Source organism: Cryptomeria japonica, chromosome 3, assembly GCF_030272615.1.
Source record: "Cryptomeria japonica chromosome 3, Sugi_1.0, whole genome shotgun sequence".
Lineage (NCBI taxonomy): Eukaryota > Viridiplantae > Streptophyta > Pinopsida > Cupressales > Cupressaceae > Cryptomeria > Cryptomeria japonica.
The window spans coordinates 660,663,357-660,735,445 of record NC_081407.1 but is presented as its reverse complement, the minus strand read 5'-3'; the positions used below and the strand labels follow the sequence as shown (position 1 = coordinate 660,735,445).

At 35.4% G+C, this 72,089-nt stretch overlaps 1 protein-coding gene across 1 annotated transcript; it reads right to left on the bottom strand.

Moving 5' to 3' along the window:
* Positions 1 to 18,976: 18,976 nt before the first annotated feature.
* On the bottom strand, positions 18,977 to 64,293 carry LOC131068422 (KH domain-containing protein SPIN1). The gene is made up of 7 exons (XM_058003612.2): positions 63,914 to 64,293; positions 63,679 to 63,770; positions 38,633 to 38,778; positions 33,918 to 34,034; positions 33,701 to 33,817; positions 19,809 to 19,952; positions 18,977 to 19,649 (listed from the first exon to the last, which is right to left on the bottom strand). Exons 1-7 carry the CDS (start codon positions 64,033 to 64,035, stop codon positions 19,503 to 19,505), a joined length of 885 nt encoding a protein of 294 aa, XP_057859595.1. The 5' UTR covers positions 64,036 to 64,293; the 3' UTR covers positions 18,977 to 19,502.
* Between the last annotated feature and the right edge of the window lie 7,796 nt (positions 64,294 to 72,089).

The following is a 72,089-nucleotide window of genomic DNA, read 5'->3' as shown; positions in this document are numbered from 1 at the left end:
AGATAGGTAGAGAGATGGAGATGGAGGTAAAGAAATAGAAATAAGAGAGATATAGAGATGGTAGACCTAGATCTAGGAGAAAGAGGGGTGATAAGCCTAGGGGAAGATAGAGGTGAGAGAGATAGATGGGGAGAGAGGTGTGTAATGAGACGGGGAGGAAGAGGTAGAGAGGATGAGATAGAGGGAAGGAGAGACCTAGGGATGGGAAGAAACATAGGGTTGTAAGGATAGGTAGTGATTGAGAGAATGGAGAGAGATGAGAGAGAAACAATTAGAGAGGGACTGAAGAAGAGAGAGGGAGGGAGGAAGGGATAGAGATGGGGGTAAGGAAGGAAGGTGAGGTATAAGGGAGGGAAGGTGGGAGATACCTAGACAAATAACTATAGTGAGGGAGTGAGGGGGAGGTGTGTAAAGAGAGAGGAAACATATAATAGAGACTGAAGGGTATGAAAGAGAAGTAAAGAGGCGGTGTTAGATCTTGGGGGAGAGAGGAGAGAGAGAGATAGAGAGATGTAGAAATGGGACAGATGAAGATTGATAGAGAGATCTTTAGGTTTAGAGTTTGGGGGAGATAAAGACAATTACATAGAGAGTGAGATAATGTTGATAGGAGCTTGTTGATTACTAAAATTTGATTGTCTAAAAATTTAAATGATCATCTAAAACCTATAATCTACATTATAACTTCTCAATATTTGAATCCACTCTCAAACATAAATGAAATATAACTTTAAAATATGACTTATACTTAAATGTTATATTTTGTGTACATATATTATTGTTGGAAGAGAGAGTGAAAGAGAAAGACAAGTTGCCAATTATAAACATAAAATGGAAATGGACTTTAAAAAGTGCATTTCCATTTGGCTAATGCTAAATTTGATGCTCACCAAATATTGCACTCGCCTTACTTGGAGCTCGCCAAATATTGCACTTTGCTCACCTTATTTGGTGCTCGCCAAATATTGTGTTTGCCTTATATGGCACTCACCAAATATTGCACTCGCCAAATAGGTTTGGTGTGACCAAACCTTAGGCTCGGCATGACAAACCTATTGGTGCACACCAAACAAGGTGAGCACCCTATTTGGTGTGCACCAAATCGCTTCTATTGGGGAAAAAAAATTGGCAATTTTCTGGTCCCCCATTTCGATGCACTTACCCTTATAGGTACTCTTTAAGGGTCCACTCACTTGTTCTTCTTGTCATTTCATATAAAACAATTTGATTAGACAATTTTTTGTTCTTCCATACTATTGAGTATATTTCTAGTTTCCTATGTTCGTTGTTTTCATTTCCTTATGAGTTGATATGTTTAATTTTGTAAAGAATCTCACTTTTATATCAAATTGGGATGATAATGTGCATCTTGCATGATAACATGGGTGCACTAGCATTTGAACTAAGTCTTCCCCGAATTTATCATACAAACTATTTGTAGTTCCAAATTCACTTTTTTACAGTTCACTTCTATAACTTTTCTTTCTATTTCTAGTTCTTTCAATTTATAATTTCCTAGTATCGTATTTTTGTCCAATAAACAAGCATAGTTGAATTAGGCAGAAGTAGCTTAAGTTTGACATCATAATTAACAAAATATGAACTAGGATCAAAAAACAAATCATGGGGAAGCATCGTTAAATTTCATACTATCCTAATTTGAACTAGGGCTATAGAAATAGGCAATGAAAGCATAATTCAAATTTATAAATTTGTAAAGCAAACAAGATGAATGAAATCATTGTAAATTTGTAACATTTATGTATAAGATAAATTCACTTACCAATAAGATGTCATTATCTAAGTGTTCATAATTAGGAATTAAAAGTGATTTTGCATGTAAAGAAACATTTTAAAACCATCATGAAAAAAGTTCCTCCCCACTAAGGCTCATAATGTCATCATGTATGGTATAGAATCATTAGTAGCATCCACATGAGTAGGTAAAGACATATCATCATAAGGCATAGCAGCATCATGGGATGTATGAGAAGCAAATATAATATGTAAAAGATTGGTCACTATTCATTGTTTTGGAGTAATTAGGACGTTTATCTAATTAATTATTAATTAGGTTCTCTATTACTTTTTCACCTCAGCTAAAGTTAGGTGCTTTTTGTTATCTAGAGTTTTATTTTCTAATGTTAGTTCTAGATGTAGTTGAGCTTAATTTAGCTCACATTGATTTGGTTCTCCTAATTTTAGCATTAGGGTTTTGCACCTAGGATTCATTCATCCTAATTGTATCTCCAATATTGTTTTGTGCAATAATAAAGAATTCTTTAGTTGTTATAGAGCATATTATCTTTGCTTGATCTCTTTTGAGTGATAAGGTGTTTTGCTTGCAGATGATTCTTGTCTCATAGTTGATTATCAACTCATACACATTGCATCATCATGTATAAGATGGAATATGTTAAAATATAAAGCATGACTCGATGGATGTAAAATTATCTGTGTAATGGAAAGATCTTTATCAGATAAAAAATTGTCATGTATAGGTGGAAGTAAATCTACATAATCTATGTCTATCGTACAAGGCATATCACAAGGTAAAATTGCACTAAGCATGTACTTGTCACTATCAAAATCCATGGGATTATCATTAAGATTATGGATAAATACCTATGTATCTAATGATATGGTTGAGAACTAATTAGTTGTATAAGGAAAAATAAAGATGAGACATGATAGAATAAAACATCCAAAAATGTGCATATACCCCTAGCATACATGCCATGTCAATATCAAGGATAGAAGGACAATATGTAATGAAAGATAAAAACCTTAGAAAATATGAAATGTATACATCAACATCAACCAAAAACCAAGACCTAAAAGGAGCCATATTTTAGAATATTCTAAGGTGAGAGCATTGGTAAAAATATGTATGTCATTATGCAACGTCCTTACCCTAATCAAAGTATGATAAGCATATGAAAGTTAAAGGAATCCAAAGCCTGATAAAACTAAAAAGGAATGATAGTAGATATATAATACCCTAAAATCAATGAAGGTATAGGCAAATTAAGTAAATGCAAGCAATTAAGCATAAATTAGCCTATAATAAATAAATGATGTCTAGGAATGATAAAGCATGTAAATTCAATTCTTATGTAAGAAATTAAAATGTGAGGGACAAGGTACTTAGCTCCATGAATGATGTTGAAGAATAAATCTAATGTAGCACTAAAATTCACTCTCTTTGAGACTGATAATGAATACTCTTTGTTTATGGTTCAACTTAGAATCAAAATGGTTTTTAAAGTCATTGTGGATTGAACCCACACCATATGAGATTGATCTTTGTAAAAAAAATTTGATGCATGGAAGCGATCCTACACTATAGAAACTCACAACTAAACTTGTGATCTATGCTCTGCAATGAATGTCTATTACTAACAATATTTTAAAATACCTTGGGTTGATTGCTAGAACAATAGAGTTGTGTTCTACTAAGTTAACTTCCCAATTAGATCACCTATATGGTCATGTAAATGATTGGAGATAACACTCTTAAAACATGCAATGATGATGTAACATTAGGTTCCTTATATTACAACAATTCAAAAGATCCATAAAATGATATGTAAATGGTGTAATCAAATGAACGAAAGGATGTTCTTTCTTGATTTCTTACTTGTAAAATGATACACATTGAATGCCTTTAAATACCAAGACATGGGAACTATTCATGTGAAACATGTACCAACTAAACTCATGGTAGTTATAAAACAAATAGTAGAGAAAAATATATTCAATCTTTCTAGAATTTGGGGATCAATTCCAAATGGTGTGTACATGCCATGGGATCAACCTAAGACATGAGACATGAAAGTGTAAATATCAATATGATGAACGAATGTATGGTGATGGGTGCAAAGATAGGGGTAATAAAAGTATAGTGATACGGGTGGATATGGATAAGATAAGGTCAAATGTTTGGGAGAGTGTAAATGGAGAAAGGTGATGGATTAACTTTGCATAAGAGTGTTTTTTGTTGATATGCACAAAATGGGCCCACAACTAAATAGGAATGGCATGGGTATGAAAAATCACATAAAACCTAAACAATAATAATAAGGTAAAAGAGGGATAAAAACTTTATTTTATTTTATGTTTTGAGTATTGTTTGTAATAAGGAAGCTACATAGAAAGAAAAAATCATGGAAGAAAGGAAGGGATCTAGTTTAAGGAGGACAACAATTACAATGAATGGTTGTGGTGAGAGCCATGCAAGTACCCATTGTGGCATGATCAAGCTCTCCCCAACAGGGCTATGCTCCCACAATGGGGTAACGGCCTATGTCAGCATCATGCCCTTTGTGTGGATCATACCCCCTAGGTGGGCTACACCCTCCAACAAGATTCAGATCTAGTAATCATGTATGTTTGCACATGTGTGTCCTATTTGATATTTAAAATATAATCATGATTAATATCAATGTTTACATTTTATAAAATCTCATAATCATATATGTACATATCATTTCGAATTTAATAACATTTGATATTTCGCTTGTAATTTATTAGCACAAAAAATTGAAACATACAAAATCACATTATTTTTCTAATATAATAAAGCATTACATTTTTCTAAAATTCGCATACTTTCAAACACAAATTTGAACATGAATTATAGGAAATCAATTTTATTTTCTTCTCAATGAGAAGAACATCAAACTAAAACAAGAACATTGAATTTTCCTTCACAAATTAAACTCCAATAGTTGTCGAGTAGCTTGAGTTCCAAGCTTGAATAAAAAACGACCAATAAGAAAACTCACCACCCAACAATATGGTGATCCCTACCAAGCCCCAAGCTTGGAGGAACACCAAAGAAACACACATAAATATACAACACATATATTCACAATTTCATACGAGGTAAAAAATACAAGCATGAAATAATATTATGAAAGCTTTGGAAATCACACTATAAACCATTTCATGGTTCTTTGAAAGGTGGGGGAGTAGAGCTATAAAACCAAACATCTCAATATCCAAGTTTGTGACCAGCATCAAGTATCATTTTCCTACTCAAAGTAAGAGCAAATAACAAGGAATCATATGTGACCACTCTCATATACAATCTTAGTTTCACCACTGGTTACCGCTCCCTAACCTCGTCAAAATTGGGCAATTATATATCAATATTGCTAAAGTTGCTCATTCAATAAAAAGAAAGAGTAGACTAAGGATGCTCGTTAAATCTTCTCCATTCTTCCACCAAACTAGCTCCCTACACATGAAGGCTTCCCTCAATCCAACCTCTACCCCTTTTTCCACTTGTCGATACTTGCAAACAATGGGAAGGGTTAATACATAATACGAGGAACTACATAATGTATAACACGACTACATTTCTAAGATCACACAAACAACACACACAATATGCAAATAAAAATTCATTTCCTTTTATTATTGAAGCAAGAAAAACATTAGAAAATAAGAGAGGAAGGAAGCAAAGGAACTTACCAAAATGAGCATTTTCCAAGACAAATGAAAGGCAATAAAAACAACAAAATTAGAAAAAAATTAGAAAAAAAAATTGCTGACTCCACTCAAAACAGAAAGTTCTCCAAAAAAACAACAAAATTGTTAAAATGACCAAAATGAGCATTTTCCAAGACAAATGAAAGGCAACAAAGAAAAAGTGTCATGTCACTCTTTCCCAATCAGTGGGATGGAGCCACATGGCATCGCAAACCACCTTAGACCCAAGCCCTTTATAAGCATTGGAAGACCCTTTTGCACAATCATTAAGACCCCTTAGTCCAAGTGAATCCACATGGGTTACTACTAATACTCCAAAGTCTTTTCTCTGCTTTTTAGAATAATTGGGGAAAAAAGAATCAAATTCTTGCAAATGGAAAGCCTCCCCAAGAATTGTTTTTTAAATTTAATTTTGACAGTATTGGGAGAGGTAAACCAGGGTCATCTAATGATGGGGTGATCAATCAATCTTATTTAAGTGCCTTTACAGAAGACTGATGTTTTTCCTAGAGGTTAACATGAACAACGAAGTTAAAATGTTAACGCACCTTTAAGGGTTAAAAATTGGCAAAATCTCTAGATTGTAACATTTGAAGGTTGCAGGGAACATATTATTCTAGGTTGCCTTACAGATTATTGCAAGGATTGGGAATTTAGAAACGCCATTGAGTTAAATTGATAGTTTCAGCTTTGAAGATCTAAGGTTTTGTCATTGTTTTAGGGAATGCTGTACCATAGTAGATTGTATTGCTAGCATTGCTGTATCCCTACATCCTATTTTGGCTAAGTGTGGATCTTGACGAGTGGGAGATGGCTGACTTTCTAGCAACTGAGGCATTGTATCCTTCCTTGCCCCACTCCTGACCTACCCACGCCTAATCCTAATTTTCATTCACCACAATAATCTAGCATTTATGGCAACTAGTGTTTTTTCAGTTATCAGTAATTGTTTCGATCCTCCAATTATATCTTATGTGTAGCATTCGTGCTACAGATGAGACCACATAGTCTCTCTTGTGCAAGATTTTATTATAAGCAAGCGAAGGTGATTGCTCACCGTTAGTAATGAGCTGTGTCACTTAGAGTGTTTACTTTGATCCACCACTATGAAAAGCGATACAGGGATCATGACTCTCCATTTAGTAATGTTGTCTTTCACTTACAACTCAAACAAACATTTCAAATTAATGACTGCTTCTATGGCCTTCATCAAAGATATTATTGGCAAGGATGGGTTAAGAAATTCAAGCATGAAACACATCATGGTCTCAATTTCTGAGGGTTTTGGTTATAAGTTCAAAACTAGAGATGTTGACCCTATGGTGAGGGAATGATCTTTCCATATCCTTGTCTCACCTAAAAAGGTGCTTTGCATTGACAAAAGTTCAGAGGAGGTATTGTTTTTTGGACATGCGTGGAATTTAATCTTTTTATGGAAGCCCTTCCTAGCATCTTTGGGTCTTTCAATTCAAATGGTCTGAAGATTTACCACTTTTCAACTGAAGTTTTGGCTCTCTGTGTAGATAATCAAAGGGTCATACTTCAAAATGGCAACCCTGAGGATTCTAAACTTACTACCCCTCGAGCACTTTCTAAGCATAATGCAACCAAATCTGCCAGCAACGATTCCTACATCTTTTAGTATACAAAGTGGCAATGTTCTTATATTGCTCATTGATATAAGCCTGTGTTTTTACAAGGCCGTTTTGTTTTATGTTCCTACATTGTTTTAGTCTATATCAGCTTTAAGCCTATATGTAACTACACTATTTTAGTCTATATCAGCTTTAAGCCTATATGTAACTGTTCTACTTATGTATGTAATAGAACCCACAACTAATTTACCAAAAACAAGTTCCAAATTATTTTAAAACAATAATTGAAACTTACATTATCATAAAGTCAGGCACGTGCAAATGCCTTGTCCAATTTGCGAACACTCCTTAAGTAACAATATTAATGAAACTAAAGCAATGAAGCAAGAATCAAAGACAATGTTACAATGCTACATTGACCGAATCTAGGCCCTTGCTTGTCTCAGATATCTGCGTACTTTATAACCTTCCCTCTGATACTTCAAAGCAACACAGCAAAACAACCCATCAATAGCACCTGCACAATGCGTCATAAAATCATATAATCAAATAATCTCATGTAAATCTATCTAATCATCACAATCATTTACTAGGTGCATTCCTAATTAATTATCATCCAATCAAATCAGTCAAAGCCCAGATCCAAATTACACTGGGATAGGGTTAAAATAAATTTAAGTATTTTTTAAGCCATAGTTCAATATGTTACACCCGTATCTATCTTAGAACAATTGGATGTCTCGGTAGGGTTTGGACTATGAAGTCATAGTCCTTTGAGCAAATAAATAAAATCCAACCATAAATAAATCGTATAAGTTACCATATGATCTTCTATTAGAACATCTGTCAGAAATAAAACAATCAAGGTGAAACCTGTTTGAATGTCTATTCCAAAAACCCATGGATTTTCCAGTAGTCAGCAATGGACATGCCTAAGTACTTCTCATATGTAAATCTCTAGCCTACAGGAATCTGCCTAAGTTCTACAACTGCGCGTGCCAAACCAATACTAGTTTCAAACAGTGGATAAAATGTCAATTTTCTATGTTGATATTTGATGCTTCGGATCAACTTCACTCCGATCATGCAAAACATAACAAGGCAATGATCAACACATTTGAATCTTACTAAAATTCTTAATAGAAGAATTCAGCAACCCTATCTGGACGTTTTCAAGCTATTCCAACTCCAAGTAAAATGGCAAAAAGAACTTAAAATAGTAAAGGTGGGGCAGCCTCACAACCTATTCAATGCTGCAACCCATGAAACATGAACTTCACATCAGCTTTTGGCAATTGAAGGGAATGCATGGATGATCCTTCCTCTATACCATTTTTCTTTGCAGTGCTGTAAGTGATTCTGTTTTCTTATTTTGACATATATTTAGGGCTTTGATGTGTAACAAACTTATCTTCAATCCCTCTTGATTGCATCAATGACAGCAAAATAAGACTACACAATGTGAGACCTGATGCATTCAATTCAATATGGAACTCATCCTTTGAAGAAACAAATTCTCATCTCCCTGACAAGCATCTCCATTCTGTAAGGTCAACAAAACACTGATTACCTTCTACTCAATAAAAAGCAGCCCTGGTTTAACTAGAACGGTAGAATTTCCATTGCTTTACTACCTGGAAATTTTAACCAGGTAACTCTCATATATTTTTGGTCCCTTTAGTCAGTTCCAAACAATTAAATGCTTTTTCCCCAAATTGCCAAAACTAGAATATGAAGATCACCCTCAGCTACAGCAATTTCTATTCAAGCATGAGCAACTGGAATCAATTTTTATTCACGTGTTCGCAACTGTGATCAACTGATGTTACCATATGATCATCTCTATTAAATTGGTTTTCAATTCTCTATGTCAGAAACGATACTTTTGTGTCTCTTGACAAACAGAAAAACTCAATTTACAGTCGTGTGTTTGATAAATATAACAATAAAATACAAAATAAAAATTCATTTCACTCTTCCATCAGGGGAAGCGCGAAACCTTAAATAGGAGGAGAACAGTCAAATGGTCTCCAACTCCAAAAGCATTTTGCATAAATGGAACTGCCAAAAACAACCCTAACTGGGAAAACTTTGCCTACATATCCTCCTTCATTGCTACAAGGAAGCAAACAAACCCATAGACTTACAAACTAATGGTAGGATGGACATGGAGATTTTTTAAACCATATCTAGCACATTGGCAAGCGATTGGATGAGCCTTGGGAAATTACTCCTTTTGCAGAGACCACTTTTATCTTACTATCATCATTGTTAAAGCCATATCCTATCTAAGGGATTAATGATGTTGCCATCACACTTCATTTGTTTATAATCATCAGAAGTGTTGACAGTTGTAGGGATAGCAAATGCTGAGTATAGTGGCAGAAAGAAGTGTCAAAGCATTACAGCAGTAGCAAGAAAATTCCAAGGAGAGAGTGAGATGCTGTTTCACATGCCTCTCTCATTCAAACGGCTCTGATCAATATTTGCCATTGTTGACAAACCAGCATGGAATTGATAGAGTATTCTGGATGGAAAAAAATAGTTCCCAGCCATGGCTTGAAGAGAACAAATTACTTCATGGTTGATTGTTTTGTGTCTAATTAAGATGCCAAAATTCTAGAAGGAACCTTTTGTGCAGATCTCCAAAGGAGACAAAAGCAAGATATTGTTCAACACACCTCTAATAGCCGAACAGCAGCATTCAATATTTGAAATTTTTGACAAATCAGACATGGAATTGATAAACAGTGTTCTGCAGTGATGCAGGAGCATCTGGGTCACCTACAATCCAGCCCTTCAATTTTGGTTTTGTTTTAATTTGTGTGTGTTTTCAGGTTGCTTGTCCATTTTTCATTCCAGCTGGTTGGTTTGGACATGTTAATTTTTGGAGCCCACACGTTGACTGGGCTGTAAGAATTCCTTGGAGTGTTGCTATAATCACAGCCATTGCTAGGTATTTCCCTGCTGAGCTGGAATGTGTCTGACCCTTCCACCCTCGTGGCATTTTAGACATCTCTGACTGTTGTTGGGGCTCACATGGCAGGTGTTCTCATCCTTTATGTTGGGCGATACGAATCATAAGCATTTAACAGCTACAGTCTTTGACTGGCAGTTACCATTTGTCACAATCTCTAGCAGGTGTTCTACTTCATTTGTCCATTTCAAATCATGTTTTTACCATTCACTGCAAGTTTCTGACAGGGTATCACCTCGTTTGCCTATTCCTGAGCAGTGTCAAACCTCTTATGTCTAGCAGCAATGACTTTCTGGCTAACATCCCTTATAAAAGAATACAAATATAGAAAGATGGACACAACGGGGTTGTGGAAGTAAATAAGCTAGAAGTTCATTTTTTGTTGGCTTTCATGGGACTGTTGTATCCAGGCAGTGTCATCAGGAAAATTTAGAGATAATTGTAATTCATGTGGCTAGGCTACGTGCCTATAGACAACTTGAAATTCTGAATTCTAATAAATAAATAATGAGTTATTATTATTTTGTTACTGCACTTTTAGATTGGCCGTGTGTGAAGTTGCTAAGATCAGCTGCCTTTCACTAGGCTCCCCATCTTTATCTGCATTAAGTGGTGTCAAAACTGGTTAACTTGCCAGGTTGCTTAAGTGTCTGAGACTCTGAAAGAGTAAGTCTTGAAAATTCTAAGAAATTTGTTGCAGGTCTGAAGATCCCATGACTGTAGAGAGTTGAAATGGAAGACAAAACTCAGAGAAAAACACCGAGAGTTCAAAGAAAATGTTGGTGAGAATGAAGTTGATGTTGGCCAAGAAGGAAAAACAGAAGAGTACATGAATGAACCATTCTTCAAAGCTATGACAAACATAGGGGACACACTGCAAATAAATACTCATTTTACAATAGGAGCCTAAGTCATAAGGAGCTCATAGATAGATTGTGAAAATGGAAAAATATTTTGATTTTGTGTCAGTACATGACTCTGTTGCGAAATAAACAAGTTCAATACCAAAGATTGTGAAGATCAATCTCTATCCAATAAACTTAATCAAAGGATGAGATACAAGTCTTGGATAACTGCAACATGAAAATCTGAAACTCATGCAAATCTGAAAATTAAGTCGCCTTAATTGTGGAAAACCATGATTAGATCCTTCTTCTGAATGATGCCAAAAAATCAGCTTGCTTATCATGCTTAATCAACCTATCTTATGTGAACTTATAACAGAAATAAGGCATAAATCAGCAACATAAGATCAACACATAACATAAGTTTACATGGAGAAACCCTTGCGGCAAAAAACACCACCAAGAAGAGAAGCCAAGTTTGCATTATCAACAAAAAAATGTGCTTATAATACAATCACTTTCATTCTCCTCTTTGCCTCCACCATAGCAGCACCTATATACATGTGAACAACCTCCTAATGCCTCCCACATGTCCTTGTTCCTACAGAGTAACTCTACATCCAACTCTTACCACCACATTCTACATCCAAAGCGCTGAATTTATAGAATGGCAAGAGCTCCAAAACAACCAATAAAGATGCAACTCGAAAAGACTTTGGTTTTGGATCCAATACTTTCCCTCCAACTTGGGCACCCATTCTTGCAAGACAAACATTACAATTATGCAATAAATGATGAAATACCAAGAGACACCCGTTGCCTCTTCCATGCTCACATTTGAAGAAGGCCAAAGGTCACTCCTTTTTCCACTTCCTTGAGTTATCAAATATCTTTTAATAGATGTCCATAAGTGGGGAAAACAATATTAAATAGTTGTGTTCACAACCCACTTTTACTGCTGCTAGTGGAAACCATCACCCCTTATGAATGTATTCCAAACAATGGTGAGAATTAAATATATCAAATTATTTTCCCAACACATCCTAAGTGCCTTAGGACACTTTCCAAGGAGATTGGAACTATGTCATAGGAATTACAAGGTAGATAGCACCTTAATCCTAATAGACTCCAAGAGTACAATTTACCTGAACTAAGTTGAAGAATCATGCATCCCTGTCATGAGATCATCTGCAGATGAATAAATAGAGAAGAAGAAAGAAAAAGATCTAATCATGGAATCAAATGGTTGCAAAATTGGAGGCAAAATCCTTACTAATACTGAATTTATTAAAGAAAATTTAGAATATCAAATTATTTTCCCAATACATCCTAAGTGTCTTAGGACACTTTCCAAGGAGATTGGAACTATGTCATAGGAATTACAAGGTAGATAGCACCTTAATCCTAATAGACTCCAAGAGTACAATTTACCTGAACTAAGTTGAAGAATCATGCATCCCTGTCCTGAGATCATGTGCAGACGAATAAATAGAGAAGAAGAAAGAAAAAGATCTAATCATGGAATCAAATGGTTGCAAAATTGGAGGCAAAATCCTTCCTAATACTGAATTTATTAAAGCAAATTTAGAATATGAAATAGAGGTGGATGAATATGAGATATGGGTTCAATAGCCAGGCCAATCATGGAAAGAATGACGGGAAAAAATACAAGATACATCAACAAACTCCAAATGTCAGTTCAAGGTGAGTGCAGCACCATCCCAATAAAGTCAATTAGACGCTTATCAATATGACTAAAGGCAGAAGAGAAATTGCTTGGAAAACAACATACAAACGAGAGGGACTAGCACCTTCTGAAAAAATTTCAATCTAGATACAAGAGGGAGAGGGTACTATGGAAGAGTAAGAGGTAGAAAATCACTTGTTACAAATGTGGAGAGGTTGGTCATAGACTATTCAAATGTCCATAATTGCAATAGGACCATGGAAGAATGATTGAGGCAATAAATCACATTGCCCAAGCAAATGAGAGAATTGTAGCATCACTACGGCACACAATAGAACAAGAGCAAAGAGAGTCTCTCATGATGAAGAAATTTTTATCAAAGTCAAAAAAGGAAGAGTATGAACCCACATAAAGGAAGAATCTATTCAAGCCCATGTGCAAACCAGAAGAAAATATTGCAAAGATGTTGATAATGGAAGCATGGACAACTTGGCGTCTAAAGAAATAGTGGAGAAGCTCAAGCTAAAGAGGATCAAGCATCCCATGCCATACAAAGTCTCATTCTTGGAATATGATCAACTCCTAGTAAGTGAACAATGTTTAGTAGATATTCAGATTTGAGCGTATAAGGATGGTATCGTGTGATGTTATGCCAATAGATGCTTTTCATGTCTTGTTGAGGAAACCATGGAAATATGACAAAAGGGTCAAACATGATGACATGATGACCACCTACACCATTGTAAAATAAGAAATAATTTACATAGAGCCCATTGAAGGGTGAGGAAGAAGAATTGGACAGCAGTCCAAAGATATATTTTATTATTTGGTTTCAGGAAAACAATTTTTAAAAGATATATAAGAGGAAAGAATGCCTTATACTTTATTTCTAAACTTGTATAAGTTAGGGCAGCAAAGGAAAAGGATGAAATTCCACCATAAGTGAAGAAATTATTAGATAAATACACTGAGATTCTTTTAAAAGAGTTGTTGGATGGGCTTCCACCCATGATGATGAGTACAAGATAGCACATAGGATGACACCAACAAAGAATGAGGAAGCGAAGAAACAAGTCCAAGAGTTGTTAGATAAAGATTTGATAAGTGAAATTTGAGTCCATGTGCAATAGCAATGGTACTAGCACCTATGAAGGATGGTGAATGGCACATGTGCATGGATTCAGGAGACATTAACAAGATAGCAATAAAGTACTAATTTCCATTACCCTGAATAGATAACTTGATGGATTGTTTAAGTTAAGCCAAATATTTCACAAAAAATGACTTGAAGAGTTGGCATCATTAGATTCATATTAAAGAAGGCAATGAATCAAACACTGCATTCAAGACAAATGATGGGTTTTATTGGTGGCTAGTTATTCCACATAAATTAACCAATGCACCGAGCACTTTCATGAAATCGATGAACAAAGTATTGAAGCCCTTTCCTAGTAAGTTCATGATTGCTTATTTAGATGGCATTTTGATTATCAATAAAATACAGAAACATTTTAAGCATATGGTTAGCCTTGCAAAGATTGAAAGAACAGAAGTTGTTGATCAATTTAGAGAAGCGCCATTTTATGAAGAATGAACTAGTGTATTTAGAATTTGTCATTTCGGAGAAGGGTTTAAAAATGGATCCAAAATAACCAAGGTCCATCATAGAGTGGCCATCTCAAGAAAGTAGATTTGAGGCAAGAAGTTTCCATGGCTTAGCAAGCTTTTGTAAGAGTTGGTATCTTGTCTAATCCTATCCCTCAACCTTGTTTTCATAAGGCAGGCATCTTATGTACATTTCATATTCAATCAATCATTCAAGCATCCAAAACCAAGCAAGTTATTCTTGGCATTTTTTCTCTTGTGGAGGGTTATTTTGTCTTGCAGGTGATCCTAGGGCGTGGGGAGTTCACAATCCAACTCCTACAGCTTCGACAGAAAGTCTATCTAGAATTTTAGTGGCATTTGTGCACCTATCAGAGTGAACATGAAAGCTGGTCAAAGTGAGTTTCAACGGACAACAACAAAAAAGAGTTTTCAACTCTTAAAGAAGGCAACAAAACAATTATCTTAGCATTGTTAAACTAACAAAGTGTTTCAAGTACACTGATGCAAGCAAAATAGCAATTGGACGAGCATTGAGCCAAGAAGGCAAACCCATTGCTTATTTTATTGAAAGTTAAAATGAAGCTGAGAACATATTGTGTGTGATCAAGAATTTTATGTTATCATACAAACACTTGAGAAGTGGAGGCACTATTTGCTATGAAAGGAATTTGTCCTATTCATAGATCGTAAGGCATGGCAGTACATAAACAACCAAAGTAAACTCAATCACGGACATATGAAATGGATTGAATTCCTTCAAAATTTTAAATAACTAAAGAAAAGAAATAGTAAATCAAATTGGGGGTTGATGAACTAAGTAGAAGATGCTTGTTGCTAAATAAAATGAGAATACAAGTTGCTGTTTTTAATTCTATGAAAGTGCTACATGAAAATGATTCAACTTTGAAGGAGGTGTGTGTTGCACACAAGATCCCAATAGACGGGAACAGTACACCATGGTTGGATAACTTAATTCAAGAAGGATTGTTGTTCAAGGGAAAGTGTCTGTATACTTCAAAGATCTATGAGGGACAATCTAATATAGGAAAAACACAATGAGTGCCTAGGTAGACACTTTGGAGTGGACAAAACATTGGCACGCGTAAGTGAAGGATATTATTGGCGTAAGATGGGTAAAAAATAAAAATGTATAGAATATGGTGCATCACTGCAAATTTTTAAAATATGCAAAAGGGAATAGCCAGCCCTTACCTAATCCAGAGAGGCCATGGGAGGATGTAAGTATGAACTTCATTCTTGGGCTGCCAAGGACTCAGAAGCAATCATTCCATTTATGTGGTAGTATACAGGTTTTCAAAAATGGCGCATTCGATCCCATGCAAAAAGAAAGTGATGCCAAAAATGTCACCACATTATTCCTTAAGAAGATCGTTAGACTCCATGTATTAGCAAAAAGTGTTGTCTCAAGTACAGACACTAAATTTGTGGAGCATTTTTGGCACACGTAGAAGAAACTAGACACCAAATTGAATTTCAGCTCAGCCTATTGCCTCCATGCTAAAGGGCAAATAGAAGTGTTGTCAATAGAGGTATAGGTAACCTATTGAGATGTTTGGTTAAAATAGCAGCCCACTCAATGAGACTTGATCTTGGTGCAAGCAGAACTTGCTTATAATAATTCAATTAAGAAGAATACAGCCAAAAGTCCTTTCCAGATCATGTATGGGTACAACCCAAAGGAAGTAGATGAGTTGAGTAAATTTGTTTTAGCAGAATATTTTGCCGATATAGACATGAGTTGCACTAAATTAAGAAGAATTTGGAGAAGAACACTAAGTACAAGCAGTATGCAAATCTCAGTAGGGAACAAGAATTTCAAATTGGAGTCTTGGTGTTGGCTTATTTGCAAAAAGAAATATTTTCCCAAGGGACTACAATAAACTGTAAAGTAGAGCCATGTAAGGTCTTACAGAAGTTCATACATCCAGTGCATATCAGATAGAGCTTCCTAAAGGTGTACACATTTCACCTATTTTCAATGTTCTGGATTTGTACCATTATTATGAATGGCATACTAGTTAAAAAAGGTGCTGATCTTGATTGCCAAAAGGAACAACAGATACGGCAGTTGCTTGAAAAAAATGAGATGAGGTTGAAACAATTATAAATTCCTGAGTAGTCAAGAAACAAAGAGAAAAAAAAACAAGGAATACTTCGTCATGTGGAAGAAGGCAATAAAAGATGCAACTTGAATGAATGCATCCAAGGTTGTCAGGCATGGTGTTTCAATTCTAAACTTCGTAGAATATTACTTAGTCTCAAAACTCATGGAACATTCTACTTACCTGGCATGTCTGATGCAAAAGCATCCGGATCACCCATAGTCCTACCATTTAATTTTGGTTTTCATCTAATTTGTGTGTGTTTTCAGGTCGGTTGTCTATTTATTGTTTCAGTGACTTGGTTTAATCAAGTTCCTTGTTGGGGTCCAAATGTGGACTGAGCCACTAATATTCCTTTGAGTGTTGTCTTGTGTGGTATTCACCTCTATGGTCATGACCATTGTTGGACATCTCCACCATGTGATTTGGCTTTTATGCCGTCTAAGCTGGATGTGCATCTGACCCTTCCACGCGCATGACTTTTTAGACATCTCTAGCTATTTTTGGGGCCCACATGGCAGGCATTCCATCCTTGATGCTTGGCAATTTAGATGAAGTTGAAGGCATTTAAACCTGCAATCTCTGACCAACAGTTACCATTCGTTGCAGTCTCTACAAAGCATTTTTTACTTCATTTGCCCATTCCAAATCTGGCCTTACTATTCACTGCAATTTTCTAACATCTCACCTCATTCACCTATTCCTTAGTGGTGTTGAGCCTCCTATGGCTACCAATAGTTACTTTCTGGCAGGCATCCCTTTAAAAAAACTATATGAATGTAGAAAGATGGACAAAGGTAAAGAGGTCAGGTGCATAAAGAAGCTGGAAATTCATTTTTTACAAGCCTTCATGGAACTATGGCAACTAAGAAAAGTTGTTGGGAATATGGCACTTTTATATTTGTTCTTTGTGTGAAGCTGCTAGGAATGGCTGCCTTTCAATGGGCTCTTGATCCTTGTCTACATTATGCAGAAAAATATTGAGTTCCCAGACATTCTTTGACGAGAACAAATCTCATTGTGGCTGATTGTTTTGTGTTTAATTTAGTGGCCAAATTTGTAGAGGGATCTTTCTGTGTAAACCTTCATAGGAGAACAGTGAGACACTGTTCCACGCACCTCTTGACCAAAGGGCTACATTCAGTATTTGTCATTGTTGAAAAATCAGGTATTGAATTGATAGAATATTCTTGAGGAAGAAAAATGGGTTTCTGGCCATGGCTTGTAGAAAACAAATTCCTTCATGGCTGTTTGTTGTGTTTAATTTGCTGCCCAGAAATCTTAAGAGGGATCTTTTTGTGTGGAACATGGATGTCATGCTTCAGGAACATTGCTTTCCTGGCAAGGACAATTTGATCATGATATCAGAGGCAACACAGCACAATCATGGGCATTCTAGTTCAGGCAAGGGTGTGGTAAATGTTGTGGCTGATGTTTAAACTGCTATGGTTTCTGCTCCAGGAAAGATTTTCAAGCATGGAAGGAGCATTAAGTGGCCTTGAAGATTTTGATAAATCTAGACACATCATAGTCATCGATAGCAATACCAAGCATTCACTTATCAACAATCTTCCTAGGTATGTGGTTTGCCAACTGCCCAAGCTTGATAGGACTAAGGAGGGTACGGTGCATCACACTGCAGTTGCTGCAGCACCCCAATCCATGGGAAAAGTGAATTTGGTAGAAATCCTGAAAGGCCCTTTCTTTCTACTTTAGGACACAAGTGTGGATAATAATTTGGCATGGAAATTATGCTCACTGTCTACAATGGCATGCCTCGATGGAAAAAATGATGAGAGGCCTTCCTTGTTGAACTCAAGCAAAAGAAGCTTCAAATTTATTTTCACTTTGTTGCTCATTACCAAGGCCAAAAACAGAATGAGAGGCAGGGGCAGTGGCAGGAGATGGATCAGAGGTAAACTGCATGGAACTTAACACAACTCTAAGAAGATGGAGAAGGTTATTAATCAGCAAAATGTAATAGAGCTCAAAGAAGAAATGGCAACTGGACCAAACACAGCTGTGGAGTGGGAAGCCCCTGCCAACCTAGATGAAAACTCACAGGCCACTTGAGAGCCACCTTGCCAATGGTTCTCACTGTTTTGGCTATATAGTACTTTTTGGTGTAGTGTCTCTTGTATTCTTGGTCTGCTAGCTATTGTCATTGCTTTTGTAGTGCTAGTATCGCAGCTGAGCGACATATCCAGATTTCTATAGCCCCAAAAAACAGCTACAAGTGAGGGTCCCAAATATAATCCTCACTTCTCAACCAAAAAATTTAAATCAGTTGAATTTTAAACAATCCTAGCAGAAAATTTCAAGCAAATACTGATCAAAAGATATGGATAAACTTCAGTCGAGTTGGACAGCTCTATATCTAAAATTGCATGATTGAAAAACATATTTATGCCATACTGCTTTCCAAAAAATATACGGACGTTTGAGTAAACTAGTAGTGTATTGTACAATACATTCAAAACAAAAAAGGAATATTAAAAAATCAACAAACAGTTTGGATTTACCTGAATTCCTCAAGTTCAGAATCTCTTAGCAGCCAGAGTTGGCAAAGCAAGAACATGAAAACCCCAGTGGACATCCCCAAATCTCAAGATAGTATGTAATTTTGCAAATTGTATAAATGATAATTAAGTAAAAGATCCTTTATTAAAATGTTGTCAAATTACATATTTTTAAAAGAACATCAGACACAAGGGCCAACTCTTGCGAAGACATAATTTGACACTTCAAGCTCCAAACAAAGCTCAAAAATGTCATGAATAATAAATAATAAATACTTAGTAGCCACTAATAACAGACCAAATATCCCACAGTATAATGGCACAAGCCTCCAAGCCTAGATATAGCTCTAGAAGAGAGTTCGACTACTTCTAGTAAAGTTCCCCTCTCTACAAAAGCTTTACAATTGCATATCCTGCAGTTGGAAGTCTTGTAATATATTTCTAATTCAGCAGCCAGTACATCAGTGTATCATAGAAGCAACACTCATTACCACATCATATAGTGAGTGTTTAGACCTCCTCCACCTGAATGTCATTGAACTTCATCAATTGTCAGCTTCATAAACTACAAGCACCACCTCAGCAAATCACGCGAAATAATTTTTCCAAGAATAGTAGGATGTTCTCAAGGAACATAATGCCTTCTTCACAACTAGCGCCCAGTCTTTGCTCGTTTCATGCCAGAGCTGTTAAAAGGAGATACACTCCCACTCATGTGAGGACTATCTTCTCTTAAAGTACCATTCAACAAGGCCAATTCTCGTAGCTGTTGCTTTTTAAAATAATCTTGAGACTCATCCTGTAATACAAATCAGTAGAAATGTTGAGAAATATGTTCAAACAAAAATTCCATAGTTTGCAACAATTATACAAATTCAAGAGCATATTTTGGCCCAAAAAAAAGTGTTAATTATCAAGATTCAAAATAACGTATATGATAGATAAGCAATATCATTACCACAGGCTTCAACATTTCTTCCAAAATTTCAAGAGCTTGTTTCAGACGAGAATCAATAATGTTAGCAGGTAATTCAGCCTCAACCAAGACATGCAGAGGTTCATTCAAATGCTCATAACCTGGCTTATCCCTCAGTTTTTCTTCCTGCCGAATAAAGGGTCATCAGGAGTGGTAATGAAAACAAAGTTCAGTAGATCAAGTACAAAGGATATAATGACATAATTGGAAAAAGTCGCAGAAGATAGAAATGTGTAAGCAAAAACAATCCCTAAAAATCCAAGACAAGAACAAGCATCCTGATATTCTTTTAAAAGTGAGAATATTATACATTAATTCTAGAATGTAATCACAGATACTATAGCAATCGAATAAGTTATCAATCAGCCACTTCTAAAAACCTCTTTATACCAAGTTGTCTTCTAATAACTGAGAACATGCATAGAAGATCATAGGACACACCTACAATTGATAAATGTGAAACCAGAAACAAGATACATAGAATAAAGTCCTGTTTGCAAAAATTGGAACTTGCAACCCTTATAGGATTTGAGAAAAAAACAAAAACCAGATAGAACATTAGCAACATGAGAAGCTCGTCCTATCAAAAAATATTTGAATGACACAAAAACAAGAAACGTTCCATTTATATTTACCTAACTCATACATTTATACTATCCCAAAGTTGATAATGAATCTAGCCATCAGCAACCTAAGCCGAAATAATCGTCCATCTTAAGTTTTAACATAACTCATACACATAGTATCCAAAAGTTGATAACTCATACACATAGACATTAGGACCCTAACCTGAAATGCCATAGCTGGTTAGCCGTATGAAACCAACAAATATATATTCAATACAGTAAATTAATGGCTTTAAAATGGGTGACCATAAAACTTGAAAAATATTATCAGCATAAAACATTTAAAAATACTATGAATATTGAAATATATAAACTTGAGTCAACTTGTGACTTTAAAAAATATTATCAGCATAAATTATTTAAAATTACTATGATACTGAAATTAGAAATTAAATTTTATACAGAAATATGCTAAAATTGTTAAAATAAAACATACTTATATTTTATTATAGAAGTTACTGATATGCTATTTTTATATAAGTTTGTGATTGTTAGAAATTTGGAATATAAATCTCTTTGTGGTCATATTGAATCAGCTTTATACTAGATCAGATTGAATCTTAGAGAAGCATAAATTCTCAAAAAATCCCGATTTGTTCGATTTTTAAAAAAACCCCGGCCGAAAAATCAAAAAATCGCAAATTAATCAGCCATTATTTTTAACAATTTTTAGAGTTTAAATTATGAAAAAATCACTCGAAAAACACATTTGCAATCCAACAACCTTGCACAATACCCTAACCATATGAAATCACTATTTAATTGGATTCTTTTGTTGATTTTTAGCACAAAGCTGAGTGCTAGCTGCTGCGACGTAGTTCACCATCAAAGATTCGCCATATCTCATCAAGTTGCTAAAGCAAATTGCGGGTAGGCAACCTTGAATGGATGTATATTTCTAATAGATGTTCAAGATCATTAAATAGAGACATGTTCTTTGGTATGCTTCTATGTTTGATGTTAAGGACACTAACACGGAATGGTTAAGTGATGTGCTGTTTTTTCTCAGTATTCCACACTACCGTCATGTTCCTTAGGCTCATTCATGTTCCTTAGGCTCATAGTAATGCTTTCCATGTATATAAATCCAAAGACACAATTTAGTGGGAAATTGTAGACAATATCGTAAATACTAAGGCTTTTATCTGATTTTTTAAACATATTTGAACCTTATAAGAGTATTTGCCAAAAGTAAATACAGAAAGCCGAACTAAACTGAAACAAAACTCTATTGGGTTGATATCAACCTAACGAGGTTTGTTTTCTTGGAATTGTTGCAATCCTGACTATTCAAAAGAATTTTAATATATAATTGTTAACAATAATACCAAGGTGGTTGTTTAGATTATCAAGTTTAGGTTGCTATAAATTTCCTTTTCATATGCTAACCAAGTGTGACAATTTGGAGCTTCAATTTGACATTGGCCATCAAGTTTTAATGACAAGCAGGTAGGGTGGTGACAATTGCATAATAAAGTGGAAAGCAGAACTATACACATCATAGTATATACACATTGTGGAACTGGAAGTAGAATGGTTCCTATCAAAAAGATAAAAAATTAGATTGTATTGTTGAATATATGAAAGATTGTATTGTTGAATATATGAACTTTAGCAATATATTCTATCAAAATGAAGGATTGTTTTGGTTATATTTAAATTTCCTATATACTCTACAAGCTTAATGCTTTGTTAATTGGTGAAACTCATCGCTTAAATGCGTGCCCTGCAATTGTTTGAAAACGACATTTTATTTAGGCTCGTCATATACATGGAGGTTCAGAAAGCCTGCAAGGAGTACAATAGCAATACATGAATTCTTTAGATATTAGTGTAGCATTCCATGCATGTTAAATAGGTATCAAGAAAATTAATACATGCCTTAGAGAAGTCATGCCCTAGTTTTGTGAGTTTATCTTAATCCCTCCCAAAGCAGACCTCATATATTTTCTCTTTAATGATCTAGATAGACTTCAGCAGCAACCATCCCATTGAAAGGGAATGTTCCCTGTGCTTTGATTTTTAATTGAAACTTGTACCTATAATCTCTCAAATTCTCAAATCAAAGTCCATCAATGTTTTTAACTCCATCATCCTCTTATATGCAAAATCAAGGAAAATTTACTTGAATAATAAAAGCTAAAATTGTGGCTCAAATAGTCGATCAATACTTTTCTACTAGCATGTCTATATTATCTAATGAAAAAATATTTAACACTCCGTTTACTGTTAAATCTGCTAAAATAGTTATGAATGAGAAAAGCTCAATATCATTTATGGTTTTTTGAGATGTAAGATTTTGTTTCAAAAGAATTTTCTATTACTCCATCTTAAGCTGTTTGATTCAAAACCTATTAAGATGAACTTGCTTCCTTTGTCATATAATATTCCTTTCACACTCTCACTATAGTTGTCTTTCATATTGTTCTAGAAATTGCAAGTACTATTAAATCACAGATATGAATTGATTGATTCCCATTTTGTAATTTATGATGTCTGCTCAGCAAAGGAAAACTGTCTTTTTAATGACTTTCTTGTGCCTGAGGATTTTGAGATCCTGAAGGCCAACTTGGATGGTCATGAGGTTGGACAACTAAGGAGGCACTCTGAACTAAGAGCTTCATCATCAGAACCTACAGCTATCTACCACAGCTCTATTTAGAGTAGCAAGAATCATTGGCTACGTTTGATTTTTTGGAACTAAGCTAGGTTACCGAATCATCAATATTACCTGCTGATTCTGAGAATAGTACGTCCTAGAATTGGAATAAGCTTGGAATCCTAGTGGAATAGAACTGGGTTCGATATTTTGGGTTTTGAAATGTTTCAAAAATTATTTGGCTGATTCCAGACATGATTCTGACTGCTGTTCCAAATTTTGATTTTTTTTCACTTTTCAACTACTAAAAACCCTACACCGTAACTGCTAAAAAAGAGATTCTCCATGCTGGTTGCAGCAAAAGGACTCAAGTGGAAGGGACAGGCACGCAATGCATTTCTAGGTTGTGAATTTTTTTTTCAGCTTAAGAATTAAAAAAAAAATTATTCAATGTTCATTGTTTTTCAAAATATACATTTATAGTTTATTTAATTTTTTTTATAGTTTTAATTTTAAGTTTTAAGTTTTAAACTTAAATAATATTCTATAACTTGATAATTATAGATTTATAATTTATAAGATAATGAATATTATATTTATTAGCATTATAATTTAATATATTGTCAAATATAAATTTATAATTTATTTAAGTTTTAATTTTAAGTTTTTTACTTTTAATTTAAATAATATTGATAATTTGATAATTTAATCTATATTTTATAATACAATGAATATATTATTACCTAATAAATATTAATTTGTTAAGTATAGAATATAATAATCTAATTTAGATTTATTATTTTAATATTTTATAGTTTAATTTGTATATAATAATTGTAAATGTTTGATAATCAATAATATATTTGACCCTATGATGTAGACCGGTTGGTCGAGCCGTTGAAAGACATGGACGATCGACGCAGGTTCAAACCTCGTCCCAGCCGAAAAAGCCGCTTTATCCAACCATGCCCAAAGTGGGTCCCCTGCGGGATTTCACGTGGCCCAGAGGATTAGTCTCACCTTCCCGAAGTCGCAGGGACACCTCTAAGTTATCAAAAAAATAATAATAATGAATAATATATTAATTATAATTCTATATTAATAATTTAATATACATATATATATGATTTTTATATGTTTTTTTTACAAACACACACAAATGTACCCAACCCCCCTTAAAAAAATTGTTATACCAGCATATCGTACCCACGTGCCCATACCCGATTCGGTAACTTAGTTTATAGGTTGACTTTGTACAAACCATATTGTTATTGAAATTTTATCAATTGTAACCATCTAGTTATTATTTATGAACTATGACGTATGCTTTGTGAAATGCAACCTAAATCAATGATAAGAATATAAACAACAAAATCTTAATTTCTACAATTCATGGGTTAAACTATCTAATTTATTTGCTCTCAATATCTCTATGCTACGGAAATGCCTTTAAATTTCATTAAAAAAAAATAAAAAAGTAGTTTGTCTTTCTTCTACAATTTTTTACTTTTTTTTTAATCTGATTTCCTCAAAAATCTTATACTTTTGGTTTGCCGATTTTTTCCCCAACTGATTTTCGCTGCTATGAGATACATGCCCTTGATAAAAGGTCACCTTTTCAATTATAACAAAATACTAGCTATTTATTATTTTATTTACTGAATTACATAGTAATTTCAAAAAAAATCAATTACCTTTTTTTTTTTGAAATTTTTAAATACTATTTTTACTGTATTATATTTTTCCTAATTCTTTGTTTTGATTTTTTTAAATTACTATTTTATTTATAATGCACATATATCTATTTACTTATACTAAGTAGTAAAATGTATTTAAGATATCTAGAGTTTAACTTACTACTTTATTTACTGCATAGTTAATCATATAGTTATTCGAATAATATTATCTATTATTTAAATATATACCAAAATGCATGGCTATTTACTATTTTATGTACTAAAGGACATAAAAAATTATTATTTTATTCGCTATAATTAAATGAAAAAACAATGCACGCACGCATGCACACACACAATCAATATTAGCATTGTCAATCATATATCGTATTTATTTTATATTTAACTAATTTTGGTATGTCAACTGTTTAATAGTTTTTTTTAACACACTCACTCCATTACACTCCACGCTTTGTTGCCATTGTAGGTTACACTTCTTCGTTTAAAAATTCAAACTTATCACCTTGCATTTATGGAACACTGTAAGCAATTCCAAAGACTGTGTCTTTGATCTGATTAATATTGTGTTGAAGACCTGAAGAATTGGAATCAAAAAACTTCACAAAGTTGTGTCCAGAATCCCACATACATATTATTGAAAGGAAGTTGAATACACAGAAGTAGCTTCCTACCCCGATCTTACACAAGAGAGGGTTGCAAAATTCTTTTAACCCTTATTCAATTACAAAAGCAAACAGATGCACATAAAAAATTCAGATTTAAGCAATTAAAATATGCAAACCAAAACACATTGATTTATGTGAGAAAAACCTTTCAGGAAAAAAATCACACTACACCCAGCTCAATTGTATTATTCAGTAAAATGGACTACAATACAACTAATAGAGCTTATGCTCTTCAGCAGTCTTCCAAATCTTGGAACTATTTCAGCAGCATAATGGTAGTACAGAATTCAATGTCATAAATAATGGATAATATAGCAAGTATTCAATGGTATGCAAGCTAGGCGCCCAAAAAAGCATCCTCAATATTAACCAAAGCAAAAAACTGAAAAAGCTCAACTCCCATAGGGTCAAGCCTCAACTTGCTTATCCAAACAAGCATATCTTCTTTTTGGGCATCCATCCTTGAGAAAAGCATTCTCATCCATAAATTGGGTGTCAAGAGAGAGAAAAACAAAAAATTGCTTTCTTCCTTTTCCCATTTTGAAATAGAAACTGACAAACAAAACTCTCTGGTCAACATAGAAGATTGTGAAATCAGTTTTTTAACCATGGAAAAAAATTGAATGGACATGGATAAGGATACAAATACAGATACAATATCAGATATGGATACCGCCATTTTATAAGACCCCCAATATAGATATGGCTGGATACAACATTCATAAAAAACACATACACATATTTGACACAATTTTCTAAGTTATTAGAGCAGATTTTCATTACTTCAAAAGCAATATAGACTCCTAATTGCTACATAAATAATTATAAGTTGATTTAATGATTTATAATATACAAAAATAGTAGAATTGCATTGGAAGATAACCCCAAAAAATGGGTCACTAAAATAGAAAAGCATTTTGTTTGTCTCTCATTTGGTGTAGGTTTTGTTAGTACCAATTTTTTTTAAATTGCATGAATGAAGTTTTTTTAAATTAAATTTAGGAAAATTTACGTCAAAAAATTTAATAAACCAAATCACATAGTATACGGCATGGTTGGATAATCAAGGTTTTTTGGGCTCACGTGGGTATAGTATCCGACATGCATCTGGGTCATATCGGATAAGTATCTGTAGCAGATACAGGGATGGGATACGCATGCCCAGAGAGGGACATAGGATTATCCAGCTACTTTGCCATGGAAGCTTCTGACTTCAATGTAATGTCCCCACTTTGAAATATAATTTAATAATGAAATGATAAGTTGTGACTCCCTCAAATGTGAGATATAAAAGGAATTAGAGAACCTCAATTGAGGGGGATAATTTGGAAATCATAAGTGCACATCTGATTTAAAGAAGAAGTGCACATCTGATTATGAAAGGTTATGTCCCTTTCAAAGGGCAGAAATAATGAAGAGTTGCACTATTTCAAAAGGTACTAATGGTGAAAGGGTGTGTCTCTTGCCAAAGGGCATGCATGATGAAGAGGTGTGACTTCTCCCTCACATTGAGAGATATAAAGTAAAGGAATCAAAGAATCCAGTAACATCACCATGGATCAGATCAGATCAGAACTGTTATTAAGTTACAGGCAGTAACATCCTTGTTCTTGGTGGTATGCATGGGGACGTGTTTAATAAGTATGCTTAATATATGAAGCCCAATAATGTTCTCATACAGAATTAAATAGTAATATTAATATGGACTGCAATAGCCAATATGTATGACAATCATACGTAATTTCATATATATACTCATAATACATAAGAAATTAGTATGGTTATAGTCTAAATCATGTTATTATTGTCAGTATTTAAGAATATGGGAATGAGATGTTCCAAAGAGGGGCAGTCTAAATCCAAGCAATAGGTTAAGTCCCAAGATAGGGTGGGGATCAGCGACCCAAAAGCCTTGAGGGTATAGACCCAAGATAGGTAAGGGCTTGGATCTGTGAACTTTGAGGGAACCTATTGTATTTGGTCTCTAAGTGCTTTGGTAACATACATAAACCCTTCTCCCTTAAAACTGAAGTAGTAGCAGGGTCTGATATCTATATTAAGAACTATGAGTATGACTAATGAAATTAATCATCTAATTAGGAAAATAAATAAGCACTTGTAAATAACTAATTGAAAAATATCAATCAATTTAGTATTTTGAAATAGATCAAGTAGGGGACATTACATTCAACCTCCTAAAATATAGGACCTCCAAGAGAGCGTGCCAATTTTCTAAAAAATAGGGTTTAAGCCATATTACATCACCTGCCATGTAGGATGCCACCTAAACAATAGGACCCACAAGGTGAATGGCAACTTAGGAAATTCACAAATTAGAATAAATAAATATTCATCAAATAATCAACTAATTAATGCAAGGAAGACTCAAACATTAAGATACCTTAATCCTAACACTTATTATTATGTCTACCTATGAAAACCTAATATCCTTGATTTGATAATAATCAGTAAACTAGAATGTAGAGGAATCCAGTTGCCACCAACCTTTAGACATTATTAATGTTAAACTTTCAATCACAAAAAGTTAACTTAAAGAAAATTGGTCACCACCAAACTTTAGAGAGTACCTCATCTCTATATTTAATAAGTTTGCATTATCAGGGCTGGCATGAAACATATAGGAAGAGTCATGTGCACAAATTATGGCCAGGTTTCTAGACTAAAAACCAGAGTTACATGGAATCAGATACAAATACTATAAATTTTAGAGTTCTTGATACACAGATGTTTAGATATGACAATTATAAAAATATACATATATTCAATTATTCAAATATCTAAAGGGTGTATAACATAATTTCAAAAATATTTATTTATAGATATACTTTGGTTTCTATATTTTAGTATATAATATTTATTTCATTATATTATATTTGTGTCTATAGTGATTTATATATGTCTGTTGCGTGTGCATGCACAATTGTAAACCAGATCAGCACCTGACAGTGCGGTGCCCTATCCAAGCATGTTGGATACAGTCCATTATGGATGCATCTGATAACAGTATCCATGCAGTATCCAGGAGTATCATATCTGCATTTCATATCCAATACATGGGTATATGTGCGCAGACAGGGTAGGGTAAGTATCTGGTAACTTCACTAAACACAAACTGGAAAGATAATATCCGTGCAATCTAATGATGAAGCTGTTAATCAATAAGTATGATCAGAATCTACATTTTTATTTGCCGCCAGCAGGCATGTTTAAAGATTCAATAAGTGGAGAATTTCAATAGCTTGAAAGCAAACAGGTAGTTTACATTTTTCATTGTCCTATTGACTTCACCAAATTTCCATAATTTTCACTTTATAGTCCTATAATAATTAGTTAGCCAGGTAACTAATAAAATCTTATATATGAAGCACCTCAAGTTGTCATTCAACAGTAACTTTAGCAAACAATATAGCCAAATTTTATGGTTATATGAAAGAAATGAAGTTCAATAAGTGAAGTTCAGTTTTGTCAACATAAGCATTTCAAACTCACTAAAATCATTTCTTCCACTCTCTCCCTGTGAAAGGTACTTTTCCACTATAACTCTGTTCTACTCTACATACATACAGGCAGATGCTGCAAAGGGTTATTAAATGGTCAGGAATGTATCTTCATGTTACCTAACATTTTCACCTTATATAGCCGCAAACATGCCCCCATTGACCCTAATTGCTAAATATTTGTTCAAAAGAATATACATAGCATTTGATTAAATGTTCCAGTACTTGTTTGCTATAGAAAACCCACAGAATATTTAAATTTAGTGCGTGACCACATAGGAAATATGGATTTATAAATCTTAAGAACTACACAATTGTAGCTTCAGTAAAGTTGTTTCATCAATCCAAATCATCTTTTAAAATAGGCATAAATAGAAACCATCGTTGCCCTTGATAACATATATTAGAACACTAGGACAAAGTGAATAATTTGCTTGTCCTCAACCAAAGTTAAAATAAACGCAAAAGAAATGAAATGGAATAAAAGCAAAAAAGCAGTGAAATGAATCAGCCTTTTGAAGCTGAAAAACACATCAATTTCCAGTTTAAATTGCTTTTCAATATGAAACTTCAAATCTACCATTCTCCGCTTAAATATCTACTTTCGTGTCAGATCCCTCTTCTGGAAAATAACATCTTTAACGACATTTATGTGGCTCTTTTACAATTGCCAACATGCTATGTTTCCAAACATTATGCTCACTAATCAATGGCAGCTACAAACAATGCAATACGATTAATCCAAAAAACGAATAGCCTTACACAAGGTATTAAGATATTTTACAAATAAAGGATCAAGGTGAGGACATGCAATAGAATTTGGGGTATAATGTCATAACCATAATTGGCAGAGTTGGTGAATACTTGCCGATTTTTTGCCCAAGCGAGTTACTTGACAGAAAATTTGCTAAAAGAACTCATAAGTTTCTTCTGAAAACTCACCATTTTTTTGTCAAGTACTGACCAAAAACTCAGCGGGTCTGATGGAAAAACTCATCGAACATGGAAAAGGTGCAGAATATGCCAAAAACACAAAAAAAAAAAAAGGTAAAAGACCACGCCATTTTGCCCTATAAATGCAACAATGCCCCTCACACTTCCTCACACAGCACTCTCTGATCCATTTGAACCGATTGGAAGGATTTTTAGGTGAATTTGAAGGGCGAATTTAAAGAATTTCAAGAGCAGGTTAGTAAAAAATAAAATTGTTTTGTTTTTTCTTTGCAACCATTTAAATTCAGTTTGGGTGTTACTCATAATTTCCTAAAACTTGGTAGCATTTGGGTTTTGCTTTCAAAAAATTGGATTTATGAACATCTTTTGTTCTCTTATACTGATTTTTTTAATGAATTCACTATTTTTTTATAGACAATTTTTTTCTGAATTTAACCTTTTTCAAGGTAAATCATTAGTTTATATCAAATTTAAGCAAATTTAAAGTAATTTATGTTGATCTACACTAATTTTAAGCTAAATTTATACTGATTTATAGTAAATTATGTTGAATTTAGGCTAATTTTGGTTGTATTTAATAATTAAAATGTTGTACTTGTAGGTTAGATACAATGGCAAATAGAGAAGGCTATGGATCAAACTCAAGCTCGGGCTCAACCCAATCGATGTTGGTTACAAGCCTTGGAGCTAAAGGCCCTACTTGGAAGTTTGTCATACAAGGACCGACACCTAGGATAGTTGTTTGCACGAGATGTCAATACCTATATAATAAAAGCATAAATTGCCTCAAATACCATCTTGTATACATTACTTGTCATAATGTCAAGCCCTATGTCAAACCCAGAAAACAGATAAAATGAGAGATGAATGCACACCATGCATTGACAAAAGAGAAAAAATTACGAAACGAGAAGACAAGGGCAGCCATAGCAACAACCATAGCTAGTGGTCATGATTCTCAAACACAAGCAAAAACAAATGAAGATATGAAATTTGAAGGCATAGTGGGCTCACTTCGTAGCCCATGCATACAAAGCACATTGCCTACATGCACACTACATAGCTTTTTATACTCAAAAACATACCTGGAATAGAACCGTCCTTAGAAGGTACAAGGCGGAATAAGGTGTGTCGAGAAGCAGATAAAGCATGTGCCAAGTTTTGGTACTTCAACAACCTTCCCTTCAATGTGGTGAGAAATCTAAGAGAATTACGTAATTGCATTGGCAATAGCAAGAAAAGTCTACAGGGTACTTTTTCAAAAATACTTAAAGTGAGAGGTTGCTCATGGATGCAACTAAAGAGGCAAAGTTAGTTGTGGAAAAATAGATGAAGCAATGGCAAAAGAATGGCAAAAAAAATTTTGAAGTCAGTTGATGCCTCTAACAAGGTAAAAATGCAAAAACTTCCGAGTCAAATGTTGGAAAAAGTTGTCTTGGAGGTGGGCATAGAGAAAGTAGTTCAAATCATAACTGACAATGCAACAAAATATGTAGTGGTTGAGAGATTGCTTGAAGAGAGGCATCAATCACTCTTTTGGACCCCTTGCACAACACATTGCTTTACCTTCTTTTGGAGGACATAGGCAAACTTGATTGGATGAGACTAGTTGTAGAAGATACAAGAAGCATGACCAGATGCATTTATAATCACCCTTGAGTATTTAGTTTGATGAGAGATCAAACCAAAAGGAAAAAGCTAGTGCACTCGGATGCCACATGGTTTGCAACAATTTTTCTAACATTGCAAAGCATTATCAGTTTGTTGACTTCCTTGAAACATATGTTTGTGTGGCAAGCATGGTTAGACTCATCATATTCAAAGAAGACTGAAGGAGAGAGGGTTAAAGGATAGCCTTTAATAATCTTTTTGCAGAAAGAGCTACTAAGATCGTGAAGGTAACCTCAAAACTTCAATTTTAATTCAAATTGAATATTTTATTTTTTAATTTTATTCTTTCATTATAAATTCGTAAATTTAATCTTTTTGTATTTGTAAATTGTAGGTGTCAAAGCCCTTGGTTAGAGTTCTCCATTTAATAGATGGGGATCAAAACACAATGTGGTAAATTTATGAGGCCACGAATAGGGCCAAAGAGTCCATTTGAAACTTTTATAAAGGGGACAGCCTTGCATTTGATCCAATTTGGGAGATCATTAATCGAAGGTGGACCGTTAGACAATCGACTCCACCAACCCATCCATGCAGCAATATACTTCCTCAATCCTAGTTTTTCGTATTTGAATAGCTTCTTAGATCCTAATGGAGAGGCTATGAAGGACCTCACAAAATGCATTTAGAGGATGACAACCCAGGTTTACATGACAGACCTCATTATTCAAAAACTGCACAATTATACTACTAACAGAGGTAAGCTCTTTCCTTCAAAACTAACTACCTAAAGAAGAAACACTCAGCCACCAAGTAACAAAAATTGGATTGCTTACATTACATGCATCTTACAACTTAGAAAAAGCAGGTTGGGCGCTGAGCTAGGTCGAGGGGATACCCCTGAGTTAAAAAAATATATATATTTTTTATTTTGTAGATTCTTAGTTGATAGATTAGGGTGCAAATACCCCAGAACTTCATAGATTAGCCCTACGCATTTTTTCCCAACCTTCTAGTGCATCCAGCTATAAGTGTAATTGGTGTTTGTTTGAAGCCATCCACATGAAGAAAAACAATCAAATTAACTCAAAAACACCTCAATGGCCTCATCTTTGTGCAATACAACTTTCAACTCGCACAAAAAGGGTAGAAGACATTTCAAAAGAGGCCACTAATTTGGATGGCATTGATCCTTACAACGATTGGACAAAACAAGATGAGCAGCCCTCATTGTTTACTGAAGATAAGATTCTTGATTTCAACAGGTAGGCAATAGAGGATGTGGCTGCAGCAAAAGGAGCTATAGATTTGGACGGCATTGATGAGGCAAAGGAGGAGTCGTTGCCATCTACTAGCATTATGGAGGTCAAGCCAGAGCCACAAGAACAATCTTCTGTGTCGAGCGAGGAACCACAGTAGACTACAAGGATTAGAACCTCAAGCCTCCCCAAGTTTTCACTAGATTAAGGAAGAGGAAGATGTAAAATGTTGCATTTTGTAATAAGTAATTTATGAAATATGATGGTGATTTTCAAGGCAATCATCATAAATTCACGATAGCTGTTAGCTATTTATTGTATCAAGATTCCACATGATTATATGATTTTATACTCAATTTGTATTCAAGTTAATCAAATTTCATAGAAAAAAAATCTGTACTCACTTATGACCTCATTGGATACATATGATCATTGAAAGTTGAAAAAAAATGTGTTTCTAAAATAAATTAAGCAATTTTTCAAGTTGCCGAATTTTTGTTGAGTCACAGATTTTGGATCTGCCAGGTTAGAGTCTGCCAACTATGTTCATGACAGACATGTTCGCTCATTTTAGACAAAACTTGACTTTTCTTGTCAACTTTAGAATTTATAAATATGACCATGTAAAGAGTCCCGAGCAAACTAGTGGTGCATGGCTTAAACTCCATTGCACTTCACTCCAACTGTTATCTTTAAGTTTTAGTTAGGGACAAGACTTCTGCTAATGCACGTTGCTCAAGTTCTTTGATCAAAAGTTGCAAGTGTAGCTAGTATTTTCTGTCAAAATGCATGTGTATATACAAATCATCAATACAAATCATGCAAGCTAAAACAAATATGCAAAGCAAAAAAGAAACAGCATATCCTAAATGGTTAATCTATTATATTATTTTCAGTAGATAAAATCACTAAATCAATAAGTACACATGTACTATAACATGCTACCTTTGCAGAATCTTTGACGGAGCCTCTCCCTCTAATAAAGACCCGACAATCAGTTGTGCCTTCAATCCGTTTCAATGAGTTTCCTCTGGGTCCTAGGAGCCGACCAACAAAATTGAACTGAAACCATTGATAGGCACAAGAAAAGTTAGGAAAAATGACCAAAAATCCAATTAGCAGGCATACAACTATAGATAGAATTATATGTCACTTCACATACATGAGGGAATTTGTCTACAGGAACATCTAGCCGGAGGACTTTCTTCACAACAGGGGTGATAGAACCTGTGGGTGCACCATGCCAGCCCATTGATGCCGCCTGTGACATGCTCATTCTCTGCATTACATTCAAAGAACCATGAATCTTAGATTGTTGGACTGGGAGCAATATAATACTTTTAGTCAATCCAAACAAGAAGTAAACATTTATAGTGACCAATAATGTGTTTCCAAAAATGAGAATGAAAAAAAATATTACTTTGACATACAGAAGTCATAAAAAATTCAATAAGCCCAATTACCAATAAAAATATGCATTGCAAACAGGGAACCAATTGTCTGTGTTGAAATGTTTATGACCTCTGCGAAGCCTGAAAGGAAGCACCACTCACCAGGTATAGGAGTGCCCATGAATATAATGCTCTATATAAAATCTTATTTCATAGCCTGCTCTGAATCGCAAGATTTCTATTATTTTTTTCATATTCCAGCCAAGTGTTATTTCACTGTTAGTGATTACAGTGCCAAAATAATTTGTAATTGGCACATGCACTTGTTGGTGAATGAAAAATTTTATGATAAGATCCCTGCATAATAGGATATAGCTAAAGAGTTAAGAACTTTAATATTCTTGAGAATAGCCATAGGGAGCAGCCAGTCATAGTTCTGTCCATCGGTATAGCATGTCAGAATAGATAAAGCATCCCATATGTTATTGATAAAATCAACATTTTTCTATAGAAAATGTTTTCTCATTTTCTCCTGATTCGTGGACAATATTTCCTTCTGACTAATTGTATCACACTGATCAACTAAATCTGGATAAAGAAAGTAAAAACAATTCCAAAGTCACAAACTTTAATATTCTTGAGAATAGCCATAGGGAGCAGCCAGTCCTAGTTCTGTCCATTGGTATAGCATGTCAGAATAGATAAAGCATCCCATATGTTATTGATAAAATCAACATTTTTCTACAGAAAATGTGTTCTCATTTTCTCCTGATTCATGGACAATATTTCGTACTGACTAATTGTATCACAATGATCAACCAAATCTGGATAAAGAATGTAAAAACAATTCCAAAGTCACCTATCACAATAAAACAGCTAAATTGATTTAAAAACTGAAGGTTTCAGTTGTGTACCTACTTCATTGAGTCAAAACACATGCCTACCAACAACTAACTCTCTCATGCAAGAAGATATCAAGCATCCAAAGGAGAGACCATTGCTTGACAAATGATGCTATCTTCCAGCTATAAGTCCATGGAGGATGAACAAGCAGAAAGTTGGAAAGAAGCTCAAAAAATTGGGCTCCATCCAAGGAGCCTAAACCATTTAATAAAAGCCAATCACCCTTCCCCAGACTAAAACCTTGCCCTCGGAACTCATATTTTGAAAAAATAGCCATACTGGTACCAGTACCAGTCACACGTGCCAATACCAGTACCCGTCCCTTGGCAACCTTGTAGAAATACATATGGCTGTTTCTCATCATTTCTATTCTGCTTAGTGAATGTTGTTCCCAACTTTGACATTAGATGAGAAAACTTCTCTGCTAAAGTTGACTTGGAGAACCACATAGTTTGGCTAGCAAAGTGCCTTAGCAGTCAAACAATTAAATAGCAATGGTGCAAGTCCAAACATCAACAAAAGTATCAGCACCTTAGATTGTTGAAAGTCTGGGATTTCGAAAACTTGAAATTTGTGTATAACTTATCATCTAAAGTTTAAACTTTTCCACATGTGAAGCAATGCTCATGTTGAACCTAGTTATTATTTGAAAAGGGAAACGTGTCTTAATATAATTGATTTTGCACCATGGGCGTCCCAATTCCGCTTGAGGTACTAGGGAAAAGAGACTTTATCAACCACAACAAATTTTTAGCTTCAGTCGGAAATTCTTAGGGAAACGCGTTCTTATTTTAGGGAAATTAATTCTTGTCATCAGTAAGAGTCCAAACATCAAACAGTCGCCAGCAACCAACAGTTGTTGACAGTCTGGTATTTTGGCAAACTAGAAATTTTCTATAATTTATCATCTAAACTTTTCAGCACGTCTTGGGATGCACAAATTTGTGCCTAGTTACCACTTAAATGCAAAAACATGTCTTAATATTATTGATCTTGCATCGCATATCCTCATATGCTAGTAGGAAAATAAAACTTCTTATCAACCAGTGGAAATGAATTAATGTTAACTTCAGTTAGAACATAGAAGTTATTAGAAAAAAAAAGATTCTTATTTAAGGCCCACTTCGCAGATTACGATATAGCAGGCTTTCAGTTAAGCTTCCTTCGTTACCTCATTCCAAGCTATTGTACATAATTCCTCCCCTCAATTGCATAATCGTGAATAATTTAAGGCTACGAAATCACAACCCTCCATGCACACATAGCATGTTATTGAGCTGTGATATGTTGTGGTACAAGAGCATGGTACAAGAGCAAACTTGGTTGTCCCCTTCCAATGAGATGGGGTTGTATAGGGCTCATGGTTTTTTGTAGTTACTTTTCCATAATCCTCATGTATAATCAGACAGTTTCAGGCTTGCAGCACATCACCGGATGTATACTGATCTGAATAATCAACAGAGGGATGTGACTGCCCAAGAGTTGTTTTATGTGAGCACACTTGTCTGTCAGAATCTTTTTCCAAAAATCTACTAGTTGAGTTGGGCATTTTATAAAGTTTAAACTATGCTAACTACTTGTGTGTGTCTGTGTCTGTGTCTGTGTATATGGTTGTGGTAAACAAGACAAAAGGCTTGGGTTTGTTCATGATCTTTTCTTATTAAATTTGCCTGGAAAATGAGTTTTGGCCAATTTGGGCTGCCCATTTGTTTGACTGTTTCTGCTGACATCATTCTGTATGAGCACTGACAACATTTTGTACAAACACTGATATCAAAACACATAGATGCTGATGCAATCATCTTTTTGGTCTTCTTGGTAAAACTATCTGGCCACAAAATTGCACCAAACTCCAACATCCAAAGTCTGCATTCATGTGACGTTTATCATGACTATGTTTTAGTGAGCAAAGTACTAATGGGTGTCAAAAGCAAATATTACAGTATTCTAAAATCATTTTCAGTAATGCAGTGAATCTTGCATTTTTTCAGACATCCAGGAACTTATAATGGATAGTCCTATTGTAGCCATTCTAGCCTGAATGTTTTTGGCAAAATTTCTCTTCATGCAACAAGTTTCCTTTGTTTTACTTTCTACAGCCCTCAATTGACTGTTCTTCACTTTGGAATCATTTTTTTGCAAGTGTGATCAATTTTTACTTTTTAGTGATTTTACTCTTTTGAGATACTTTGTGTTGATCCATCATGGCTTCTATACAAGAACTACCAACTTTAAGGGATGTAATCACCTCTTTAACAAGCCAATGGTGATCTCTGTAAAAAGAGTTTCAGGTCATCCTTACATTCAAGAGCAAATATACCCACTTTATGCAAATTGAAGGACACAAGTGTTGCAGGTCATCCTTATATTGTGATTCGTAGCTATATTCTGCTTTAACTCTAAGGATGGTTGATCAAGTTGTAGATCATAAGTCACCAATTTCTTCATGGACTACTCAGGAATATACACAGAGATAAGCACTATTCTTCTTCATGGGATACTCAGAAATATAGAATGAGATAAGACACCATTCTCTCTTTCTCTTCCACATTCTCAAGACCATTATACTTTCTCTCACTTGCATTGCTCTCTTTGTTGTCTGTGAAAATGTTGGGCATAATCGTATCCAGGTATTGAGAATGTGGTTAATGATAATTCTAACCATTGCCAATTCCATCATGCATGAGATCTATTGCTAGAGTTTTTTGATGAGGTGGAATATTGAGGGTATAGAAGGTCTCTATGAGAAAAAAAGGATGCTTCCCTGACATGCAGAAAACTTTGCAACAGTTTAGTAAGATATAGAACTCGTGGGCTGTCTCAGAATTCATTCAAGTGATCTCAATGTACAAAGTGAAGCTCATTGGGATTTGACCCACAGATCACAAATGCGGCTAATCATTGGATTCAAATGATCATACTGCTATATATTTTTTAATTAAAAGAAAAATGGATCCTATTCAGAAATTTGTCTCTTCAGTTGATTTTCAAAAACTTTTAAGTATAAATGATTGGTAGCAGACTGGCCATACATTTGCCTCAGTTCAAAGGATCTCACATCATGATTTCCATTTGATTGGTGGAGAGTACTCCTTACGTATTTCAAGGCTCACAATCCTTCTCCAAATGAGATTGCCTCTTGGTTCAGTGGAAAGTAGTTTCTGTGCAATGCAATGCAGCCATTTGGTTATCCCAGATCTCTCCTGCAACTGTGTGTTTAGATAGGTTCATTGAAATCCTTGTAACATTTTTCATTTCTGTTAAGACTTGTTTTACACGATGGACTGGTATTTCCCATTGTGTGTTGAACAAAAAAAGCAGGATACAGGGCACAAAAGAATGCATTTCGATTCTCTTGTCAGAAATGTAGCAAAAACAAAGTCAAATTTAAGAGTTTTTGTGGCGAATTCAGCAGAAAAGATAATTCAAGAGACAAGTCGGCATGTGAATTCCTGTGGTCCTGTGACTTTACAATTTATACATTTTTTAGGTATATTAGTACACCTTCAAACCAAAAAAAGAAAAAGAAAAGGACAATTCAGGTTCATTATCTTCCAAGAAAGAGACTATTTCTTTTCCATACCTCTGTTTGAAGGCCAGCCCAACCACCCAAGTCCATTGATCCACCATTTGAAAGAGGACCTGCAGATGTCATGGGGCTTCCGTGCTCCAGTCTATCATGGTCTCCATATCCCTGGTTGGTGACCAGGGTAGAGAGTCGTACAATCTCTATTGCAAGCAAAAATAGTAGTGTGTAAGAAGACTGATCTTCTTCTAGTGATATAAAAAAAAGACTCAGAAAAAGAGAATTGAGTTTTTAAACAATGTAAATATACAATAACCTTGTAGTTTCACAATATCAAAGAAATAATTGTGAACTGGCTAACAAGTTAGAAAAATCCAAACTCTAACCTAATTTATTGCCACTTGATCATATACACATATCATGAAACATGACTACTTCACCATCTTAGTCAAATGTCTCTCTGTGTGCTGACCAGTATATAATAATTAACTGTCATCTATACGAAATATCAATTTGCACCTATAAAATTGTTTTCTTGCATCAATCGCCTTTTTTACTTTTTCATATCAGTTAACCATGTTTTGCCTCTTCTTCCGCAATTTTTATCTCAACTATATCATCAACTTTATTATCTGAAGCTTGTACATAAAAAATAATTTTAGTATTATTTTTATTAAAAAAAAAAAGAGAAAATCCCACAAAATTCCATTTTCTAAGAGGGCAAAAACTTGTATCATATGCATCACACTTCATGAATTTTTGTCTGCTATTACATGATTTCTCTCCAAAAACTAGTAATGTATCCCCGGGATAGAAAAATTCCAGCTCCATACCATGAAGATCCCTTTGAATCGCCTACACATATACAAGCATTCTTGGATATCAAAACCATGATTTTATTTCTGAAAAGACCTCTTGTATATATGCTAGCATCCATTCTATGATTCACAATGATTTCATTTACAATAACTACTCGATTGTACTTTAACATCAATTAGTTGCTTTGTCATGTTGTTCTGCCACATTAAGATTTATAACATATAAATTATTCTCCTATATTATTTTGTGATGGAAAAATAATGTGGGAAATATGTTGAAGAGGAAATGCTGAATTTTCTTGGCAAACATAAAATGTTAAGAAGGAAAGATGTTGAAGATGAAGTGTTGAGTTTTCTTGGCAAATGTAACATCTTTGAGCTCTAATATATTTGATTGCTTTTCAAAGCTTTGGCAGTAAGTATATTGTGCAAAATGGCTTTTAAGTTTTTTATATTTTATAGATAGAATTCCATTACTGCATGATACGAACAGTCCTTAAATATCTCAGAAGGATGTTGTCCCCATACCAGTGAATCAGTTCCTATCATACAAGTCAACTATGGCATAATATGGCCCTTATAGCCTATTCCTTTGATAAGCAGTTCCATCAAAGAACACAAACTATCATGCATATTCAACCTGGACACACATCTTAGTTAGTATCTTAATAAAATTATCAAAGATTGCTAGTTGCTTGGCATTGCACTATCCACAGTTCATATGTCAAACTGCCATATACGAAGGCATTAGGCACCACAAATCATAAAGCATTTTGGTTCCAATAAAAAAGGAAAGTGCAAGAACTTTGCATCTCCTTGATTAGGCAGTGTGTAGGTCACATGTTCAGCAGTAACTGATTGCTCTAAAACCTGGTCTCTACCATTGCTAATGCCTTCCATTTCCATTTTTTGGTTTGATCAATATTGTTTCTTAAGTGTTCTATGTAAGATAATTCTACCAACCATAGGATTTATGACAGAACATCTTTTTTCCTAAGTTACCAAACTGGAATAGGGTACTGGCATATGGGTACAATATGCCGGTATGACATTGGGAGTGTATGTTATGGCTAGAGCCATAGAAAAAAATATAAAAAATCATAAATATATCTATATGTATTTGAAGCCTAAATACAGAATTAAGTTTAGAATACTATATATCATGCATATACTAAATTATACCATTACAAATTTCAATTTTTGAAATACAATATAGTAATTTGATATCAATTTGTCAAACTTGACTGTCATGATAAATAATCACTGTTTAATATTTAAATAATACAATTAACAATCAGCATCATATGAATCATCATTAAGACCAAAATCATCATCATCACTAATGTTAGATGATGCAAGTAGAATAGGAGAACCCGTGGAACCCCACCACTGCTCAGACTAAAACTATGCTGGCTACTCAACTTCTCAAAAACTAAAGATTGTGCAATAGAAGAAAGATCCAAGGCAGTTCATTCAGAGCCTACATCCCACAACATCATTAACCTTTCCTTGTTCATTCAGAGCCTACATCCCACAACATCATTACCCTTTCCTCGTTCTCATCATTTTTATAAATAAGAAGGTATAAGTTAGAATGCAATAGCTCCTCTACTTTATTTGTTGCCAATCAGTTGCAATTCACTAGGTGGATGAAAGAGTATGTACTCCAGTTCTATTCAGACGAAGAAAAATTAGCAACCTACTGAAACAAAGTGAGCTCTGTTAGAGTTGTTATAATAATAAATTATAAATGAAACTTCAAATTTGAAATAGTAATTTTAAAAGGAAAAAAAAAAATTATCAAATTGCAAAAAATTTGGAAGTGTGGCAATTTATAGCCATCGAGGTACCACCAGGAATGAGCATCCTTCTTATGTTTGTCATGGAAAGTGGAAAATCTTTGAACTTTGGAGGCTGCAAAATCAGCAAAGTCACTTGCAACTACATCCTCCATATCAAAATAAAGGTAGAGTTTAATAAGTGCTTTCCTGAACACCTTGTTGACTTCTAAATTGTAATATGGTGGCATGCTTGTCAACAAAGCAAGGATCTCTTCACTGTAATTATTTGGTGAGTTGACAAAAAGGCACAAAGATGGAGCAAAATGGTTGTTTTGTTCCACCACTCAACACAAATCAGCTTCACCTCTTTGAAGAAAGTTTCTTCAAGATCTTGTTCCTTTTCATTTATGATGGACTTCGCATTCTCAATCTTCAATCAATGCAATCATAAACCTGTCCTAGACATGGCTTATCCATGTTAGTAAAGAGGATCATACTCATGATGGGCTCAATGAAACTAGGAATATATTCCACATAATCCCACTATCATATAGGATCATTCACTTTATATTTGTTGCCACTCACTGTTGGATTTCCTCCATATGGACCGAGATTGGCTGATGACCATGCCAAAAAGCGCCACTCACACCTTCAAAAGTCATCTCAAGATGATTGTGTTGGATGCAAACCTGGTGTCTACAACCTATTTTAGTCAATGCCATCATAAACCATCACAAAAATGACTTATCCATATTAGTAAAGAGGATCATGCTCATGATCTATTTGATGAAACAAAGAAGATATTCCACAAAATCTGACTAAGCATCATCTAGGATCATTTGCTTTACATTTGTTGCGCTCTAACTTTTGTAGCATGTGGTTGAGCAAGTGGACAACGCAAGGTGCCCAAAATATATGTGAGACCTATCCCTCAACCAACATACAAGCTGCTCTACACTACTTTGTGCTGTCCATTATGACTTGGACAACATTTTGAGGACCTACTTCCTAAATGCACCATATAAGGATGTTCGCAATAAATTGTACATCCTTCAGCTGCCCTTCACGATCCACGACTTTTAAAAACAACGCCACTTTAGGAACATTGCAATCACATTGATTAACCACCTACTTCTTGCATCTACCCATCCATTGGAAATAACAGACACCCTTGATTCTTTCTATGAGGCCTTAATGGGAACCAATAAACTTTCTATATGTTTGACCTCCGTTGAAAATGGTGTCGTGCACCTTCTCAAAACTTGAGGCCTATGTACCCTTTTGGAGTTTCATTTACTTTTCTCATCATATCTTGTCAATATAGTGATTGAACAACACTAAAGGACAAATCATTTGCATAGAGGCATCTAGTAATAATTTGATCGGCAATCTCTCTTGAATCAATTTTAAATGGCCTCTCTAATGGTCCCTTTGCTCTCTTCAAATTCATGGGCTCTTCTTTTTGTCCCAAGAAAGGGTGACTCTATACTACATCAACGACAGCATTGTGATATGAAGAAGCAAGTGGCTTTTGTAACTCCTTCCTCTACTCAAAGGATGCCTTGTTCTAAAGACAACTCTAGCATCTACTTCCTCCTACCATTTAAGAAATTTTACAATTTTATGAGGTCGCATTGGAGCACCATTCTTTTCTTAACAAGCTTTGATTCCTCTTCCAAGAATGGCACAAATGCCCGTTAATGGGCATGGTTGGGTTCAATCCAGTTCCTTTTTGCAACAGGAGGTAGTTTGGGAAAAGCCTTTGGAGGGTTGGATGAAAGCAAATTTTGATGGTGCTTCAAAGGGTAATCCAAGACTGTCAGGTGCAGGATTTATTGTTAGGGATTGGAATGGAGAGGTGACATTTTGGGGGGCAAAGAAACTTGATTCAGGGACAAATAATGTTGCAGAAGTATCTGCAGCTTTGATGGCAGTTAATTTTTGTAGGCAAGCGGGAGTGAGTAAGCTTCACCTGGAAGGGGATTCGTTGGTGATCATACAAGCAATCATGAAAGGGTCGATTGAGGCATGGCACTTGCAAAATGCAATACTCAATATTGTGGAAGAATTGAATAAGTTTGAGGACTTTAAAATTAGTCATGTTAAGTGGACGGACAACAAGGAAGCTGATGTTTTATCAAAGTGGGCTTTAAATTTCAATGAAATTGGAGAAATAAGATTCGAAGACATGCGACAAATAAGTTTTGATGATTAATTTTTTGGTAAGGGGGTGATGTCAGCTGATTACGACCTCGAGGCTCTCGAGTAATGGATGAGTACTTTAGATGTTGATGAGTGGTAAGGTTGGCGGCGCTGCATTAATGAAGCTCAGAGCCATTATGAGGGAATGAGAGTCGTTGTTGGTGAGATTTATTCTCATTCTCCACTTTTTTAATCAAAGTAAAAGCAAAGCAGACTTCGGTTGTGGAGGGTTTTGTTGTGTTTTTTTAGCACCGAGGTGAAGTTGCATTGCTGTGGTGGTGGCAAGTTTTGAGCAGGGTCAGAGATGGAAGCGAACTTTACTCTCAAGACACAGAAACAATTGTGTCCGTTTCACGAGGAGTTAAACATTCAAAGGGTGAAGAGTTTTTTTAGGTTCTGGGATGAGTATTCGGTGCCATGTATCTACTTGATTGTTGGTAGTGCTTTTGAAGGAATTAAACATCGCTACAAGACCAGAATGGACGTGTACTCTCTTGTGATGGCTTGGGGTTTAGAGAGCGGTGAAGACACGGAAATGGTGAGAAGTGTGATGGAGGCTTTGGTCCCCATCAAATACTTGGGGGAATTGGATTCATTGCTTGAATGGGCAGTCCCAGGTGTGGGCTTTGATGTTAGTGAAAATGTTAATCATGAAGGTGATGGGATAAAGAAAGTCATAATACCGTTTCTGAGATGGGCTCCAAGCCAATGCAAGTATCACCACAGGTTGGAGGCTCGGCGGGGGTGGGAGGCCCTGAAGCTGCTTATTCAGATCAAGGAGTTGGAGGCAGTTATCAAGCAAGCAAAAGTAGAGGAGGCGGAAGCAAGAAGGCGTGCACTTCGTCCGCGAAGGGCAAAGACTGGATTCGGCTCGGGTGGCAAGACAAGCTCATCTAGCAGAGGTTGAAATTGTAGCAACTTCCTTTAGTTTTCCCGTTTTTTAAGATGTTGCATGTGTATTTTGATGATGGACATTGCTATTGTTGATCACTGCGGTGAAATCCACTTTATTTTTGTTAATGCATGGTAGCTTATGCAAGATAAGATCTTCCTAACCTTCCTTGCTCTGTTATTTATCTACATGCTTCATGTCTGATTTATATTGCATATGATTATCGGGCTTAATTATATCGAGCATATTTGTTATCAGGTTCAATGAATACACCGCTTCATTTGGCATTAACATTGGTTAACAAATGCACCGGTTGGATTATATTCATCGTGCACTTTGAATCATCGGTGTTTATATGAACCGATTCATTAAATTGATCAGTCATTATATTATGATATTACAATATGCTATCGGGAGTTTTTTGAACCGATAATCAGCATTGTGTTAATAGTATAATTGTAAAGGCACCGATCAATGGGTGCATTGATCGGTCATGCCTAAAAGGCATGACCGGTCAATACACCAATTGACTGGTTGCCTAAATGATACATATGCCAATTGAATTCATTTAGAGAAGACATAGAAAATATTAAATGATCTCTCTCCTTCAGACCTGCAGATAAAATCAGAATTATTAGACATTGACATAATTCCTCATATCCATATATAGCATTCATAGTTCATAACTTGTTCTTTAATTAAAATTGAAATAACTTTACATGGTATCAGAGCCAAGGTAATCGAACCTAAGGCTATTCAATTTTGATACAATTCAAGGACTAAGTTACAAACTACATCACATTTCCATAATGGCCAACGCTATCAGATTTGAAGATAGACTCGGAGGTAGCGAAGATTTTTCAGCTTGGAAGTTTAGAATCAAAATGATTTTAAGAGAAAACAAAGTTGATTCATATGTCCAAATTGAAAGTGCACAACCAGAAGATGAAACCGAGAAATCCACATGGATCGAGGGAAATGATAAGGCTATTAAAATAATAGTGGATGGGGTAAGAAATAATATAATGCCCATCATTAGAAAGCAGGAGACGGCTTATAAAATGTTCAAGGCACTTGAAAGGACATTTGAGATATCAAATGCAAGTCGTACTCTGGCATTAAAACGAGAGATCAACCATATCAGTATGAACAAAGGGGAGACAATTAACTCCTACTTCATGAGGATATCAAGCCTAAGAGATGACCTAGCTTCCCTTGGATACGACATCCAAAGCAAAGAGTTAACACTCATTGCTCTAGATGGATTGCCTAGTGGATGGAACACATTCGTCCAAGGCATCAGTGCTAGGTCCAAATATCCTAAGTTTGAAAGACTAAGAGATAACTGTCTACAAGAAAAATCCAGATTGAACAAGGTAGGAATAAAACAGAAGAATATAGATGAAGACTTGCAAGTCCTAAATACAAACATCAATAAGAAGTACAAAAAGAAGCAATTCAGGAAAAGAAAAGCTAAACAAGGCAAGAACACTTCTAAGAAAGACCTATCACATATTCAATGTTATAGGTGTGACAAATTCGGACACTATGTTGCAAACTGTCCGGAGAAAGGGAAGCAAGCCACATTTGCAAAAGTGAGGAAATCTAGAAGAGAAAATGACTCCGAGAACTATGTCCTCTACTCAACACTTACAAGCCATGCTTCAAACAAATCTAACTCATGCGTGCTCGACAGTGGTTCATCCAGACACATCACCGGCTTTAGAGAAATACTAGACTCCATAATAGAGAAAGATGATGAGGAAGTAACCATCGGAGACGATTCTTCACATCCAGTCAGAGGAATTGGAACCTGCACCATCAAACTGAAGACAGGCATGTCACTACGACTTGAAGAAGTACTATATGTTCCAGGCATCAAAAGAAATCTAATCTCCATATCAACACCAGAAGATCAAGGATACAGAGTGACCTTCATGGAAAACAAGGTGTTGGCTTGGCCAAAGAGATCCTCCATCAAAGACGCTAAGGTCATTGGTCGAAGACAAGGCTATTTGTATGAGCTATGTACAGAGCCCAATCTAGCATTGATCCATGAAGCAACTAATGCAAATGAAGTATGGCACAGGAGATTAGGCCATCTGAATTATAGAGCTTTGTCAACCATGGGAAACCTTGTCACAGGTCTACCTAAGTTGAAGCAATATCATTCAGAGGCATGCAAAGGGTGTGCCTTAGGTAAAAATACCAAAAATGCATTTCAGAATAGTACTAGGAAAACTAGCAAAGTTTTGGAGTTAATTCATTCTGATGTATGTGGACCTATGTCCGTACCCTCGCTAGGGGGATTTTTGTACTATGTAATTTTTGTTGATGACTACTCTAGGAAGACGTGGATCTACTTTCTGAAATGTAAAGAATTAGAAGAGATCCTAAGTAGGTTTAAAGAGTTTAAAACATTAACAGAAAATCTCTCTGAAAACAAAATTAAAACCTTAAGAACTGACAATGGGGGGGAATACACATCAGGACTATTTAAAGACTTTTGTAAAAATTCTAGGATTAAGAGGGAGTTGACAATACCTTATAATCCACAACAAAATGGAGTAGCTGAAAGGAAAAATAGGACCATAGTAGAAGTTGCCAAAGCCATGATACTAGATCAAAATCTAAACTTGAACCTTTGGGCAGAAGCAACTAACACTACTGTGTACATACAAAATAGATGTCCTCATTCACACCTTGAAGATAAAACTCCTGAGGAAGTCTTTACCAAGACAAAACCAGATATCAGCCATCTTAGGATATTTGGGTGTCCGGTCTATATTCATGTACCTAAAGAGAAAAGACTAAAACTAGAACCCTCTGGAAAAAGGGGAATACTTGTAGGATACAGTGAAACTTCTAAAGCCTACAGAATCTATGTACAAGGGCAGAGAAATATTGAACTCGGTAGGGATGTAATCTTCGAAGAAGATTTAGCCTTCAAAAGGGCCCAAAATACAATAGAACCTGAAATTCATAATCCTACTCCTAACCTAGAAGAAGAACCTACTCCTGAGCTTCAGAGGGAGTATCTTGAGGAAACTATAAGTGAAACACAAGACCCACCTATAGATAATCACAAGAAAAGACCACTATGGGCCACCAAAACTATAGCAGAAGCTCAGAAGTTCGCTGCTCCTTCAAGAACCTTCAGGGAAAGCAAGAGGCCTAATAAATTCATCAACTATGTTGCACTTATGAATGATCTCTCTAAAGCTGAACCTAACAATGTTTCAGATGCACTCAAACATCAAGTATGGATAGATGCCATGACTGAAGAATATCAGTCCATTATGAAGAATGATGTTTGGAAGATTGTTCCTAGGCCAACCAAGAAGTCTGTCGTGTCTTCTAAATGGTTGTTTAAAATCAAGCATACTGCAGATGGCAGTATTGAAAAACACAAGGCCAGATTTGTAGCTAGAGGGTTCTCACAGAAGGAAGGAATAGATTACGAAGAAACATTTGCACCTGTTGCCAGGTACACATCAATAAAAGTTGTCCTAGCCATTGCAACAGCAAAGGGGTGGAAGGTACATCAGATGGATGTTAAGACAGCATTCCTAAATGGCGAGATCGTGGAAGAAGTCTACTTAGAGCAACCTGAAGGGTTTGAAATTCATGATGCAAAGTCTCATGTGTGTAGACTCAAGAAAGCTCTTTATGGGCTCAAACAGGCTCCCAGAGTTTGGTATGAAAGAATTGACACCTATCTCTCAAAGCTGGGTTTCTCTAAGAATGATGCAGATCCTAATCTCTACCTCAAAAGAAATAAAGGTGATATGTTAATATTAATTTTATATGTTGATGACTTATTAATTACACGAGATGATCACCTAATAGATCAATGCAAGAAAGATCTATCCACAGAATTTGATATGAAAGACTTGGGGGCTTCTTCATTACTTCCTAGGATTGGATGTATGGCAGAATTCTGATAATATTGTACTAAACCAAGGGAAGTACACCTTGGACATATTGACAAGATTTGGAATGCTAAACTGCAGACCCATGACCTCTCTTATGGAAACCAACTTCCATAAACTTAAAGAAGCAGCAGCAGAATCAAGACCTACTGACCCCACTCAATACAGGCAGATGATTGGGTCCCTGATGTATCTAGTAAATACAAGGCCAGATATTTGCTATGTTGTTAATGCCTTAAGTCAGTTCATGTGTGAACCTAAGGAGATACACCTGGTTGTAGTAAAGCATATAATGAGATATCTACAAGGTACCCTAAAGCTTGGTCTTAAATATGAAAAGGTTGACATAGATCTACATGGATTTACAGATTCAGATTGGGCTGGCAGTGTGACTGACAGAAAGAGCACTTCAGGGTGCTGCTTCAGTTTAGGGTCAGCCATGATATCCTGGATCAGCAGAAAACAATCTTCAGTAGCTCAGAGTTCCACAGAGGCTGAATATATTGCAGCTTCAATGGCTGCCCGAGAAGCAGTATGGCTAAGGAAATTGCTCGTGGGATTATTTGGAGAACCTATGAAACCTACAGTCATTCAGTGTGATAATCAAAGTTGTATAAAACTCTCTGTAAATCCAGTATTTCATGACAAGTCCAAACATATTGAGATTCCATATCACTATGTACGAGATATGGTTGACAGGAATGTGATAAAGTTAGAATATGTGTGTACAGGAGATCAGACTGCAGATATTCTGACCAAACCACTTTCCAGAGTGAAGGTTGATCACTTCAGAAAGGGTTTAGGTATGATAGAAAGGTAATTTGCTTTGTAATCTATACTTACATATATTTAAGATGTTTAAGGTGTAAACTTCTTTGTCATGTTTGGACTATCTCTTGGCTTCTTGCCACCTGTGTTCATATCTAAGAGGTGACGATCTCTCAGATACTGAACACTTGTATGTAGACATCATAAGGTGACGATCTTATGATAGTCAAACCAGTAATCATGTTGGATCACTGGTAAGTCATGGATGTGCCCTGACTATGTTGTGATACAACATTTGTACAAATGTTATTGCATTATCACAACTTGGATATGATGAGAACTTAAGCACTTCTCATATGGTTATCCTTGTATTGCGTGTTAGGTAATACTGATATCACGTGTAGGTGATATCTCAGCCATTGATCATGTTGGATCTCTGGTAAGTCATGGATGTGCCATGACTATGTTGTGATAAACATTTATAAATGTTATTGCACTTATCACAACTTGGATATGATGAGAAACTAACCTTTCTCATAGACTTATCCTTAAGTATTGCGTGTTAGGCAATACTGATATCATGTGTTAGGTGATATCTTGATGAATCTTACAGATCACATGTTTTGGTGATTTCTCACATGATCAGGTGATGATTCTCTTACTTTTATCACATGTTAAAATAATACTTTATGTCACATGCTCAAGTGATGTTCTTCTATTTTGTATCATATGTCTTGATGGTACTTCTCATGTATAAATGATTTTTGCTGACTGACATTATCTTAGTTATGAAAAGGAAATGTGATGCAGGTTGCCTTATCTATCTTCCAAAGCTAAGAGGGAGTGTTAATGCATGGTAGCTTATGCAAGATAAGATCTTCCTAACCTTCCTTGTTCTGTTATTTATCTACATGCTTCATGTCTGATTTATATTGCATATGATTATCGGGCTTAATTATATCGAGCATATTTGTTATCGGGTTTAATGAATACACCGCTTCATTTGGCATTAACATTGGTTAACAAATGCACCGGTTGGATTATATTCATCGTGCACTTTGAATCATCGGTGTTTATATGAACCGATTCATTAAATTGATCAGTCATTATATTATGATATTACAATATGCTATCGGGAGTTTTTTGAACCGATAATCAGCATTGTGTTAATGGTATAATTGTAAAGGCACCGATCAATGGGTGCATTGATCGGTCATGCCTAAAAGGCATGACCGGTCAATACACCAATTGACCGGTTGCCTAAATGATATATATGCCAATTGAATTCATTTGGAGAAGACATAGAAAATATTAAATGATCTCTCTCCTTCAGACCTGCAGATAAAATCAGAATTATTAGACATTGACATAATTCCTCATATCCATATATAGCATTCATAGTTCATAACTTGTTCTTTAATTAAAATTGAAATAACTTTACAATTTTGATGTTGATGTATATGGATAGTGCTAGGTTTTTATGTTGAATATCTGTAGATGAACTTTTTCTAAGGTTAGGGTGGATGGGTAGTCTATTTTGTAGGCTTTTTTGATGAGATGGGTGGAGGTTTGTTGAAGTTATGAATATTGTACCTCTTTTCTTCATAGCAATAAAATAAAGATTATTACCGAGCAAAAAAAAAAGAATGGCACAAATGGGCTTTCACCCAACTATACAAACTTTTATACCTTTGATCACACCGCCTACATATCCAAACATGTCCCACAAATTGGCATCTTTGTATCATTTGTACATGCCTCCACAAAGATGAACTTGTGTCAAATTTGAAGGATGGTTGGCCAACAAAGTTCAAGCTAGCTGCCATTGTTTTATGTCACTAGCCAGCTAATGGTTGGTTAACAAAGCTACAAAAAGTAGTATGAAGATCAAAAAACAATTACAAGCATTGAACAATATCAATATGTCACTAGCCAAATTATGGTATATTTTATTATTTGATAGTTTCATTTGAAAAGTAAATCTCTAATTGTACTTTTCAATATTGATACTTGTTATTGATAATGAATAAGTGATTAATGAATGCTTGTATGATTTCAATTGAATCCCATTGCAAATCAATCACGAACAAACAAGAATTGGGTTAATAGTAGATATTTGTTGTTAATTGTTATTTGGTCTCGCATTGAATTATTCTACTCAAGTTGCTTAGGGTAATCATAATGTATCTAAACTTATAGTATACAAATGTTGTGTTTACTACAATACCAATGTTTAGTGGTGCTAGTTGTGCTTTCCATTAAGAAAAATTGTAAATATATAATACAAATTTTAAACAGAAAAAAATCTTGAATTTACAAGTTTAAGCTTCTAAGTTTTTGTGGCAAATGCATAGCTAACAAGTATGAAGAGCACGAGCCAATAGGATGTCAATGAAACCCACAAGGAAATAAAATCAAAAAGTACTCATCGGTTTGGAAGTTGAATTGGCATGTTTTTTGTCTTTTCTCCTCTCATGGCAGATAAAAATTGTGGCATAAACAAAATGACAATGTTTAAGGATTTGTTGGTCAAAAAGTAATAAAAACCTTCAAAACACATGTCTGCAACTTAAAACAATCAAGATTTGGCTTGGAATCGCCACCTCATTGTGGCATTTGGGTAGATTCAACAAGTAAAAGTCAAAACACCAGGGCATTAAAAAAGTGTACCTGCTTGAACCCACAACAAATTTAGACTAGAATCCAATACCAAGATTTTCCATACCTGAAATTAGCTGATGAGGCAATTTGGTAACTTTAATTTCCAAAATACTCCCTTTTGTTGTCTATGCCTCATCCAAAGTTTTTGTCTATGCCTCATCCAAAGTTTTTGTACATGGATCGTTAATAGGAACATTACATGCAATGTCCTTGGTAGAAATGGCATAATCTTTTGGCAACAAGGCATAGACTTTGAGAGGCAAATGGACTAGTGTCCACGCACCCACAAGAAATTTCATTCATTCCATCAAAATTTAGTTGATAGTTGCAACCATCAAAAGTTGCTTTTAAAGTTGTTTACTTGTTCCCAATCCCAATCAATCCAAATAAAAACTAATTTTAAGAGATCATGTTTTCTAAGCTACAAGTAAGGATGGATTTGGATTCCCACAATTACATAACAACAAGAAAACTAACAAAAAAGATCTCATTCAAAAGAGATACTTTTCATCTGGTGATACTCACAACTAAAATGTCAATAAACACTTATTGTCATGCCTAAGTTCAAATCTTGGTTGCAAGGAAATTCTATTTGACAAGAAATGTACATTAATTACTCAAGCCATGTAATCCCACACCTAATATCATTTGCATATTGAATGGTCAGAATTTTCAACAACTACCCAAGAATTCAAAAGTTCGCATCTTCTGAATTCATAGTTGTACCCATCTAATGCTACCTATAAAGCTACGTCACGAGGTTTGTGTTCAGGTTTGTGTTCATGTTCATGTTCATGTTTGTCAAAACTTAAATTCAATACAAATTTATCAACTAATGAGTATGAAGAGAAATATCATGATTAAAATCAAATAATACAAATTCAAATATTAAAAATATTAAAATTTAGATATAATAATATTAAGTTTATAAATGGGTTGGGGGCCTAGCTCAATTGGCAAGAGCTTCCTATGGTAACGCATGAAAGATTCCAAATTCTTAACACTCAGAAACACAAAAAACTTAATTTGAATAGAAATATTGCTCAGAATGACTTATATTCAATAGGTGTTTGAACATACAAATCTTATCTTTTCAGACTTGGAAGAATTACTCGGATCGCTCAAAAACTATCTCCTTGTCCTTGTCGGAGACAAAGGGCAAGGCATGTAATCTCCAATCATTCTTGAGTCTGCACTTTATTGCCGTCTAGACTCCTCCCACAACCTGTGCAATTATTACTCAAACTCCTACCACAACTTGTGCAATTATTACTACTAGCGTCTTCAAATAATCTCAAATAATAATCTTTCCCCGATCACAGTTATCGCACTATGATATTAGTATAGCTCGCCCATTGAAGACTTCTGGAGAATTAAGAGGCTCACACTCTAAATACTATGATAATCTCCCGATATTAGGAATCACACGAATGCGTATCTCCACCCTATATATCCCTCAGCATGTACCAAAGTAAAGCAAATGATCCTAGATACCACTCGGGTGCCAAATTAATAATCACAAATGAGCTCACACCAAATTATTATGAAAAAGTTTACCCGACACACTACAAGCTATCGGGGGGGTTACCCAATTCCTGCAATCTAAAAAAGAGTTATAATTTATTAATATTAATAAATAAAGTAATAAAATTATAAATAAAGCTAATATTAATATAAATATTAATTTTAAATATTACTAACATTTTGCATCAATAAATTTATTTCTAAAAATTAGGTTAAAAAGTAACATAACAAAAAACCAACAAAAACATAATGAAAAAGAAGAAACATAAATCTCTACTTTTTTGTAAACAGAAGTCACCGTTGCTGCCACATATGCTTCAAATTAGTGATCAAACTCAGTTGAATCTCCTCAAAACAGTGAATAAACGGCTTCAAATCCTGACAAGTTTGAACAAACATCTATAGTTCAGTGAACAAGGTTGCACAAGGGGCAAACCATAGACCAGCACCATTAGACCCCATGAATAAACACCTTCAAATCAGTGAAAAGGGGTGTGGAAGGGCAAAACAGAGACCAACCATGATGAAAACAGCACTCACAAGAAAGGGCACTGACAACCCTCGCAAAAAACGTGACAAAGAGAGTACAACCATCTATGTAGAGAACCCTGTCAAAACACGAACAAGAAGCAAAGAAGATATTTTTGCGAACGAATGCATTTTTATAGGGAAAAAAGTTACAAAATCCTGATTAAAACTGTCTTTGTAACAAATTTTTAACCTTTTTCCTTTAAAGAAATAATAATCCATATTCATGGCAATTCTTAACAATTTTGGGGGTTTTTTTAATAAATTCTCAATTTAGAATTTTTCAAGTAGATTCATTGAATCCTGTGACATGCCTATGAAGTTGTTAAACCACTTTGTCAGAATGGCAGCTAATTTCAAATTATCATGTATGCTAGACGAAAAGCATCAATTGCTGTTGATTCCCAAAGTGACATGAATGTGAACAAACTGTAATAGAACAGCAAAGGGCACACATATTGTTGGATGTTAATATTCAAGTATATCAACCAGACAGCAGTTTCTCCTGATAGCTCCCCAAAAAATCCTTAACTGTCAGATCAGGTTAGCAAAACCTAATGTTGATCACACACCTTTCCATAGCTAAGCATCTATTTTGAACATACTCACATGCATGAGAGCAAAAAATTTTGCTTCCTTAAAATGCTCATAATATAAACCATAAAAACTATATTTAATTCAATTCCATAGTGCAAGTAATCTTGTTCCCCAAAAAAATTTAAAGCCAGCATAATTCATATCCCTATCACCATAACCTCTGAGTTTCCTGATATAAATATATGCCAAATATGTGCAGTTGATAATAAATCCCTAAATGTTGACCACATACCTTTCCATAGCTAAGCATAGATTTTGAACATACTCACATGTATGAGAGCAAAACATTGTGCTTCCTTAAAATGCTCATAATATAAACCATTAAAACTATATTTAATTCAATTCCATTGTGCAAGTAATTTCGTCCCCCTAAAAAATTTAAAGCCAGCATAATTCCTATCCCCATCACCATAACCTCTGAGTTCCCTGATATAAATATATGCCAAATATGTCAGGTGATAACAAATCCCTGCAGTGTATATCTTTCCCACCAATGAAGGTGTCTTTGCTTAGCTGCCTCCTCCAAAATTCTATTTCCTTTGTTTGTTATCTATTTTCCTTCATGTGTCCATAAAATAATAGAGAGAATAGAGGCCTTTCTCGAATTTATAGATGACTCACATTTGAGGGTTAATAACACCAAGTGCTCATCACTACAAAAAATAAACACAGATGGTAGATTATTAGTCAGGAATTTTAGTCATTCTAATTATGATTATGCAATTTTTTTAGATGACAATACAACATTTATTTTCCTTTCTGGTTGTCAAAAGTTTGGATTCGCAAGCATCCTTACAGAAGCCCCTTGACTCGACTTATGTCCTTGACAGCAGGCCTCTACTCTTCTCTTTACCATCTCAATCCTAGGGCTGCAAACCTACAAGACTGCAACCTTTATTTTGATCGGTAACTCAAATATAAATGTTAACAATTTGAAAGGTCTTATGAAATAGCAGCTCCACAGTTCATCTCTTTAATGCCCTCTTGTCTCATTGCAAGTGTTATGCCCTGCATACCTAAACCCATCAGTTTCCTTGTATTGAAAATATGGATCCCCTTTTCTTTTTGCTTTTTAGTTTTGTTTTTCTTAATTTTTGCCTTAACACCCCGGAACCCTGGAACCCCGGAAGTCCCGAGGTGTTCTTTGCCTAGCTTTGAAGTCCTACCGCAAAACCCCGGAGTTCCAAGTTAGGCTCTTGTTTCTTGTTTTGTCCTACCCCAGAACCCCGAAGTTCTAAGGTAGGCTCTTGTTTCCTATTTTGTCCTACCCCAGAACCCCGAAGTTCTGAGGTAGGCTTTTGTTTCTTGTTTTAGTCAAGACCCTAGAACCCCAGAGTGTCGAAGTCTTGCCTCGTCCTTTTTCGTTGAAACCTCGGAATCCTAGAATCCCGGAATTCTGAGTTCTTCATGTTTTGTCGTTTGTTTGAACCCCGGAGTCCCGAAGTTGTTTAGTTTTTCCATCCCGGAACACCGAAACCCTGAAGTCTCGGGTTGTGTTCTTGTTTTTTTGTTTTACCTCAGAAGTCCGGAACTCCGAAGTTCCAAGGTGTGTTTTTGGTTTTCTTGTTTGTCACCTCGGGAGTCTGGAACCCCGGATTCCCGAGGTTGTGTTTAAGGCGACCATACGAACGAAGTATCGAGGGTATAAATAGGGGAAATGAACTTTTCTAAGCTCATTTGTGCACTCAAGTTTTGGTAGCCTCCTAGCTCTGCCTCCCGACTTCGCGCCTCCATGTTGCCGAGCTTTTGTGGGTTTTCTTCTGCCAAGTTGGTGGATTTTTCTCCCCCTTTGTGTTTTCTGGTTTTGATTTTTGTAGTTTGTCAACAAAGATTTTCCTTTCTTGTTTTTTTCGTTTTTCCGTGTTTTCATTTTTCCCACGTACCCTAAGTTTTTATTCCACCCCGAAGTTCTAAGCTTCGCAATCTTATCCCCAAAATCCTGGAGTTCCGAGCTTCGCAGTCCTATTTTACCCCGGAATCCGGGAGTTCCAAGGTTGTTTCCTTTTTTGGCTACGACTTCACCCTAGAACTTCAGGTCCCCGAAGTCTTGGACCACCCTTTTTGACCTATATAAAGAACTACCCTCAACCTCGGAACCCCGGAGTTCTGAAGTTCTTTTCCCTTAGGCCACTGTTTTAACTCAGAACCCCGAATCCCAGAGTTCCAGACCATCTTTCGAGCCTTCAACCAAACTACCCCGGGACTTCGGAACCCCAAAGACCCGAATCATCCTAACCAGTTCACCCTAGAGTTCCGGGGCATGTTGTTTTAGCCCGTCCTAACTTCGAAACCCTAAAACCTCGGAGTTCCAAAGTCAAATATTTAGGAGGAGTTACCCACCCCGGGGTCCCTAAGTGGGTGATAAGATTCATATTTTGATACTTTGTGATAGGCTAATTTGTGTTTCCTTCTTGCAGATCAAAGCAATTAAATGGACCCAACCTCCAGCAAGAGAGTCAAGGAATTGGATAAACTCCCCGCAACCATGAAGTACCATTATCAAGTGCAAGTTTATGCTTCCAAGCTGGATGATCAGATTAAATGGGTGACTGACACTGAGGAGGGGCACATTGAATTAGATGACATAAGAACGCAATTGGATAGGCCAAGGTTAGAGGCTCCTTATAGGAGAATCATGAGGTCGGGGCTAGTAGAAGCAACCGTTTTTCCGTAGTCAGTCCAAGCCCTAGAATTCATTATGACCGGTGCCCAATTCTACAACGCAGACACCAGGAAGTGCATAGATGGTCAAGGCAAGACAGTAATTAATCTGTCGACTAATATGCTAGGATTTGTATTTGGCATCCCTTCAAGGGATGAAGTGCTCCTAACTGCTGAGGAAGAAGCTGTTGAAGTATAGAGAAATGATACTACTCCATGCAAAAGACACATGAATGAAAATTGGTTAGAGGAGAAGAGGAAGACAGGACTAAAGGCCACTGATATTCTAAGGGCTGATTTCAAGGAGTCACAACGTGACTTAATCATCATGCTGAGCAAGGCCTTCGACAAGACAAATTGCCAACATTTCCACCCTTGGATGTTCCAATATATGACAACTATTCTGATTGGAAAGCAATACTTTGATTGGGCCCAAATATTGTCAGACAACATACATAGGCAGTTGATTGAGGTACACAAAACAAAGAAATTCTTCTTTACCTCGTATGTTATCTAGGTAGCCGCCCGAGCAGGCAAATTTCCAAGATTACAAACAGAAGGCTAGCTTGGTGATCAGAAAGGACAGAAGAAGATGTGGGAGTATTACACTCAACTCCCTCTGGGCAACACAAAGACGCATTTCAAAAGAATAAATGATGCCTTCCTTTTCCCGGTCATTATCAAACTCACAGGTGATACAGGCTACAGTATAAGCTCGAAAGCAATGGCCATAATCAGGGAATGGGCATGTTGGTTCATTCAAAACCAACATTCCACATATATCAAAGTTAGTGGATTCACAGGGAACCCTATGCTGCTGCCTCGATACTGTAATGACCAAATAATACTCTTAGAATATGTCAAGTAGATGGTTGGGCTACAATCGTTGTTATCTTCAAAACATAAGACACGTGCTGATTTCTCTGTTTCAATTGGTTACTTTTCATGTCCTAAAATTCAAGTAGCTAAATCGGTTGAGCTAGAGCTGCAAGATTTACATTTAAAAGAATTTAACTATGTTCGAGAGTATTATGACCCATACGGCAAATTGAAGCAAATGATGCCAAAAGCATATGATGGGCATCAACCAAGTTTGGAGGATTTTTGGGCCAACCTCCAAGACAATTTTGAAGTTAGAGAAAAATAATTCCAGGCTCTCAATTCCGCAAATAAGGAATTTTGAAATAGAGACCAATCTCCCTAAAGAATTAAGGGATGATGGTGAATGGTTAGACCCAACATACAAGGAACAAGGAATTGACAAAAAGCCCCTTTCTCCAATAAGATGGTCGGAGCAAGAAGAGGCAAATATAGATATAGTAACTCAAATTGTTATAGAAAGAACTAAACAATGGCTAAGTGTGTGGATTAGGCCAAGCACCTCAAAAGGAAAACAAAAGGAATCAGCCTCCGGTAATCCTCAATCAAGGGTTCATAAAGAATATGCCCGCAAGACAAGGTTTGGTTCTAGAAAGAACACATCCACTGAACCAGATGAGGCTACTGAACCTGAGCCAACCACAGGAGATCTTTTGGAACAGGTCAAGGTACAAATGAGAAAGGCCGAATTGTTGAAAAAGGTTGCAGATTTTGGAATAAGGGAGGGGTTAGGAGCCATCCCACTAGCAGAGGTACATCCTATCAGGGTGGCAATTGGGCAAACATCGGGAGAAGGCACTTAGGAGGAAGATGAGCAAGGAAAGGTCGACGAAGAAAATCCTACATCTGCTCAACCCCCTCCTGATACAACAGGAACATGTGCTCAACCTCCACTTACCGCCACAACACAGCGTCCAATTTTGACAACATCAACTACTACCATTACTGTGACAGCGCCAGTGTCTACACCAACTCATACTTTTGCTACAACATTAGCAACATTACCTCCGTTAACACAAGTATTAGATCTTGCAATAGAGAAGGTCACCATTCATAATGTTGAGTCTGATTCAGATCAGGAAGATGAGCAACCTGTGGTGCAACTGGTGCAAAGAAAGACTGAGAAGAAGAAAGAAAAGAAGTCTATTTGACTCAGGAAACAGGCACTGGTCAATCCCAAGGACATTGATAGACAAGATTTACCAGAGGAGCCGTTGGTTGAGGAAGAAAAGGAACAAAATGAGCCTGGAGATTCACCAGATGAGAGATTGGTCTTAACTCCAGAGGACCAAGAGAATTTGTTGAAAGAAATAGCTACTGGAGGAGAAATGAAAGAAACGGATAAAGATGATAGGGAGTGTCAAGAAGAAGTAAGTGGCAAGTTGGGAGAGTTGCACTAACAACAGCAACAATTGAATATTAATAGCGCTCTCCAAACCGGCCAGGTCCAACCGGGTACTTCAACCCAAGGTATCCAAATTCCTAAACAAGAAGAGGAGAAGGATGAAGCAAAAGAGCAGTCAAAGGTACACGTGGTGACTGCAGACATCATACCACATGATGGTGATAAGGATGAGGATACACCGCAATGGTTAAGCTTCACCTTTGAGAAGAAAAAGAAAGTGGTGTTGCCGAAGGTCACATTACAACAAGCAATCACTGAAGAACCAAGGAAAACGAAGAAGGCCAAGACCATACACCATTTGTCTAGAACTAGTTCTAGTGAGGTGATTGTTGATGTTGCAGCTCCCGTGCAAGCTAAAAGAGAAGGCTCCCCGAAATACCAGGTGTCACAAGTAAAATTGGGTAAACAAACTAAATGGGGAGAGTTGGGTACATTAGAGCTTGCTACCAGTGTGGTTAGGAGCCGGATAGAACAGTATAAGCAATTGCTAGTGGAGATGAGCAAGCCCCTTGATGTATGGGCCAATGATAGCCTGCCTTCAACCTCATCACTTCCAGAGGGAGACGTGAAAGCACTAGTCGAAGTGAGAAAGGTGGCAGCCACTGCAAAAGCATGGGTGCAGACAAATGCTTCTAAAATTAGATTGTTTTTGCAAAACACTATGGAGGCATACAGGAAGGCCATACAGATTGAAGGAACTTTAGCTTCATTTTCTCAGCGATGGCAGCGGAAGCTCAACATTTTTGACAAACAGTATCAAATTTTGAATAAGATTTTGAATCTCGGAGAAGATGTCATAATGGATGAAGATCTCTTGGGAGGGGATAGTGTTGAGAATTTGCAGTCATATATATACATTTTGGAGTTGAAGATTGAGATGCTTCAACGGCATGGGAAAGACATAACATATGCCCGTTCTCCTCTCCTTAGTTCAATAAAAAAGTATGAAAAGTTTGTAGGGCAATTGTTGGGTATTTTTGGGCTCGGTATTAGTAGTGTCGGACACATGGAGGAAGGTAATGTACTCCATCAATGGGATGCATATGTGGCACGATATCTTACAACTCCTGTTGAGTTTAACATTGAGTTAATGAATAGATATACATACTTAATAACTCAATGTCAACAAGCTTCAGAAATAATAGAGAAATTAGAAAATAGAAGTAAGTATGCAGAGGAGATTTTGAAGAAGTACAAGTTTAGAATCAAACATGTTGCAGATCCTCCTGCTGAAGTAGTTGCACGTATCATTAGCAATTATAAGAGCTATAAAAAGAAGTGAAAGATAAACAGGCAGTTGCTAATGATAGCATGATATTTTTGAAGAATTTTGCATGATACCAGTACTGGGACTTCAAATGCTGCTCCAGCATGTACCTTGATTATCGAGCAAGTTTTGCATGATTACGAAGCGTTGGCTCATGCAGCACCATTTTCGTAATGCTCACCCAGTCACAGTTTCGTAGTAGTTAACTGGAGTTCAAGGCAAAGACTTGCATGTCAATTGCGACTCCTTTCTTTTTTAGAGCTTAATTTAGATAGATTTATTTCTTAGAAAGAAGGACAAGAAACTCTATAAATTGGAGATTTCAATTCATTGTTAAGGGTCCACAAATTGATGATTTGAGGCCCACTTAGAGGTTTTAGATTGCTTTTATGCAGATTGTTATGAATTGGAGTAGTTTTTGTGATACATTCTTTGGAGTTAATGCAAGAAGCAGCTTATAGATTGTCTGATCTATGCGTATGTGCTATAAATTTGTTCTTTGTAATCTGGTAATGTCTATTGTTTGAAATCAGCAACTTACTTTGGTCTTATGTTTTATTGCTTTATGAATCATATTGCGCATAGAAGTGGTGTATGAGAATTAATGTGATAGGACGATATTGTGGTGATATTCTTTCCATGAATTTGTGAGGTTGCGTGACTTTGCATGTTTATCGGAGGTGCATTATTGAATGCTGATTTGAATGATATTGATGATTTTTGGATTGCAGGGTGCTAATTGAGTAGTTCATTAAGTTGTTATTGTATTGGTTTCATTGTTATTTTGTTGTTTCCCTGATCTATCTTTTGCAGTTTATTTTGAAAGAGAATCTAAGCCATAAAAATACAAAAAAATAAATAAGTTAAGCAATTGGAAGTTGTTTCAACCAGCAGGCCCCTTTAATAGGTACGACCGCATCAATCACTGAGCTGCCCATCACCGTCGAGAACCAACTATAGAGACCTTGGAGTGGTTTGTTCCCAAAAACTTATCGCTTTTCAGGAGAGGTGGGGAGTGTTCACATAAACTACCTGACTGTTGGTGAGTGTGTCAAAACACCCGTCAACAGCAAGTACAAAGCTTTATTGTGGCAGCCACACCGTCATATAGACTTACACAAGGATTCATAGTTTGAAACATGAATACCCATGCAGCCCCAAATTTTTACATCAATACTGACCAGTAGAAATCAGGGCAAATACAGTGGCAGAGGATTGAAAAAAAAAGGAAACTACAATGATAGAAATTATGTTTCTGGGTTACCTGTACATTGATTTTAACACGTGACATTTCCAGCTGCAACTTCTCAAGCCATTATCAAGTCATAACCCAATACATCTTTCTGTTTGAATCAATATATTGAAAATCCTGAAACATATTTGATATTTCCCTTATGTCGACCTGTGAATTGTAATAAGTAAACAGGATGAGCTTAGGCAGTAAATCAAAAGGGATTCATAGCAGAGACCAAGGTTGAGCACCGCAGAAGACATATTAAATGCCGAGATGTTGAAAATCGATAAAATTTGACAGCCAACAGCTGGTGAGGTTAGTGAACTGTGGATTTTTCGAATGAGATGTATTTATTGTTTACTATAGAATCATTTGACCTTTGAACACACAGCCCCGGATTCATGTCACCAAAAAGAATTAAATATTAGAATCGGATAAATTAGAATATCCATCTATGAGTGTAATGAAGCCAAACAGGCAAGGATGGGTGTAAGTTCCAGGTGACTTTGACAGAAGAGATGCCAATCAGTTATGTAATCTAACCAACTTTCTGTCAACTGGCCATCCCCACTATCAACAAAGAAAACAAAAACGATTTTTTTGGATGCTTTAAAACTCACGTAATAAAATCCTTGACTAACGTTGACCATTCGGAAATTGTCAAGTAATTATGTCAAGGTTTGAAGTTACTAGCTTACAACAATTCAGAAGTCAGCTGCATATGAGAAGCAAGTGCAGAAATAGTTGTGACTTCTATTGCTCTGACAACAATTCCATCATGCATCATGTGCTGCTGCTGCTCAGGCTTGTGTCCTTGACAGTAACCCTCTCCTCTTACAACTTCAATCCTGCTGCTTGTGTTCTATATGACTGCAGTCATATTTTCCAATTTTTTTATTGATAAATCAAATATAAAATATAAACATCATAAAGCTATAATGAAATGACGGCTCAAAGGTCCCCCTCTATAATATTTCGCTTCATTAAAAGTACAGAACTGTATTGAAGTAGTCACGTTACTATATTACCTTTATGGGTTGCAATATAGATTTTAATTGGCCCCAAATTTGCACATCAGAATACAGATCAACCAAAGCCAAAGCAAATACAGCGAGAAGAAAAGAAGAGAGAATTGACTGCCAGCAAAACAAACTTAAAAAGAAATAGGAAGGTTAAAATGGATTTCTATATTACCTAGTGACCCGTATGTTCAGCTCCCAAAATTTATCTTACTCATATAATCAAGGATTTCATAAGGGAGTCGCATGTTCAAATTCCAAAATACATGGAAAAGTGTTATCGAGTAAATACAACTCCTAACAAAGCTTACAATGTTGTGACAAGTGGATTTTTTGAATATTAGCTCAACTGCTAAACCACTGGGGCTTAAAATTCATAAGCCTGGGTAAGAATCCCCAGAGACATGTTAGATGTATAAGATGTTAAAAAACAGTAAAAATGCAGTGTCCAACTAGGGCCAGGGTGTTAACAATCTGTGGATATTTCAAATGAGATGAGTTTAAATTGCAATATCCAACTAGGGCCGGGGTGTTGACGACCTGTGACTATTTCAAATGGGATGAGTTTGAGTGCCAAATCAGTAGAGCTTTCATAAGGTAGCATAAGGTTCAAATTCCTACGAGACACAATTAATGTTAAAACATTGAAATCGTGCAAAGTATAACATCCAACAAGGGTTTACCCCTACAGAAGCGGCCCAGTGCAAATCTAAAATGACTTTGACAATAGTGATACACCTCACTCGACGTCCAATCCCCAGTGCAACTTTAACCAATCAAATATTTAAAAAGAAAAAGAAAACGATTTGTCCGAACTTAAACACTTCAGTTGAGTTTCCGAAACCTAAATACTTCAATAAAAAATTCACATCACTAACGTTGACCTCTCACAGCCTTTAAAGCAATCAACTCGGGGATGAAAGAAATCAACTTACCCTGATTCAGAAGGCGGCTGCAGATGGGAAGAACCTGCACAAACGGCCCCAGTTTCTGCCGCTCCGACAACAATTCCGTCAAGTACCGCGCACTACAGCAGACAGTCGCGTGTTCGATCCACGCCATAACCAAGCAATCAATTAAGAAACAAAAAAAAAATCACGGAAACGGATCTACAAAACAGAAGATTCGACGGTTTTCAAAAATAAGACAATAACACCTGATCAAAAATACCTTTCGTGATCTTGTGGAGTAGCAGAGGAGCGCATTGCCATGGGATTCAGATTGAAATGCGTAGAGGGGGAGTGTGAGGGACCCCCTGCTGCCGGTGAATATTGCAAATATCTCCCCGACATGTTTCCCCTATTTCTCTCACTATCCTCTCATTCACTGTATATATCCCGCCGCCTGCTCTCTGTATAAATCCCTCTGCTGCAATGAATTTGTATATATATCGCTCCCTTATAATAAATTTCCTCTCCTCCTTTGTCATTCGATGCTCCATCGTTGTCCTCAAAATCCCTTCTTATCGGGCAGTAAGAGGAGGAGAGTAAAAAGTAAAAATGTGATCACCTCGTTCCGACGCATTTTCCTCGTGGGGTGGCCACGGGTATTCACCTTCTCCCTCCCGTCGTTTTCTTGGTTTCCATTGTTAGAAATACGGTAAAAACAGGGCAGATGATTTAAACATTTTTGGGTACATGGTTTCGTATCTGGAAATGCTTTACAGAGTTGCGCATTTAAATTTTATGGCCGTATGGCCGTATTTGTGTTTTTTTAATAAAAATTCGACTTCCGTGCAGGAAAGGTAGCCGTCAGAAATTTTAAAATGGTATGGTTGTATATAATATTATTTTCAAATAAAGAATGGTTTTTTGATGAGCGACTTTGAATAGGTAACCGTCTCATGAAAAGCACAAAGACCGTCAACTTTACGTTGCTAATAGTTTTATTTGTGTAAATTCTATATATTGTGTAATGTTGATTTCCATACATCATATTTGGAAATGTTAGGTATGTTGTAAAGAGAATGTAAGGAGGAAGTTTTGTGCGCTTGTTTATTTATTTATTTATTTAATATATGGAAATTTTGTTTATTATGTGAATAAAAGTTTTAAGTATTTAATATGAGGGTAATGTATTATTAAATTTCACAAATTATTAGGTGAATAAAAGTGTTAAGTATTTAATATGAGGATAATGTATTATTAAATTTCATAAAATATTTTTATATGAGAAAATGTTAGTAATAATAGTTGAAGATTGTAATAGTGAAAAAAGAATAACATGTTTATTTTTTTAAATATATATAAAATTCATAAATAGATACCAAATTTTATGTGAATATTTAACATAATTTGTTTCAAAAATTTTAAGTATTTAGCATGAGGGCAATGTATTTTTAAATTCCATAAAATATTTTTATATGTGATAATGTTATTAATAGTAGTTGAAGATTGTAATAGTTAAAAAAAAAAAAAAGTATATTTTTTAAAAAATCTATGTAAAATATGAAGATAAATATCAAATTTTAAAAAATAAAATTAAAGGTTTATCTAGTTCGTGTGTGTAGCAAATTCCATAAAATAAAAAATATATTTTCCAAATAATTAGCAAAATAATAAAATAAAATAAAAATAACAACAATGCTTTTGCACACTCTTTGTTTTACATGCTTTTAAATGTTTGAAAAAACCTAAGGCTATGGGCATAATTATTTTTATTTGTTTTAATTAAATTATTTTTATGTAATAATTGTCAATTTAGGATACAAGACTATAGAATTAATCACAGCCATTTCTTTAAATTTACATTAAATTTTAAAAAGATATATTATATGATTAAAAACTTAAAAATACATATTTAAGTATATTAATTAATTAGAAAAAAAAATCATAAAGGAAAAAATCTAATAAGAATATTTTTTCAACTTTATTTATTTTATTAAGATATTCTATCTTGATAATATTAAAAAAAATAAGACTAAAAGTAGGAAAATAAATATATTATTAAGTTTCTACAAAGAAAAAAATAATATTAAAAAAAGTAATTAGCTTTATTCTAATTCATGTTTTCCTTTTTGTTTTACTCGTTAATTTTCATTAAGTGTAAAATTTATTTTAGTTATTTATGTCTTTTTATGAAATTACAAATAATAATTAAAAATTATTAAAATTAATTTAATTTATAATTATTTGTCTTATCAAAATGTTAGATTTTGTAGAATAATCATATTTAGAATTAAAATATTTCTTAATTTGATAAAAATATTTTTAATGTTACCTTGTTTTATTAGATATTCTATTTTTATTTATTTTTATTTATTTTTATTTATTTTTATTTATTTTTATTTATTTTAATTCTTTTACTTCTTCTTTTTTCAAGATTATTTATTTATTAAGTTAAAATTTAATTTTAATTATTTATTTCTTCTTATGGAATTACAAATAATAATTAAAAGATATTAGAATTAACCTAACTTGTATTTTTGTCTTATTAAAATTTAGTTATTCTAGAGTAATTAAATATTTGAAATTTATTTTAATTTATGAAATAAAATAAATTCCAACTTAAAACCTAAATTAAACGTTTAGAACAAGAGAGCAAGAGAGAGAAACTAACTATTGATTAGTCATTTCATACCAATAATTTATAAACAATTGTGTCCTTGAAGAGTTATACTAATGATAACATGTCATTTGATTATTATCTACATCTATATCTTTCTCTAGGCTATCTATATCTCCTTACCTATCTCTGTATCTCTCTCTTTGCCCCCTCTATCATTCCCACTATATCTATCTTTGTATCTCTCCCTTTCCCCCTCTCACTCCCTCTTTTTATATATCTATACTTCTATGTTCTCTTTCTCCCTCCCTCACTCACTATGTCTATTTATATATTTGTATCCTTATATATATATATATATATATATATATATATCGCTCACACACATTCCATATTTCTCCTTCCTTGTCTTTATCTCTATATCTCTCTCATTCACACAAACACATACTCCCTATTTCTCCTTCTCCCTTGCTATCTCTATCTCTATATCTATCTCTATCTCTATCTCTATATCTATCTCTCTCTCTATCTCTAGATCTTATACACTCCTCTTCTCCCATTTCTCCTACTCTCTCTCTATATCCCTCTCTACCTCTTCACATATCACTTCCTCTCTCTCACCACCTTTATATTTTACAAGTTATGTCTATTCTCTCTCTCCTTTCTATCCCTATACGTCCCTCTCTCCATAATTCTATATTATCTCTCCCTGTCTTCCTCTCTCCCCATTACGCCCTCTTTTTATATCTCTATAGACTTCTACTCTTTCTAAACATACACTCCTTATTTCTCCCTTCCTATCTCTATCAGTTTTATCTCTCTATATTCCCTCCTTCCTATCACTCTTCCTCTTTCTAAGGTCTAAACCCTTTTTATCTATTACTTGTCTTTATCACCTTATCTCTCTCACTCTCACCCTCTCTATCTCTATCTCCATACATTTGTATCCCCCTTTGAATCTATATATATTTATTTTCACCTCTCTCTTATTCACTCTATCTTTCTTGTACGATCTCTCTCTCTCTCTCTCTCTCTCTCTCTCTCTCTCTCTCTCTCTCTCTCTCTCTCTCCTCTCTCTCTCTCTCTCTCTCTCTCTCTCTCTCTCTCTCTCTTTCTATTCATGTATATCTCTATATCTCTCTATTTCTCTTCCAATATATGTGAATCTCTCCCTCTATCTCCCCCAATTTCTCTCACCCTCTTTCCATCTATATTTGTCTATCCCTAGATATCAAGTTGTTTGTTTTAATCTCGTTATATATCTCCCCCCTCTCCCCCTCTCTCTATATGTCCTTAGATATCTAGCTCTCACTCTATCTCGCCATCTATTTATATGCATCTCTCCCTCTTCGTTTACAGATCTCTCTCTATCTCTTCCTCTATATCCCCCTATCTTAATATCTTTCTATCTTCTTGTACCTCTCTCTATCTCTCTATCTATTTTCCCTCTTCCTCTCTCATTCTATCTTCATCTCTACCTATATCTTCCTCTCTCCCCTATATCTCTAGACATGCCTCCTTTTATCCATCCATCTCTCTCTCTCTCTCTCTCTCTCTCTCTCTCTCTCTCTCTCTCTCTCTCTCTCTCTCTCTCTCTCTCTCTCTCTCTCTCTCTCTCTCTCTCTCTCTCTCTCTCTCTCTCTCTCTCTCTCTCTCTCTCTCTCTCTCTCTCTCCCTCTTTTTAGACCTCTATTTATCTATATCTCTTTTCCTCTATATATCTATTTCTCCCTATCACTTCTTTCATCTATCCCTCTAACTTTATCTAGCTATCTTTATCTCTCTCTACCACTATATCTCTCCCTCTCTTTCTATATCACTTACTATCTCTATGTTTTTATCTCTCCCTTTCTTTTTATTTTTATTTTCCATTTTTATATATTCCTTAGAGCCCTCTCTCTTTTATCTCTCCATATCTCTCTCCTTCTTTCCATATTCCTCTCCTTATTCTCCATCTATGTCTCTAACTCTATCTATATCTCTATCTTCTTCTTCTCTATCTCTATCTTTATCTGTTTACCCATCTCTCTCTCACTCTTCCCTCATGTATCTATCCCTTCTTCTAGCACTATCTCAACCTCTCTCTTGCTCTCACCATGTGTTATTGGTAATGAAACTTGATTTTCTTCTCAATTTAAAGATTTTGTTTCAATTATGATTGGATCGCTATAAGTGGACGCATAGTCAATATGAAGATATCGCTTATCTAATGAGAACTTTGTTGCACTAACAACATTATGACCTAACAAGTGACCTCGTGTATTACCCAATTATATGCAAAAAAATAGACCAATGTTTTTCCTAATTCACCTTACACACCTCTTTCGGCATACCCATTGCACACTAAGGTGCAATTGCTAGTAAGTTATATATGTCAACATAAATAATAATAAATAATTTTAATTTGATTTATTTTATTAGTACTTGGAGCTTGATGAAAATCAATCAATTAGTTTGCACCAATCAAAAGTGATTTTTTTTTTGCTTTCAAAATAAATTTGGATTTTGTAAAGTTAATTTAAGATATTGTAGAAATTATTTATCTACCCTATAATTGGTTTTAAAAATTTGGTGTTAGGATCAAATTTTTAGGAATGGTAGACTTTTTAGATTTTTTGGAGATTTCCTTCTATTTTTTAAAAAAGAAATGTCTATTTTAAATATTTTTTTTTAATTTATTATTATTATTATTTATTTTTTTATTTTTTTATTTTTTTTAAGGTAAGTACTATCTTTAATGGGGATAGCTCCCTCTATTTATAATATTGTAAATAGAACTTTTTTTCCAAAAAATATATAAATTTTAATATATTTTTCTCAAAATATGGATAATAAAAATAATTATAGGGATTTGATTCAATTTAAATTAAATTAAATACAAATATTTCTATTAAAAAAATAAACTTAATTATTAAATGTATTCTTTATAATTATAATTTATATATCTCTTTGAAATCATTCTACTTTTTAATACTTTTTAAAAATCATAAATTTTCAATAATTTTTTTGTTCATAATTATATGTATTTTATTGATTTTCAAAACAAAGTACATAAGTTGTAGTATCATCTATCCCACATCACAAAGAAACATTACCAAAATATGCTAAAAAAGGATGTCCACGATGTGACAAAAACATCAACCAAAACCCTACCCCCCGCCTACCAGCATTCTGCCCTACACACCCATTGATACAATTTAACAATTTAAAACACATAACAATTGATCAAGTAACTACACAAAGGTGCCCCCGGGACTATATTAACACTAAGAATTATTGTGGTGGGTGTGTTGTGCGAGCTATAGTTCTGCCCTAGTCGTGCCTCCTTTCTTTCTATGTTTGTGGATGTTTGTTGCATTGGTGGTGTGGGGTCATTTGTAGGGAGTTGTGTGGGTGACGGCTGGTTTGGTGTGGGTTTTTTTATATGTTTTTGCCTTTGGTGTTTGGGGTTTGTTGAGTGCGGTTTTTCAGGAGTTTTGTCTTTGGGGGGGTTGTGTTGCATGTTATGTCAGGGCAACCGAAGTCTTCTAGCTTGATGATCACTAGTAATGGGGGGCGTAATGGTTCCTCTTCAGGTTTGCATATACCATCTTCAGATTCCTTTTATGTTGGTGAGGGATCCAAGCTTAAGAAAGTGAATGGTTGTCTGTCGTGCAGTAATGATCAGCCAATGTTGGTTATTTCTCCTGATTTGGTGGAGAAGGATGTTTCACATTAGAGAAATCATGCCTTGATATGCAAATTCCTTGGGATGCGCATATTTTTGTCAGCATTGGATTCATGGATTTGTCGAACTTGGCAACTTGAAGGGCAAATGGAGGTCATGTTGGCCGCCAATAGTTACTTCATGGTAGTTCTTTCTTCCATGGTGGACAGGAATCGAGTTTTTGAAGGGGTCTATATTTTTATAATCGGTTTGGTTTGTTCATTAAGCCATGGAAAATGGGTTTTAATTCAGCTGAAGATATGCCCTCACAGATTCCTACTTGGGTTCATCTGTCACGGTTGTCATTGGAGTTTTGGCAAGAGGATATTTTGCATCGGATTATTGAGCTTCTTGGTAAACCAACTGCCATGTCTCAACAAACCTTGGACAAAAAGGTAATCTCCTTCACTCGTATCTATGTTGAGGTTGATCCAAATAATCCTCTTTCGGATTCACTAGAAATTTGTTTAGGATCCTCTCCTAGGTGCAGTAACTAGATTATGAGTCTCTTCCTTTCAGATGTAGAGTTTATCATGAATATGGTCACCTTCAGCATCAGTGCCCCCGCTTTTCCAGACCGGCCCTTGGTAATAACTCCTATGCTCCCCTGCCTATGGTGAATGACAAGGGTGCCAAAGATAAAGATCCTGTCTCGGATGGGGTCCTCCACAGGATGGGGGTTCTGTTGGGGATGGTTTTGTGCTAGTTAAACCTTAAACTAAGGGACAAGGGAAAAAGAGGTCCTTTAAGCATAGGCAAAATGAGGAATATTTTAACCGTTTTGAGGTTTTGGCTTTAGAAGAAGGGATCCCAATTGATGTCGCTAATGGAGCAATGGATATTTCTTTTAGAGCTATGGATATAGTTCAAGTTGAGGGGGTTGGCTCTGAGGTTCCAGGTTCTTAGAGCCCTCAGTCACCCAAGAAAAATTTCAAATCAGACTGTGCACAATGAGGTGGATTCGAGTATCATGCAAGATGATGTTAGTTTCGCAAATTTGGCCAAACAAGCTTTGAAATCTAGTAAAGGCAGGGGCTCTTCTCAGGCCTTAGGTTTATTCTAGTAGCCTCATAAGAAAAGCTCTATGTATTTTTCTAAGGTTGGGCCTTAAAAAGATCAAGAGAAACTTTGTTTAGCTAGGGAGCTATTGATGGAGTCGGGGGTGGTTAAACCCATTGATGCCCACTTTTCACAACCCCTTAAATGATCATTCTTTCATGGAATGTGCGAGGATTGAATAGCCCCTCTCGGCAAAAAGCTATTCGTTATTTGATGGGACTGGGTACTCATTCTCCTAATATTTTTTGTATCTAGGAGACTAAGCTTTATGTTGATCTTATGCTTCAGCATGCTTCTATTATATGGGGTAATGGTTAGTGTTAGTGTATTGATTCCTTGGGTTGCTCAAGTTGTTTGGCTCTCTTTTGGGACCCGCACAAGATTGCTCCTCTTTGGTGGCTTTCTAGCCAGTCTTCTCTTTCTTTGGCTACTTCTAGTTTGGAATCTAGTGAGATTATTTTGGTTACAAATGTATATGCTCCCATTGATATTCGAGGTAAAGCCCAAATTTGGTCCCATCTTTGGTATGTTAGGTCTTGTGCCCCTTACCTTAACTTGGGTTCTAGTTGGTGACTTTAACTTTGTTCTTCACCTGGTAGAGAAGAGGGGTGAACTTGCTAAATTGGGCCCTGCTTTGTTCTTTTTCAAGATAATGTGGATTTTATTGACTTGGTTGATGTGATGGGATCTTCACTTGGTCTAATAGGCAGTGTGCTGAGGATGTTATTTCTGAGCGATTGGACAATTTTTTGGTTTCATCCTATTAGGTGGGTGATAGGGTGCTTTCTAGTTCAGAGATCCTGGACTGGCACAACTCTGATCATTGGCCAATTAAGTTTATGGTTGGTTCTATTAATGGTCCTAAGAATCCTCACTTTAAGTTTCAACTCATGTGGCTTTGGGATGATTCTCTTTATGATCTCATGGCTCAATAGTGGCGCGATGGGGGCCCTGCCTATGGTACAACTATGTATACTTTTGTCAAAAGGCTACAGTTTGTGAAATTCCAACTTAAAAAATGGAACAGGTTGTGTTTTGGTAACCCTTCCCATAGGAAAAGAAGAGCTCAAGAGTGCC

What these genes read in the sequence shown, in the direction of transcription:
- LOC131068422 (XM_058003612.2), bottom strand. Translation starts at nt 64,035, where the DNA reads ATGTCGGGGAGATATTTGCAATATTCACCGGCAGCAGGGGGTCCCTCA. An exon ending in GGGCTGGCCTTCAAACAGAG is followed by an intron (nt 34,035 to 38,632) that starts GTATGGAAAAGA and finishes AATGTAATGCAG; the next exon opens with AGAATGAGCATGTCACAGGC. An exon ending in CTGTAGACAAATTCCCTCAT is followed by an intron (nt 33,818 to 33,917) that starts GTATGTGAAGTG and finishes CAATGGTTTCAG; the next exon opens with TTCAATTTTGTTGGTCGGCT.